The sequence below is a fragment of the Simochromis diagramma genome, unplaced genomic scaffold (genome assembly GCF_900408965.1).
Source record: "Simochromis diagramma unplaced genomic scaffold, fSimDia1.1 OVJJ01000271.1, whole genome shotgun sequence".
Taxonomy (NCBI): domain Eukaryota; kingdom Metazoa; phylum Chordata; class Actinopteri; order Cichliformes; family Cichlidae; genus Simochromis; species Simochromis diagramma.
Genome location: NW_024386909.1, coordinates 1478545 through 1548761, shown reverse-complemented (window position 1 = coordinate 1548761; position 70217 = coordinate 1478545). Strand labels below are relative to the sequence as shown.

The 70217-nt window shown below is 41.2% G+C and overlaps 5 protein-coding genes, 3 non-coding genes and 1 pseudogene across 8 annotated transcripts in view; 5 read left to right on the top strand and 4 right to left on the bottom strand.

Moving 5' to 3' along the window:
- The window catches only part of LOC120736190 (sialic acid-binding Ig-like lectin 7), a 5659-nt gene extending 416 nt beyond the window's left edge, over nucleotides 1–5243 (bottom strand). The window contains exons 1-8 of the mRNA XM_040036169.1: nucleotides 4684–5243; nucleotides 4462–4513; nucleotides 3895–4278; nucleotides 1890–2195; nucleotides 1521–1802; nucleotides 1276–1369; nucleotides 1088–1127; nucleotides 1–922 (exon numbers count right to left, since the gene is read on the bottom strand). The exon at nucleotides 1–922 is cut by the window's left edge and continues 416 nt beyond it. Of these exons, the coding sequence (XP_039892103.1) occupies nucleotides 680–922; nucleotides 1088–1127; nucleotides 1276–1369; nucleotides 1521–1802; nucleotides 1890–2195; nucleotides 3895–4278; nucleotides 4462–4510 (1398 nt within the window). The 5' untranslated portion in view covers nucleotides 4511–4513; nucleotides 4684–5243 and the 3' untranslated portion in view covers nucleotides 1–679. The remainder of the gene's footprint in view (nucleotides 923–1087; nucleotides 1128–1275; nucleotides 1370–1520; nucleotides 1803–1889; nucleotides 2196–3894; nucleotides 4279–4461; nucleotides 4514–4683) is intronic.
- Nucleotides 5244–16646: 11403 nt separating this feature from the next.
- On the top strand, nucleotides 16647–16728 carry trnas-aga. The gene has a single exon. It is a non-coding gene; the product is annotated as a tRNA-Ser (tRNA).
- Nucleotides 16729–18082: 1354 nt separating this feature from the next.
- Nucleotides 18083–18154, top strand: trnag-ucc. Its single transcript has one exon. It is a non-coding gene; the product is annotated as a tRNA-Gly (tRNA).
- Nucleotides 18155–18729: 575 nt separating this feature from the next.
- On the top strand, nucleotides 18730–18811 carry trnas-aga. The gene has a single exon. It is a non-coding gene; the product is annotated as a tRNA-Ser (tRNA).
- Nucleotides 18812–23935: 5124 nt separating this feature from the next.
- On the top strand, nucleotides 23936–27171 carry LOC120736225 (annotated as a pseudogene).
- A 694-nt stretch (nucleotides 27172–27865) lies between these two features.
- Nucleotides 27866–39465, bottom strand: pck2 (phosphoenolpyruvate carboxykinase 2 (mitochondrial)). The gene is made up of 11 exons (XM_040036213.1): nucleotides 39434–39465; nucleotides 33330–33542; nucleotides 33044–33228; nucleotides 32058–32128; nucleotides 31730–31865; nucleotides 31433–31620; nucleotides 31110–31272; nucleotides 30817–31032; nucleotides 29662–29799; nucleotides 28929–29024; nucleotides 27866–28806 (listed from the first exon to the last, which is right to left on the bottom strand). The coding sequence occupies exons 1-11, from the start codon at nucleotides 39463–39465 to the stop codon at nucleotides 28337–28339; spliced, it is 1908 nt and encodes a 635-aa protein (XP_039892147.1). The 3' UTR covers nucleotides 27866–28336.
- An 8212-nt stretch (nucleotides 39466–47677) lies between these two features.
- psme1 (proteasome activator subunit 1) lies at nucleotides 47678–51483 on the top strand. The gene is made up of 11 exons (XM_040036201.1): nucleotides 47678–47892; nucleotides 48123–48155; nucleotides 48241–48303; nucleotides 48382–48480; nucleotides 49181–49238; nucleotides 49549–49646; nucleotides 49771–49839; nucleotides 49923–49990; nucleotides 50429–50483; nucleotides 50683–50769; nucleotides 51244–51483. The coding sequence occupies exons 1-11, from the start codon at nucleotides 47854–47856 to the stop codon at nucleotides 51322–51324; spliced, it is 750 nt and encodes a 249-aa protein (XP_039892135.1). The 5' UTR covers nucleotides 47678–47853; the 3' UTR covers nucleotides 51325–51483.
- On the bottom strand, nucleotides 51321–54874 carry LOC120736216 (fat storage-inducing transmembrane protein 1). Its single transcript, XM_040036200.1, has 2 exons — nucleotides 53509–54874; nucleotides 51321–52343 (listed from the first exon to the last, which is right to left on the bottom strand). Exons 1-2 carry the CDS (start codon nucleotides 53793–53795, stop codon nucleotides 51674–51676), a joined length of 957 nt encoding a protein of 318 aa, XP_039892134.1. The 5' UTR covers nucleotides 53796–54874; the 3' UTR covers nucleotides 51321–51673.
- Nucleotides 54875–55000: 126 nt separating this feature from the next.
- dcaf11 (ddb1 and cul4 associated factor 11) lies at nucleotides 55001–69279 on the bottom strand. The gene is made up of 15 exons (XM_040036199.1): nucleotides 69066–69279; nucleotides 68578–68779; nucleotides 67373–67500; nucleotides 66673–66791; nucleotides 66491–66555; nucleotides 66196–66296; nucleotides 65461–65607; nucleotides 60622–60676; nucleotides 60152–60220; nucleotides 59891–59948; nucleotides 58522–58707; nucleotides 58193–58346; nucleotides 57441–57593; nucleotides 57205–57311; nucleotides 55001–56203 (listed from the first exon to the last, which is right to left on the bottom strand). The coding sequence occupies exons 2-15, from the start codon at nucleotides 68763–68765 to the stop codon at nucleotides 56093–56095; spliced, it is 1641 nt and encodes a 546-aa protein (XP_039892133.1). The 5' UTR covers nucleotides 68766–68779; nucleotides 69066–69279; the 3' UTR covers nucleotides 55001–56092.
- Nucleotides 69280–70217: the final 938 nt, after the last annotated feature.

Genomic DNA, 70217 nt, shown 5'->3' with positions numbered 1-70217 from the left:
TGATGCATAATGACATCAGCTGTCCTCTCTTTAACAAAAAGCGAGCCGGCTGGTGAAAAAATACAAAAGCAAATGGCAAAGGCGCACAAAGCTGAAAACTAAACTATTACCTATACTGGGTGAACTAGGACTAGACTTGAGAAACATGAACATGATGAGACTTGAGAATTCCAGTGACATGACACAAATAAAAACAGATAAACAAAGGGAGACAGAAGATTGAAATACACAGAGGGATAATGGGGGAAGTGGAAACAGCCAATACAAATAAACATGATGACACAAGGGAAGCAAAATGAAACACACTGGACATGGAACACAAGAATGTCAAAATAAAAGAGAGGCGTAGACTGGGAAACGTGAGCTTGACACAAGTGTTGAGTGCAGAGTGCAGAAAAAAACTCCAACAAAAAAGAAAAAAACTCAAATGAAGCTGCAGCATGTGTAGATTTTGATTTTCAGTTTTACAGAACAGAATCGGCTGACATGTGAAACCAGTTCCTTATTGAAGTGCTGAAACTTCTGCTTATTCAGATTTTTCATGAACACAAGAAAATGAAAACAGAACATGAAAAGTTGGAGGGTGTTGTTTCTTTGTCATCACTGAACTGTGAAAATGACCCACAGAAAGGCTCCATGTGTGTATGTCGACGTTGAAGTAATGTCATTTTACAACATTTTAAATTTTCTTCACCTCACTGTAGACTTCCTCCTGGACATGAGGACTCTGTGTTAAGTTGTTTTCTGGCTTGCTGACTTGCACCTGTGCGTACTCTGTGTCCTGCTCCTGTCTTCTGTCCTGCACTGAGTCAGAGGATGCTTGATGCTTGGAAATGTTAATCTCACTATAATGGATGTTTTCTTCAACTTCCTCTGTTTTACTTCCTGGTTCTTCAACAACCTGCTTTTCATTTAATTGAATCTATGGAATTAAAATAATAGAATATTCCTTAAGCTGAGTCTGTTATTTTTTTTGTTACATTAAATGATCAGACTGCTCTGACAAAGATGCTACTGTAAATAATCACTAGAACAGTCAGTTATCCTGCAGATAGATTTTTGTTTTGTTTTGTTTTAATTCCCTTACCTGAGTCTGTTGTTGTCTTTGATGCTTTGATTTTAACCAGCTGGAAGACACAAGAGGCTGTTAAATTAACTCTACTAAATATAATTGTGAATAAAGTTAATCTGTTGGAAAACAGATATTTTAATTTGCAGCTAAAATATCTTTGACACTAACAGTATGTGTTTTCTACTTTCATGTGTGATACTTACCAAACAAAGATTACCAAGCAGAGTAAGATTAAGAGTAAAATGATCCCAATAATTACGCCAATATGTTGCCACAGTTTGTCTGTTGAAGCACACTCTACAGAAATCATGAAGTAACAAAAACAAAAAAATATTTTATGTTGACATATTGATTCAGGCTGTGCTTCGTTACTGCTTGAAGTAGTTTTTTTTAAATGAAAGATATAATAGATACAAAAAAGTTTTTAAAAAATGATGGGAGCACATACTTTCCTCTTTAGGCAATGGGCCTTTAACAGTCATGTTAATCTCTGCTGATGTCTGATTACCCAGATCATTAGTGGCCACACAGTAATAAACTCCTCCATCTGTTACATTGAAGCCGTAAATCTCTCCTTCAGATACTTTCACAGCTCCATCTCTGCTCTTCTTGAACCAGGTGAAGTTGCTGACTGGAGGTTTGGCTCTGCTGGAGCAGGTCAGGTTCACCCAGCTGCCTGCTGACACCAAACCTGATGGACTGATGGATGCTGAGGTGTCTTTAGGAGCATCTGGAGAAATAAAAGAGAGAAAGTGATATCCCATATACCATGGTGTCCTGAAGGATTCAGTTCAACAACAAACTCTGATTGTCTCACATGAAACACTGAGAGTCTCTTCTGTCTCTGCTGTCTTGGTGTTGTTTCCTTGGTTCACAGGATATCTGGCAGAGCAGCTGATCTTCTTTCCATCATGTGTGTTTGACAGAGTGATGTTCTGCTGGATTTTAGTTGTAAAGCTTCCATCTGTGTTTTCCTCTATTTTGTTGTGAGAGTCTTGTTGGAGATTCCAGGTGAGTTGAGGAGGGGAGTGTGGACAGGGAGTGAGAGCTGAGCAGGTTATAGTGACAGACTCCTTCTCCTTCAGATCACCTGGGATTGTAATATTGGGCCTCCAAGGAGAATCTGTGGTTTCACATCAAAGATAGTTTGTAAACTAATAATACAGTCAAGAAACAGATGAAGATCAGCCACAACAATGGATTAAAAACCAAAGTGAAGTATTGTCCTCCTTCCTGAAATCCTGCATATTTGTCTCACTTAAAAGTTTTGGATTAAAACTCAGTTTAATATTAGACAAAGATAACCTGAGTAAAAGATGGTGGTGGTTGTGTTATGGTCTGTGACTCAAAAAAAATAAAAAGTAAAAAAAACCTGAATGAAGGTGACGTTTACCACGTGAAATCCAAAATTAAATGTAATGCTTTGATTTTAAACAAGTTGTTCATGCTTGGAAAATGTAGCTGAATTAAAATTATTAAGCGAAGAAGAGGGAACCAAAATTCTTCAATAGCACTGTGATTGACTCATTACCAGCTATCAAAAACACTTGCAGTTCTTGCTGCCAAGACATTTAAGTATTAACACAGGGGATTGGATAACATTTTTCCTTAAAAATAAAATCACCATTCAAAAACTGCAATTTTTATTCAGTCAGATTGTCTTTGTCTTATCATAAAATATTATTTCAGTTGAAACATGCAGAAGTGACAAATATGCAAATGCCGTTTTAGTTTTTAATCACTAACAGACAGGATTATTCCTTTTATGTCCCCTGTAAGTGCAGGAAAGGTTGGGGAAGAGATGTAGAGAGAGACTTGTGTCAAGACGTTAGTTTGTTCAACAGTAACTTGTTAAATTTCCATGGAAACCAGACTATTTATGTCACGGTACTAGGTCATGTGACCCAGTATGTATGTTGTTAATGTGTCATTTTGTATTAATTTGTGTTCTAGTTTCAGTTTAGCTCATCCAGTCAATTTCTAGTTTGCCATTAGTCCTTTGTTTCTTAATTTCTTTGTGTCATCTTTCCCTGTGTTAAAACTCCCCTTGTTGTTTATTGTGTGTTATTGGTCATGTTTCTTGCCTGTCTGGTTAATGTTGTCAAGTTTGTGTCATGCCTGCGTCTTGTCATGTTTTCCTGTTTATTGTGAAAGTCCAGTTTCCATGTCTTTGTGTTTTTGGTTTACATTTCCTGTGCATCATTATGTTCATCCTAGTCAGCTGTTTCCTCATGTGTCTCCACTCCCCCTAATCACATTATATGTATATTTAAGTCCTTTGTCTCTTAATGTTTTTTGTCAGGTCATCTGTTATCTTTGCCACAGGTTTTACAGTTTCATAGCATTCCTAGTTACTCTGTATTCATAGTATTTCATAATCTTTTCACAGAGTGTCATTGTCTTTTAGTTTATACAGTGTTCATAGTCCCCTTAGTTTTCCCAGTTTCAGTGTGTCTCTAGAGTTGTTCTCATGCCATCAGCCACAATAAAGGCTCGCTTTATTTTTGGAAACTTAGTTCTGTCTTCACCATGTCTGCTTTTGGATCTACCTCATCTACACACCGGCACACCCTGCCGTGACAATTTAAACATAACAAAAAATCATAAATATGCTTTTAAACAGTGACTTTTTCTTTGTATGCAGGATTTCTTCTCTTTTATTTTTTATTTTCTGTTTTTTCTGTCTTTACTACAGTTTTTTTTTTTTTTTTTTTACTGATTCCCAATTTTACTGCTCACAATAAAGACCCCAGTTAGTTGTTTTGAGTAAAAGCTGCAGCTGATTATACTTTGTTTATAGAAATTAGAGGAAACTTTCTTACCTTTAATTGTTATTTGAAGAGGATCACAAGCAGCTGTTGCTCTGAACGGCCAGTTCATAATTCTGAAGTAGTATGTGTTTGTGTAGTTTGTGATTAAATTGGAAAACAGAGTGGTGCAGTTTCTCTGTGTCAGGTTTCCTGTAATATTCATTGGATAGATGTTAACTGTCCCACTGCTGTTGAAGATCTCATTGTTTGGATTGCTGCCAAAGTTATGATTATTTTTAATCCACACTCCAAACACAGGTCTTGTGCTGTCAAACTTTTCTGGTCCAGCATCACTAAAGTTACATGGGATTTGTAAACAAGATCCACTCAGAGCTTCCATCTCTGTTGGTGCAGTGATGAACAGGTTTGAATCTTGAGGACAAGCAGCCAAAGTGCCTGAAAAAACAGAAATGTAGATAAAGAGAAAATTCATGATGAACAATCTGACTTTAAGAGTCGTGGGTTTGCTTTTTATCTCTTGTTCTGTCAACATCTTCAGTATAAAATGTGTGACTTTGTAAAGTGTCTCTTTCTGCTCTGATCTGTCAGACAGTAAATGACTGAAACTAGATGGCTCACTTGGAATAATGAGGAGACTCAGTAACGTGATGTCTGTCATAAAACCCATCACCTGGAAAAATATGAAGAAAGAAATAATTACACAAATAAGAAACAAAAACAGGAATTTGTCTCATTTTGTAAAGTACTTAAAAAAGAAAAAACAAGAAAAAAACACCATTAAGTAAAGCCTTTTTTCATTACAAGGCACAAAATTTGTAACCTGTATGAATGTTTTCTTACCAAATGATCAGACACAGAGGAGAGACGACAAAGTAAAAGTCACTGTGTGATTTCTGCAGAGACAGCGAGTGAAACACTTCTCTGTTTGGATGTTGTAATGTCAAAGCAAACAGACCTGTGATTGGATTTCTGTCTTTCTTTATTCAATCAGTCTGCTTTTTATGTTCCCATCATGCACTCTGCTGTCATTTTAAAAGCTGCAACTCCCACCTGCCTCTAGATTCATCTGTTCTGAACCCTCACATGCAAACATATTCCTCAATCTCTCAGTAGTTCCCTTGAACATGAAGCAGTTTATGTAATCTCCTTTGGCATTGTCTGTTCTGCTTTGTTCTTATCAGTTCTGATATGCGTTTTCTGAGACCAGTGGTTATTTTGAGCTTTCGGTCCATGTTTGTGTGTGTGTGTGTGTTTTTTTTAATATAGAAGTTAGGACTCTGCATTTTTATTTTTATTTTAAGGAATAGTTTTTTGTTTTGTTTTGTTTTGTTTTTCAGCAACAAAATAATTGCAATCGAGCCAATTACCCAAAAACATAGTATCAATTCAGTGTATGAACCCCCCCCCCCCCTCCCTTCCCCCAAAACAGAAAACAGAGGACAAAGTGGCACTTCAAAAAAAAAAAATCTGTAACAGAGGGGAAAAAATTCTCCCTTTACGATTTCACGATTTTTGATGGGACTAATAACTCTCTCCCCTTCTTATTGTTATGCAGGAGACTGGCGAGAGGTGTGTGTAGTGGAGAGTGCTTGTTGTAAAAAAATAAAGCTTAAAGCCACTGTGTGGGTCCAGTCATTTCAGTTTACAGGTAGAAATTGTATTGATGCACTTTACCAGGACCAACGCAAAGTATAACAACCAAATCATTTTAATTCTACTTAGCTAACTAACCTACTCTGAGCTAATAGTGATTTTATTCTGATCCTTTGGAGGCGAAAGGTTGGAGAGGACAAAGCAATCACCCAACAGGAAACAACATCCCCTGGGCACTCAGTGGAAGTATGATGCAAATCAAAATCTTTCAAAATTAATCATCTAACGTGGCAAGAATTGAGACGGAAAAGCCAAAAATATACAAAACAAATGAGCAAGTTCACAGTTCGAACAGTGGTTGATCTCTTTGGTTTCTCTGCTGGAATTTTTAGCTTTGAATGTCTGAAATCGAATCTTCAGAATTTCTCACTGAAGATCTCACAGAAGACAAAAAGGAAGAACCCCATATGCATTCTTCATGTTCATTTTATACTTATACACCCTTCCTTCCCCCTCTCTTACTGGAAGCCAGATGTCATTTACTGCGATGACAAATGGACTCATCCATGGTGACATCCAGTCACTTTGTTAACATCAAATCCCCTGATGTCCAATAGTAATCTGGCATACAGGGCACTTACTAAGTGGTCCGTCACACTTGTGGCCCAACTGGTCAATGTATTTTTTCTTTCTAGATTGGATTGAATTACCAAGGCTATGGGAATACTTAAAGGACCACTGTGCAACGGCCCAGGATCCAGCATTCCAGTTATTTATTTATTTATTTATTATTATTTAGTAAAATCTCTTAAAGCACCTGGCCCCTCCCTTATCTTCCCTGTGCACATGATCCTTGTAAAATGTTTAGTTTGGATGAAGTGTTTAATAAAGAAAGAAAAGTGAAAAAGTGGATCTGTAAAGCTAAGAGAGGAGAATAAACCCCAAATATATGCATCAAAATGTGCAAAATTAACCAAGATGTTAGCTGTTGGGTCTACTACAGCTGCACCATCAACAACTTAAGACTTCGCAGTCAAAGGAAGCTGCTGTTACTAACACTAGGCATGTAGAAGTGTGGGGAAGCAGTGGAAAGTGTAATTAACATGGCAAGGAAATAGTTGGAGGACATTAGAAAGTGAGCAATTCAAATAGGTCTATTTGTGTTGGCTTTCATCTTTTCTTGGTGCTGTCGGCTCCATCTTCATACCTAAATACTAAAAAGATGTTGTGTGAATAGAGATCTGTGTTGTTGTGTAGGACTGTACCCTATAAGTTTATATTGTTAAATAATAATAAATAATAAATGAGACAGTGCTTTTTAGTTCATTTCACAGAGAAATGCAAAAGTAATGTAAGGAGTAGTGTAACTAATTACTTTCTCCTGTGAGTAATTGAAGTTGAATGATGATTTATGATTTATTTTTGATAGAAATATACATTTAAATGCCTGCTTTGGTGCAAGTGGCTCAACTGATAATTGACTCATTAAATTAAAGCAGAAACATTTAAGCACATTGAGGAAGCTGGTCAACAGGAAGCTGCAGGTAAAGTTCCTGCAACCTGTGTTAATACAGGCACACAGTCATGTGGTTTGCCATTCTGTGTATTAGTACCTCTTGGAAACACCAAATATTCTGTAATTTCTTCTTCTGTTTTCTGGTTTAATTTGTTGAATACATTTCATTTGGAGACGGCTAATTTGTTAGGAGTTGCTCTGATGTCCCTTTTTTGGATTTTTAGCGCCACCTTCAGGCTCCAACATGCTTTGCTTCTGTTTTTTCTTCAGTCTTTAAACTGACCACAAAACCACAAAACTGAAACAGAGCACATGTGTATGATTTCCCCATTCCACCTATCTTTCTTTCAGGCAACTTCCCAGCTACTCTTTCCAGATGCTCTCCCTAACATAGTAGGCTAGAACCAGGTCATTCTCTCCAAACTTTGAAATATGAATTTCAATAGTCTCTATCTTTGGTTCAACAGACTCCAGACTCCACTGTCTTGGACTTCAGCTGGTGGCAATAGTTCTTGACCTGCTTTTAAGGTCCACAACAAGCTTTAGCGTCACTATAAGCAGAGGGTATAGAAGGTGAGAGACAAACTCGTCAAACTCACAGAGCAGAACAACAACTAATGTCACAAACCCTTTTAATGAAAGGTTTCTAAGATGGCTGTCTTCCATTTGCAGTGTTGTCCCATCCTGTTTCAGAGTGACACTGAAAAATGTATTTGTAAAAGTATTTGGCTTTTCTAAGCTTTACTACTGTAATTCTTTATAATCTGTACTAGCAGATATTACCATACTACATGTCAAACTAAAATAGAAAATATGAAATCTATAAGCACACACTTACTACTGTTCTGAATGTGATGCAATGCTACGATTAATATTTGTACATAAGCTCCAGTAATGGGCAAGAGTTTTGTATATGCTAGTGGTTGTTAAGTTAAAAAAAATAGTTTATGCAAAAATACATATTTAATTTTGGGATTTTTTTTCTTGCAACAGGTTGGATGTCATGTTCTATTTTTGCCAGTAGGTGGTGGTAATAGGTGTTCAGTGACTGCTTTGTTTTAACTAATGGAGGGAGTTTGAAGCTTCAGTTTGTTCCACGACTGCATTTCACTCACTGCCTCTGTCTGTATCTCTGTCACTGCAAGACAAACACGGACCGAGAAATCAGCTCTCTCAGGAGGCCGACAAACACAGAAGATTGAACATTTAAAAAGACACCAACTCGTCCACAGTGAACTGAGACCATTCAGCTGTGACTTGTGTGGAAAGTCTTTTACTGAGTCTGGAACCTTAAAAAGACCCAAACTCCTCCAGGGCACAGTTCAACAGCTGTGATCAGTGTGGCAGAGCTTTGGCTTGCATCTGCAACTTGCGGAGTCATCAAGTTATACACTATGGAGTTAAACCATACAGCTGTGACTTCCCTGGACAAACTTTCCGCTGGCTACTGAGATGAAAGCTACATGTTCACACCGGGTATGATGTGTACTGCTGTGATCAGTGTGACAAACAGTTTGCAACAGACTCCCACTTAAAACCCCACGTTTACCCACACTGAGGAGAGGCCTTATAAATTGGACCTGTGTGAGAAGACTTTTAAAGATCCAGTTTCACTTAAAGAACACCAGCAGATCCACACCACAAAGAGACTCTACAACTGGAGTTACTGTGAGGTATCTATTTTTATTTTTTAATGTTTGACACAAGAAGTCGGCCCTTAACAGCCCGTTCTAATTTTTGCTTCTGATCCCACTTTTTTTCATATGTATCACTCATTTACATGAATGTTTCAACTGCAGCATTGGGAAATGGAATCTGAATTATACATTTTTTAAACTTGGAGGCACAAAATCTTCTGCCACCAGGTAAAAACACCTGTTAGCCTTGAGCAGCATAGAGGAAATACTGTTACAGTGATTTTAAAACATCTAAATTATCTTTCATTTTAAAAGCCATGGGGACATAAAAACTTAATGTACAGAATACTCAAGTCAAACTGGATAAAAATCACCTAAAAGTTTGCTAAATCTGCTAATGTAAATTTGATATAAAATAAACCACAACACTGTAATCCCCTTAAAAGATGCACTTGACACAAACTGAACTACTGCAAAGAATGTGGGAGTGGCTCTAGATTTGAACTGGGAGCGTGAAACTAATACAAGCATCTGACTGGAGGAGCGCAGAGTTCGAGTGGGTAGGTGCAAGCTAAGGAGATCTGAAATGTAACCTGGAGCCAAACCATAGAGAGCGTTAAAAACAAATAATAAAACCTTAAAATCAATTCTATATTTAACTGGCTGCCAATGTAAAGATGCGAGTATTGGAGTAATACTCTCTCTTTCTGGTACCCTGTCAGGAGCCTTGCGGCTGCATTTTGAACAAGTTGCAGGTGGGACAGGCCTGAGTGACAGATGCCTGAATAAAGAGAGTTACAGTAGTCAAGACGTGATGATACGAAGGCATGGAGCCTAATAGGAGCATGTATAGGGAGAATAAGATGGGGCACAGAATAGAGCCCTGAGGTATTCCACAACTGAGTATAGATGGGAAAGAGTATTTGTTACCCAGCATCACAGAGTATGATCTGCTCTCCAAATAAGAGGCAAACCATTTTAAAGCAGAGCCTTGAATGCCGACACGTCTTTAGACAGTTTAATAAGATTGTGTTGTTGACAGTGTCAAATACTGCACTCAGGTCTCGAAGAATTAAAACTGTACTTTTTCCAGAGTCAGCAGCTAAAAGCACATCATTGAACACCTTCAGTAGAGCGGACTCTGTGCTGTGGAAGGCTCTGAAACAGACTGATATTTATCCAGAATATTATGTGTGTCTAAGAATGAATATAATTGGTGGAGGACAACTTTCTCGAAAACCTTAGACAAAAATGGCAGCTTAGAGATTCGTCTAGAATTGCCAAATACTGACGGGTCCAAACCAGGATTTTTTAGAAGTGGCTGGACAACAGCTTGTTTAAATGAATGAGGGACAGTTCCATTTGAAACACTGCCATTTACAATAGCGAGGATGTTGGGGCCGACTGTCTTCAGCACATCTCTGAGAAATGGCGTAGGTAACACACCCAAGGGGCACATAGTTGGTTTCATGTGCATTATTATATCAGTAAGATGGGATAATGAGACTGCTTTAAATTCGGAGAAAAAGAATGAACATGTAGGTGGTTCAAAAGGACCGTGGAGCTTATCTTTCTTCGTTCTGCTTTCCTGCATTCCTGTCCTGTCTAAATAAGGCCACGAGTGGCCTTATTTAGCCAAGGCTGAGTTTTAAATTTTTGCCATCTACATTTTAGAGGAGCAATTGAGTCCATAATGTTGGTACAAGCATTGTTTTTTTTTGTTTTAATGCGATCAACATAAAAAATAAAGCTAGAGCCTCAGGACAGTATGTTCAAAATAGTACAAGCATAACATAGCTATTATTCATAAAACACCAGAAGTTATTTGAAAACTCTGAGGACAAAGAACACACAAACACACAGTGCCTCAGTGATTTGCAAAACTGTTTCACAGATCACAGAACTATATCAGGGTGTCATTTCTCAGGCAGAAATGTAGATAAAAATAATGAAATCCCCAAACAAGTGCGAAAAACACAGAGTCAAGAATAGGTTAAATATATAAATATAATCAATTAGAAACAGTAGCACATCAACATAAAACATATAAACATAAAGTTGGAGCCCGAGGACAGTGTGTCCAAAAGCACAACATAGCTATTAATTCAAGTTATTTTAAAATTTTGAGGACAATGAACACACACCCACACAGTACCACACTGCTCTTTATTGAGGTTACATGAATATGCGTAGGTTCATTAACATATGATGTCTTATACTTAAACAAATACAGAGTAGGTGTCCTCCTATACCATAAATCAGTAAGAGAAGGTACGACCTCTCTCATGACCTTAGGATGTGTGTGCATGCCAGAGTGCTCTGGGAGGCACACAGAGTCTTTGCTAACTGCTAAGGATCAGACATCCTGTAGAGGCTAAGCCTACGCTTGAAGCCACTGAGGTGGTCGTTAACCGGGGTGACGCGATGTCACTGGTATGTATGAATTAAGTAAAAAGTCCAATAACTCCAGCAGTACTTATCTTGTCCTTTTTGGTCTTTATTCCCATATCAACTTAACATAACAGGGCAACGGTCACAAACTGTTTGCCTTCTTACAATTAATGACACACCTGACGCCGAGTACGTGCGTCTACCTTAAATACCTTTACATGATCAAAACAGAAAAAGGTGACCTCTAGCGACCACATAAGGTATTAACCCAAGAATGGCTCCTACACATCCTATCAATATGCAATCGATTATACACCGTAAAAAAAAAAATCCTAAAAAAACGGTAACATTCCGGCAGCTGGGGAGCCAAAATAATACCATAAAATAACAGTAAATAACTTTCACATGAAATTACGGTTATTTTCAGTAATGACAATACAGTTTGTTGCCCTAATTTTACATGGGATTTTGCCTTTTTCAAATGCTTTTAAACATTAAATTAGGAACATTTTAACGTGATTAAACAATGAAATTACCTATAAACAAGGTCCATGAATGCGGCAATATGAATAATAATACTGAAATGTACAGAAATATACAGTTAACAGTTGGTTTAAATAATAATGGATTGCATTCATATAGTGCTTTTTGAGACCCTCAAAGTGCTTTACAATTCCACTTTATAATTCCCCTCTGGCCATCACCAGTAGGTGGTAGGTGAAGTGTCTTGCCTAACGTTGTCAGTTCGACAACGGGGCTCGAACCTTCTGATTACAAGGCGAACTGCCAACTCTTGAGCCCTAAATGGCAATAATAATAATAATTATTTGATGTAAAAAAAATTTTATAAGAATCATTTTATATATTTTTCCATAGCATTACATTTGAATTAAACAGTTCAATCTTTCAAATAACGGACAAACATTTGTGAAATGATACATTTGTGAATGTATTTTAACAATCTAAATATGCATATGTACAGACAAATACATTTTAAAAAAACAAGAAAATTATGTTTTATTACAATACAGTGATTTTACGTTAATTTACATTTGAAATGTAAAATCACAGTCTATTGATGTAAATTTAATGATATTTTAGAAGAACAGTACAAAACTGTAAAATACACAGTAAAATACTTTTATATTACAAATTTTTTTACAGTGTATACCTCTAAGCATATATGAGTATATATTTCTAAGCATAAATGACAATCCAACAATATAAAAGTAACACTATTATTTCAAGTTGGATCCTGATGGCCAGATCAGAGGGATTCACGGTGAACGCGAGCAAAAAACTTGAAGTCTTTCTCCAGTTCACCAAAAATCTGAAATCATTGCTCAAACTCCAGTAACAGTCCCGTTATTTTATCTTTGAACTGCTTCATGTCTACCACACTTTGGGTCATGCACACATTTTTCAAACAGGAGAAGTGAGCGGCATCACCACCAGGGCTGGACTGGGACAAAAAACGGCCCGGGCATTTTGACTAGCGACCAGCCCACCAGGTATTATAGGAATAGGAATATTCCTATGGTTTTTTTATAGGAAAAACCATAAAGCCTTTGAATGAAAACAAATGCTGTTGTGACAGTGATGTGCACTGTCTTGTTGGTATATATGTATCAATCTAATAAACTTTAAACCTACAGCATCCTCTCTATTCTGGTATTCTAAACAGTACTTAGCCGAAACCCAAAGACTGCTCGGTCGAGTTAACCTCCTGAACTATCTACAACATATGGTGGAAACCTGAAATCAAGACAGAGAAGACTAAAGGTGAGACATGATCATTACTGAATATTAAAAATAATAAATGACAGATTTAGATATATTTTCATAAATTATTCATTTACCACATCAATAAACAGCATGGCAGGACAAAATATTTTTTTAACATGACAACCTTTAAAAAGTGAAAGGAGACAGAAAGACAGGAGAGAAAGAATAAAACTTAATTATACAGTATAATTAATACAGTATAATGGGACCCTGAAAAAATATTACTATGTACAATAATGGATTTCTATACATTTTACATCAGATGAAAACGCTTGTTGTAAGATTCAAATAATTTTTGTTAAAAGCTAGACATTTTAATTGAGAATAATAAAAGAAAAGTAGTCCTTGTGCCTCACTTTCCCTGTTAATGCCCTACCTGGCCCCCTGGCAAAATTTTGCTAGACCCGCCCCTGCACAGTTACAAGCTGTCAGCTACATAGAAAAAGGATCCTGGTGTTATTTGTCTCTCAGAAACAGTTCATAACTTCCCTTCAACTCATTCATGTCAACTAAAAGGTAAACCTGTTTCTCCATCACCTGTTCAGCTCTGATAATTCAGTAAGGACATCTCCTGGTTTCATCTTCATGTTTCCCTCTCACCACATATCCAAACCGATATCATGACCAGCAGCTTTTACAGCTGTGGCTCCAGAAAACATCAGCTGATACTAGAAATTAATATTACATAAATTCTAACAACAGCTGATCAAGCTTAAACGTGCTGCTGTTGTTTAGCGCGACCTCCTCTGGGTTCCTCGTTCTGGTGCAAAGTGGACAATAAACAAGCAAGAGAGACAGGACTTGCATCAGAAAAGCCGATCATCTGATCATTGATCAGTTTCATGATTGTGGTAGCAAAAGGAGAGGGAGGGGGAGAGGATGAGAGAAGAAGAGACAGCTGACAGCGTAAAGACGCAGAAAAACTCCAGCTTTGTGTCTTTTTCCATTCTAGCTGAAGTCCGGGACAAACTGTGCTCCTTAGGTCAATACGAAAAGCGGAATATTTTCTCTGAATACGAGACGATTCGGTTTTTTACGGGACGGTTGGAAACTCTAATAACTTACCTTATAAATAAAATAAAGTTAAACATCAGTAACATCATAGCACCTGCCCAGCAGTATATAAACTCCGTCATGCTAGCTAGTACGCAGAGTTATTGTAACTGACTGTAAAAAGTCAGCATAACGAAAATAAACTCCACCTAAACTTGGTTTATATCTGACCCAGACAGACTGCAGGTCATAAGTTCTCACTTGAAGTTCAGTTCACCTGACACTCGGACCGACGGCCACCTCAGGTCTCTGCTCTTCCTGCCTCACCTTTCCATCATCCACCTGCTGGCCTCCACCACTTGCTAACATTACTGAATCTGTGGAAGCTCCGCAATAGCCACCACCAAACAACAATTGAGTTATTTTTACACATCTCCCAGCATCTGGCCAATCCACCACCGTTTATACCGTTTATACCGTTACGAGAAAAAAAAAAGAAAAAAAAACCCATCGGCCCACCGGGCAAATGCCCAGTATGCCCGATGGCCAGTCCAGCTATGATCACCACCAGTGAGCTGCGTCTCCCACAATGACAGCTTCAACTTGAAAGAATGTATGCTGTCATAATACTGCGCGACAACTTTATTGCATCCTTGAAGCTGTTTGTTCAAGTTATTCAGGTGCTCTGTAACATCCACCATAAATGCAAGTTCTGCATCCATTCTGCGGAATGAAATTCTAACACTGGTTTGCCCTTTTCTTCCATGAACTGTTCAATTTTTTCTTGTAAATCAAAGAAATGCCTCAGCATAGCACCTCAGCTCATCCATTTTACCTCAGTGTGGTATTGCAGGCCATAGATGTGGTCTTTCTCTCTGAGAAGGCTGACAAACTGACGGTGATTGAGGCTTCTGGAACAGATGAAATTAACAATTTGGATGACCACCTTCAAGACATTATCCATTTTTAATGACTTGCAACACAAAGCTTCCTCGTGCAAAATACAGTGAAAAGCCCAAAAATCACGTACTCCATTTGCAGATTGCACTTTATCTCTGAACTTGGTTACGGCGCCTGCTTTTTTCCCGATCATTGAGGACGCACCAGCTGTAGCCAGACTGACACCGTGGGACTACTCCACTCCAACCCTGTCCAGTGCGCCGACGAGTGCGGTGAAAATAGCAGCTGCGTCGTTGTATCTGTCATTGGCACCAACTCCACGAACTCCTCTGTAACGGTCAATGTGTCATCAACTCCGCGGATGAAAATTGCCAGTTGCGGAACATCTGTAATGTCCATGCCTTCATCAATTGCAACTGAAAACGTAATAAATAACTTTACTTTTTGCTTCAACTGGCTGTCCAAATCCTCTGAAAGATAAGAAATCCTGTTGGCAACTGTTTCTTGTCAGGCTGATATTTACAAAGGCCTGGCGCTTTTCAGGGTACACTATCTCCGATGCCTTCATTATACGTTTTTAGAAATTCACCCTCAATAAATGGTTTTGATGCTAGTGCAATTTCATTAGCGATGAGGTAGCTAGCTTTCACTGCAGCGTCACTGATGTCTTGGCTGTGAGTAAATACAGACGGCTGTTTCTTCAGACCCACCAACAGTTCATTCACCTTCTCTCTCCTTCACTGTCCTTGAAAGTTGTCATATGTTGGCATGAAGACTCACATAGTGGTGACGGAGGTTATATTCTTTCAGCACTGCAACATGCTGGGAACACATACATACAAACATACAGCTTTCCCATTCAATTCCGTAAATAAATAGGAGGATTGATTGTGATATATGTGATAAGACTTTTAAAGATCCAGATTACCTGAAGGAACACCGGCAGACCAACATTAGAAAAGGACAGCACGAGTGAAGCTACTGTAAAAAGTGTTTTTGTTATTTTTATTTTCTAAATTCAACTTCTTTTTAGAACCTCACAAGTGTGTAATCAAAATGCCCACCTTGTTAATTGTCCTGAAAAGCTGTGACCATTGCAACTCTCAAGGTGCTAAAAATCACGCAAGAGTTTAAATGCGTGAGAGGCCACACTTGAGTAGCAAAGAAGCTTTGCTGATGAGATTAAATGTGCAGTTGCATGAAAGCACTAGTCTTTTTAGTGATCCACCTTTTGACCAGTTTAGAACCTGACAAGCGAGTAATCACAATGCCCACCTTGTTAATTGTCCTGAAAATCTGTATAAGCCGGACAATGAATCAGTGATGTTGCAGTCTTTGACAGCGATGGTGGTATAGTGGCCAGCATAGCTGCCTTCCAAGCAGTTGACCTGGGTTTTATTCCCGGCCATCGCAGTTGCCACTTGGAGTGCTGTTCAAGCGCTCGTGCTGCGTACTGTTTTACACTAAAAGCGTTCTCCGCTCTTTCTGCAAATGCTTACAATGTCAGGCCAGGTGCATTCTTCATCGGCCTCGCTGCTACCGTTTGCTGTGGAAAGACACTGTTCACACAGGCTTTGAGTTCTCATCACTTCATACCTATACCTTCTTACATGAAACTGGCATTGGACACGCTACTTCTTCATAAAGACACCCAGTCCCACTTTAAATATTGTGCTGAATGTTTGGAATGAAGATAACATTTTACTAACCATGTACTGATCAGCTCTTTGCGGTGGCAAAATCATCAGCTGTGTGTGTTACTGTTCATGCAAACAAGCAAGCTAATGTCAGCCAGCTAGCTTCAACCGCAGCTGTGCTGCACCAATCTCACGGAACTGCAAAACCACAAGCTTTCGCACCAAAGTCATGCAGCTACCGCATTTACAATCCAGCGTGGCCGTTGTTGTGCACATCCTACTTGAAAGATGTGTGGCGTAGGACTTGGAAGACGTATGTCTTTCAAGTATGTAGTTCCACAGCAGAATGTGGTTGTTGTGGCCGAGCGGTCAAGGCGATGGACTAGAAATCCATTGGGGTCTCCCCGCACAGGTTCGAATCCTGTCGACAACGGTCAGCTGTTTTGCGGCAGTCCAGTTGTTGATTTGAGAAGAAGGCATGGAGATCACCTGAGAAGGTGCCAGGAGAAAGAGCCAGGCCTTTGCTTGTGAAAATAGAGCACGCAGAAGCAATGGACCCAGCTATGTCCTGACAAAATTAGGCACATATTCAGTAAACATGGCATCCTTCAATTGGTCTCTTAGCCACCCCAGACGTTCCCCCGTGTAGTCGTCCAGGATCCAGTCTGAGTACCGCCAATGACTCATGCGTCTGACAAATGCTGATTGCTTTGCAAGAGGATCGGGATTGGAGGCACAGCGGATTTCACCGGGAATGGGACAACAGCAGAAATAGCTTCAAACATTACTGCATGAAAAGCACAAGGAGTGGACACATTTCATTGTTTGGAACACTGCTTTTCACTACAGCTCTTTGCATGTAAAAACTTTGCTCTTCTCCACAGCTGGCTGACGGACACGCAAAAGCGCAAGCAAGAGTGGCCACAGACCCACTATGCCGGCCTTTGTACACTCTCTCCATCTAATGATAGAGAGGAAGGATACATTCACTACTTCTAGCCTCCACTATTCAAATTCAGTATTTTCACAGTGTCCTAAAAGCTTCCTGAAAAGCCTTTACACTGTTTTCCAAAACGCTGCATCCAGAGCACAGTCAGGGACTGGAAGGACAGAGTAGATTTCCCCCATATGGACTTCTCTCTTCATTGGCTCCCAATTAAATCCCAAATAAAAATCCAAATACTTGCCCTCACACACAAGGTCTTGAATAATCACCACCAATTTTGTCTACAAGATCTCACAGTGCCATATCATCCCAACAGAGTGCTTTGCTCTCAGACTGCTGGCTTCCGAGGGGATTTTAAAGTGCAATGGAAGGCAGAGCCATCACTTTTCAGGCCCCTCTCTGTGGAACCAGCTCCCACTTTGTATTCGGGACACAGACACTTGCTCTCATTTTTGTATTAAGCGTAAAACCTTTTTGCCAAAGTCCAATAACTTGAAAGAGGAGCCAAAGACGTCCTCGTCCCAGATTCGTCCCAAGACAGATTCACACCTATTCTCACCTTGTCTGCTGTGACCTGAAGAACTCGCGTGACCATTGCGACTCTCAAGGTGCTAAAAATCACGCAAGAGTTTAAATGCGTGAGAGGCCACACTTGAGTAGCAAAGAAGCTTTGCTGATGAGATTAAATGTGCAGTTGCATGAAAGCACTAGTCTTTTTAGTGATCTACCTTTTGACCAGTTTAGAACCTGACAAGCGAGTAATCACAATGCCCACCTTGTTAATTGTCCTGAAAATCTGTATAAGCCGGACAATGAATCAGTGATGTTGCAGTCTTTCACAGCGATGGTGGTATAGTGGCGAGCATAGCTTCCTTCCAAGCAGTTGACCCGGGTTCGATTCCCGGCCATCGCAGTTGCCACTCGCAGTGCTGTTCAAGCATGTGTGCAGCGTACTGTTTTACACTAAAAACGTTCTCCGCTCTTTCTGCAAATGCTTACAATGTCAGGCCAGGTGCATTCTTCATCGGCCTCGCTGCTACCGTTTGCTGTGGAAAGACACTGTTCACACAGGCTTTGAGTTCTCATCACTTCATACCTATACCTTCTTACATGAAACTGGCATTGGACACGCTACTTCTTCATAAAGACACCCAGTCCCACTTTAAATATTGTGCTGAATGTTTGGAATGAAGATAACATTTTACTAACCATGTACTGATCAGCTCTTTGCGGTGGCAAAATCATCAGCTGTGTGTGTTACTGTTCATGCAAACAAGCAAGCTAATGTCAGCCAGCTAGCTTCAACCGCAGCTGTGCTGCACCAATCTCACGGAACTGCAAAACCACAAGCTTTCGCACCAAAGTCATGCAGCTACCGCATTTACAATCCAGCGTGGCCGTTGTTGTGCACATCCTACTTGAAAGATGTGTGGCGTAGGACTTGGAAGACGTATGTCTTTCAAGTATGTAGTTCCACAGCAGAATGTGGTTGTTGTGGCCGAGCGGTCAAGGCGATGGACTAGAAATCCATTGGGGTCTCCCCGCACAGGTTCGAATCCTGTCGACAACGGTCAGCTGTTTTGCGGCAGTCCAGTTGTTGATTTGAGAAGAAGGCATGGAGATCACCTGAGAAGGTGCCAGGAGAAAGAGCCAGGCCTTTGCTTGTGAAAATAGAGCACGCAGAAGCAATGGACCCAGCTATGTCCTGACAAAATTAGGCACATATTCAGTAAACATGGCATCCTTCAATTGGTCTCTTAGCCACCCCAGACGTTCCCCCGTGTAGTCGTCCAGGATCCAGTCTGAGTACCGCCAATGACTCATGCGTCTGACAAATGCTGATTGCTTTGCAAGAGGATCGGGATTGGAGGCACAGCGGATTTCACCGGGAATGGGACAACAGCAGAAATAGCTTCAAACATTACTGCATGAAAAGCACAAGGAGTGGACACATTTCATTGTTTGGAACACTGCTTTTCACTACAGCTCTTTGCATGTAAAAACTTTGCTCTTCTCCACAGCTGGCTGACGGACACGCAAAAGCGCAAGCAAGAGTGGCCACAGACCCACTATGCCGGCCTTTGTACACTCTCTCCATCTAATGATAGAGAGGAAGGATACATTCACTACTTCTAGCCTCCACTATTCAAATTCAGTATTTTCACAGTGTCCTAAAAGCTTCCTGAAAAGCCTTTACACTGTTTTCCAAAACGCTGCATCCAGAGCACAGTCAGGGACTGGAAGGACAGAGTAGATTTCCCCCATATGGACTTCTCTCTTCATTGGCTCCCAATTAAATCCCAAATAAAAATCCAAATACTTGCCCTCACACACAAGGTCTTGAATAATCACCACCAATTTTGTCTACAAGATCTCACAGTGCCATATCATCCCAACAGAGTGCTTTGCTCTCAGACTGCTGGCTTCCGAGGGGATTTTAAAGTGCAATGGAAGGCAGAGCCATCACTTTTCAGGCCCCTCTCTGTGGAACCAGCTCCCACTTTGTATTCGGGACACAGACACTTGCTCTCATTTTTGAATTAAGTGTAAAACCTTTTTGCCAAAGTCCAATAACTTGAAAGAGGAGCCAAAGACATCCTCGTCCCAGATACGTCCCAAGACAGATTCACACCTATTCTCACCTTGTCTGCTGTGACCTGAAGAACTCGCGTGACCATTGCGACTCTCAAGGTGCTAAAAATCACGCAAGAGTTTAAATGCGTGAGAGGCCACACTTGAGTAGCAAAGAAGCTTTGCTGATGAGATTAAATGTGCAGTTGCATGAAAGCACTAGTCTTTTTAGTGATCTACCTTTTGACCAGTTTAGAACCTGACAAGCGAGTAATCACAATGCCCACCTTGTTAATTGTCCTGAAAATCTGTATAAGCCGGACAATGAATCAGTGATGTTGCAGCCTTTCACAGCGATGGTGGTATAGTGGCGAGCATAGCTGCCTTTATCACCTCATACATATACCTTCTTACATAAAATGTAATCTGCATTCTTCACTTCTCGAGCTTCCAGTGATTCAAAACGAGCTGGGTATTGTATTGCAGGTTGTAGGAAGCAAAGTGTAGAAAACGAAAAAGGAACGGATTGACCTCCTTAACAGAAACAGACTCATAAAATTAAGACTTTTCTGCTTTGGATGATCAACTTCCCCCTTTCATTGTTTTTTAGACCAGTGGTTCCCAAACTTTTTTTGCTAGGCCCCTTCAGGCGCACCTCCCACCGTCCCCGTACAATCACATCCTAATAAACTGCTATCTCTTTTATGCTACGTCCGCACCTACACGGGTACTTTTGAAAAAGCAGCTGTTTCGTCCACACGTAAACAGCATTTCGAATTCCCGAAAACTAAGATTTTTTAAAACTCCTTTTTTGCGTTTACATGTGGACAAGGAATACAGAGTTCGTCATGCAACGTCAAAGCTATGTGCCTTTTTTCACGTCACGCTGTGCGCACGTTATTGTTTACATGAGATGAATTGTTAATCTGACTATCTGCAATTTTAACACACTTACATATACACACGCAGTTACTGTCCCTCCATTTAGAAAGGCAGATGCGTCACGGTGTAATTATTTTACGTGTAGTTGTTTTTTCCTGTGTAATAATATTTGACATTGCTATCAAAACATTTTTCAAAAAATGCCTCTTTGTGCAAAATGGGTTCAAAAACATAAACAGCTGTGGGATCCTGTTTTGTACTGTTTGGAACAAATCGTGGCAGAACGCCCTGATGTTATTTGTATCCCGCTGTAACTTTACTATATAAAGAAGTAACATCTCCAAAATGTCAGGAGTAGTTAGTCATTACGACAAGTGTTTGTGAAATAAAAATCAAGAATGTGGGATACTGTTTGCCCCTGATTTGGAGAGCCCAGCGCTGCTCCTGACGCAGGGAAAACCAATTCTGCAGGGGAGACCTACCTTGGCACTTGTGCAGGTGAAGCCAAAGGGAAGATATGCTTCACCATATTTTCTAGTCTTTGGCTTAGAATGAAGTTGGTTTCGAAACATATTCAGCGATGCTTCATCTCCTGCTTTGCGTTTGTGTGGGAGTCCTGTCAAAAACCTGTCCATTATGCTAGCAGTGTCCAAGCATTCTTTCTTCCCCCCCCCCCCCTTTTCATACCGCGGGCCCCACGCTTTGGGAAGCTCTTTTTTAGACAATGAAAGGGAGCCTGCATGTGAGGTCCCTCTGCCTCCAAGTCCTCAGCCTTCTGATGCCTGGTTTCAATCACAGGACACTCATAAGATCATGCACCCAGATTTGAAAAATGAATTTTGCTCCCTGGACACGCAACTCTGTGAAAGTGACTGAAAATGCTAGTGTGGACGTGTAGCGTTTTCAGACGACAACTCTGTTTTCAAATCTTCAAGATTAACAATGAGGTGGAGTTGTTGCTGCGAATAACAGAAAAGTACAAAGTTGCAAAAGCGAGTGAGATTTAAAGAATTTGAAGAAAAGCTATCTGGAGCATGTACAAACTGATATTAATCTTTAATAGGGCTGTCAAAATTGCGAGCAAACAAAGCAACTGCTGTTTAATGCCCTCTGCTATCTTAGTTTAATTGGCCACATGACTGCATCATATGACTAACATGCGTCATTGTTTTAGAAAGTCTCCGTTTTCGCCGTCCACACTGCGATGCGAAAGCACCGTTTGGAAATGTATGCGTATTTCAGAGCATTTTCAAAACGCTGCATTTTCCATCAGCGAAAATGCCATCTCAGTGTGGACGGGAGGCCAAAAACACAAAAACACATTGGTGTGAACGTAGCCTCTGTGAGATGTTTCAGTCATCTCCAGGGTAGGCTCAGGGCATGACAGAGTGATTATTTCTTTTACCTGGCCTGGGAACACTTTGGTGTTGTATGGTTGTATGATTTTCAAATATTGATGATAAAATAAGAAATAGCCATGAAACATGCATAATATTTACTTTTTAAGTTGACTAACATTGGAATCTGTGATGTGACTTAAAGTTTCCTGATAGCAGATAACATAGCACAGTTAGGTTGTTCCTGCCCAACAACCTAACTGTGCTTATTGTGGTGTTACTCTGAAGTTTCTCGTGATACATGATTACTTTTGATACTTTTTTTCAGAGGCAAAACTCCAGATATGATGAAAGAGAATATTATATATTTAGATGTCTGCTTTTGGCCAAGTGGCTCAACTGATAAATGAGTCATTAAATAAAACAAGAAATGTTTAAACAAATTGAGGAAGCTGGTCAACAGGAAGCTGCAGACACAGTTTCCACAACCTGTGTGAGTACAGACAGCTTTCTGTAATAAAATTACTCAGTCACGTGGTCTGGCATTCTTTTTGTTAGTACCTCTTATAATATTTGCATCAGTCATATTTGCTGTTGTGTCTGTTTGGTTTGAAATGATAACTAAATGTCACATTGATGTCACTCCTTACCTAACCATATTGATGTTACAGGAGTAACATCAATATGGATGTCAGGGGCCGACAGAACATCACACTGTAACAAGATGATCAGTGTTATTTACTTCACTGTAGCTGTGACTTCAGTGTTACTGTTGTGTGCTGAACAGAAAACCTTTCTGTATGATGTAAGGCTACATCTTGCTTTAGCTTTGTGTTTATACATTTAAAAAAAAAAATGAATTGTACTATATATTTGTAAAGTTAAAATACTGATAAATATAACAGGCAAATAGGATAAAACCTGAAGGCCTGGATGAAAATGTGAAATTGAAAATGTAATCATTAGTTTAATTAATTTATTTGCACCCTGATGAGACTGAGCTGACTTTCTTATTCACAGGAAGGTTTGTCTGTTCCAAAAGGTTGCTTCTATTTATCTGGACAGAACAGAATTAACCTTTTTGGATTTATTTATCTAGATGACTGAGCATGCATCCAGACAACTTTGTGTATTTTTACAGTATTGAGAGTGCAAGTCTGAAAACCAAGAGCGAAAACCAGGAGTTATATAAAAATGCAAAGAAGACATTTTTGTGAGTAAAGTACAAAAGTCCAGATCAAAACAGGCAGGAGAAAAAAACTGTGGAAAGCTGAGACACAGTCTCTGGGGGAAACGAGCTGCTCTATGTGCAAAAATGTTAATGAGAGAATGAAGAACAGGTTAGTGTGTGAGTGGAGGCTCAGGTCAGGTGAATCTAGAGGCAGGCGGGTGGGACTGGCAGCATCTGAAGTGAGAGCAGAGTGCACGAGGGGAACATAAAAAGCAGACTGACTTACTGAATACAGAAAGGCAGAAAACCAAAAGCACCGCAGGTCTGTTTGCTTTGACATTAAAACATCTAAACACAGAAGTGTTTCACTCACTGTGTTTCTGTTGAAATCACACATTGTCTCTCTCTGTAGCTGTGTGATCATTTGGTAAGAAAACATTTTTTATATCTTACTAAATTTTTATATCACACACTTTTAATCTGATTTCAAATACATGTAAATTTTGTATTGCTCTATAAAACAATGCAAGTTCCTGATTTGATCAAACCTTTAAGTGATGTTATATTTTTTTTCCAGGTGATGAGTTTTGTGACAGTCCAGTCTGTGAACATCATGACAGGCATCATGTTACTGAGTCTCCTCTTTATTCCAAGTGAGCCGTCTCATTTCAGGCATTTACAGTCTGACAGATCAGTGCAGATAGAGAAACTTTACAAAGTCACACAGTTTATACTAAAGCTGTTGAGAAAAAAGAGACACATCTGCTAAACTTAGTTTATCATAATTATGTTTTTGCTCATGTGTATTTGGGTATTTATCTTTTTTTCCAGGTGCTTTGGCTGCTTGTCCTCCAAAGATTCAAACCTGTTCATCACTGCACCAACAGAGATGGAAGCTCTGAGTGGATCTTGTTTACAAATCCCATGTAACTTTAGTGAAACTGGACCAGTAAAGTTTGACAGCAGAAGAGCCTGTCTTTGGAGTGTGGATTAAAAGTCATTTTAAATTTTATCCAGAAAACGTGATTTTCAACATCAGTAGGACAGTTAACATCTATCCAATGAATATTACAGGAAACCTGAAGGAGAAAAACTGCACCACTCTGTTTTCCAACTTAACCACAACTTATACAAACATATACTACTTCAGAATTATGAACTGGCCGTTCAGAGCAACAGCTGCTTGTGATCCTCTTAAAATAACAGTTAAAGGTGAGAAAGTTTTCTTTTCATTGTCCAGGTTTTCTGAAAACTAAAATGAGTAATCAGATGCAGCTTTGGGTTAATCAACAGAAAGAACTAAAAGTTCAATTATTACAGAATTCAATCTGATTATTCTGTATTTATTATTATCCCAGAATGTCTGTACTACCCTAATGATATCACAGAGAGAATCAAATACTACATCTTGTTTGATGTTTGACCGTTTAAAAAACATCAAACAACATTAATGATCCATTTTTTCTTTTCTAACAGAGTAAAAAATTATGATTTTTTTTTCTACTGTATTTCCTGTATTATCAGTGTGCAAAATGTGTTTGTGATGTGAAACCACAGATTCTCCTTGGAGGCCCAATATTACAATCCCAGGTGATCTGAAGGAGAAGGAGTCTGTCACTATAACCTGCTCAGCTCTCACTCCCTGTCCACACTCCCCTCCTCAACTCACCTGGAATCTCCAACAAGACTCTCACAACAAAATAGAGGAAAACACAGATGGAAGCTTTACAACTAAAATCCAGCAGAACATCACTCTGTCAGACACACATGATGGAAAGAAGATCAGCTGCTCTGCCAGATATCCTGTGAACCAAGGAAACGACACCAAGACAGCAGAGACAGAAGAGACTCTCAGTGTTTCATGTAAGACAATCAGAGTTTGTTGTTGAACTGAATCCCATCGGACAACATATTTATGTTTTTCTCTCCAGATTCTCCTAAAGACACCTCAGCATCCATCAGTCCATCAGGTTTGGTGTCAGCAGGCAGCTGGGTGAAGCTGACCTGCTCCAGCAGAGCCAAACCTCCAGTCAGCAGCTTCACCTGGTTCAAGAAGAGCAGAGATGGAGCTGTGAAAGTATCTGAAGGAGAGATTTACAGCTTCAATGTAACAGATGGAGGAGTTTATTACTGTGTGGCCACTAATGATCTGGGTATTCAGACATCAGCAGAGATTCGTGCTGGTAAAGACAAACCACATCACCAACGTTTTACACACACAACACACATTAAATCATATCTTTGATTACTGTTTAATATCATTCTTTTTTTTTTTCTATCAGGACAACAGAATAATGGTTCTTTACCACTGGGTCCACTTCTTGGAGGCATCCTTGGGTTCATCTTACTGATCTGTTTGGTTATCTTGGCTTGGTAAATATCACACATCAAAGCAAGAAACATGATCTGCTTTCCCATCAAGCTCAACTTTACTCACATATACATATATATATTTAACCTAAAGTTATCTAATATTTAAATGTCACTCATGTCTTCCAGGTGCTTAAAGTCAAAACATCAAACTCAACAACAGACTCAGGTAAGAAAATAAAAATTTTAAAAAAACTAATTGTAGATTACCTGACTGTTCAGGTGATTATTTACAGTAGTACCTGCATCCGTGCAGTCTGCTTACCAGATTTATATGTCACAGAACTTTTTATTTGATTCGTTTTACAGACTGAAGAGCTGGTTGTCGAAGAGTCCACAGGTAAAACAGAAGAAGAGGAAGAAAACATCCATTATGGAGAGATCAACTTCTCCACACTGGGATATGAAGTGCCCTCTGGCTCAATGCAGGACAGAGGACAGCAGCAGGATACGGTGTACGCACAGGTGAAAGTCAACAAGCCAGAAAACAGCTTAACACAGAGAGCTCATGGCCAAGAGGAACTTTATGCTAAAGTGAAGAAAAAATGAGAAGTATCAGTTAACAACCTCTGAACAAAGAAAGAAACGTGGAGCCACGAGTTCACTGAAATAGAACCAATTACTTTGTGCAGTCTGTTTTATGTCCATGCTTCTGTACCATGTTCAGGCAGCCGTTTGCAGAGGATTTCCTGTGTTCACATTAAATCCATGAGCAGAAGCTGCACCAGTCAAGGAACTAGTTGACTGGGCCACACAAGTATTTCTGAAAAGGAGAAACTCAAAACCTCCTGATATTGTATGTGTTTGTTGTAGGACTTCATAATACAGCCCGTACCTTATTACCTAACCTGTTTTATTGCCTCCCGACATTTACTGAATTTCATGTGTAATGTTTTACCAACTAAAAGTACTTCCCGGTAGATACAGTAGAGCAAGGGAAGTAACAGGAGCTTATAAGGGAAGAAAAATATTATTTAGTAAAAAGAACCTTTAGGGTATCTTACAGGAATGGACAATGTTTCTCTTATTACATTGTAATGACACAGTATTATCAGAGGTGTAGTCTGCATCAGATGTGTTTACAGATGGAGACGGCTTCTAAAGCGAGGAGCTTTGAAGTGCTAAAAGCACGTACCTCAGACCTGACAAGGCTGGAGCCTAAAGGGCCCAACTCTAAATAAAATATATGAAAAACAGCAAATATAAAGACTTGTTACTAGTAACATGGTGTTTTCATAGCTGAATCCTAGTTCTGATACTACTTTCTACGTTTGAATATTTTGCCTGTTATTTTTAGCTCTTCAGTGTGTAACTGAACTGTCAGTTGTAAAGAGTTCTTTGCTATTTAGCATTCAGTTCAGTCCTGTTGAAAAGATGATGTTACCTTTTGTGGTAAGTACTTTTATCACGTCTGAAGTGTATGCATCCAGCGTTATTCATGCTGTTCACAGTTCAGTGACCAAACTTTCTACTTCTCATGTGGTTTTGTCACTTACGTTATCACACTAATGTATCTGTGTTGACATTGTGAGTGTGAAATACTCTGCATGTAATATTTGTCAACATTTTTTTAAGTGTTAGACTTATGTACTGTGGGGGGAAAAAAATACACCAGCCATTGTGTCTGCCTTGAAAGAGGTTTATTCATTGCACTGTAATAAAATCCTCGGCGTACAACTTCTACAAATACCTTATAATCTCAGTGACTTGAATTGGTCCAACGTTTCACGTACTGCAAGTAAACGTCGCTTGAAATCAAATCATGCGATTGACGAGATGAATAATGCATAGTGATCTTTGGCCTCAGTGAAAACCCGCTAAACTTTTCACTTTTGAACAGCTAATGCATTTTTAAGGTTTTTTTTTTTTTTTCATTTTAACATTACAATGACATTTCATGAGAGCTGGATAATGTATGTGCCTTTAGTGTATTTAACACCATCCCCGCCAATGATTAAATAACCCAGCAGTCAGTGTTTCAAATCATGTATAAAACAAAATCCTTTCTTCTGATGTGTACACGTGTGTGTATGTGTGTGTGTGTGTGTGTGTGTGTGTGTGTGTGTGTATATATATATATATATATATATATATATATATATATATATATATATATATATATATATATAGACGTGTTTTTATAACAAAACTATTATGGGATGTCTTCAATGATTAATGATTCATGAGTCAGTCCTGGAAGGGATGTTAAGTGTTAAAAAGTAGTGATAAAAATAATCCTTTAAAATGTTATTTTAATGGATTAAAAACGTTCTGACTGCATCTTCTTTCTTAAAAAAAAAAAAAAAAAAAAATCTTTGGGCTTCAGCCTGTAAACATTAGCAGCCTGAACTCATTATTGTTAAAACTCTTAAAAGGCACCATTGGTTGCACTCCAGTACAATGTTCCACCTACCAACCCAGCAGCAGCCTCAAGTGTTATAGCAACAGTGTAAAATGATGTCCAAAAACAGAAGGTGTTGTACTGATAATCTCACATCTCAATTCTCTTTGCAAAGGGACAGGCAGGAGTCACTGACTGCGTTTTCATACACAGGGAAAGTTTGATATTCACATTATTGCTGGTTTTATGACTGAATCCTCAACATAAGAATCATTCTACCCATTTTTTGTTTATTTATTCATTTATAAATTTTTGTGTATGTAAACTCGGGTCACTAGTTCTGATTACACCTTCATGATGTGAATTCTGCTTCCTGAGTACCTCCCTCCCTGCTTCTTTGTTTACTTCCTGTCAGGAGGCTTTTTAATTGTGTACTCTATCCTCCAGTGCCTTGAGCTCAGCCTCCACCTGCGCTGGCAGGTCAGCGCCAACCTGCTGAGTAAAGTAGGCTTTCAATTCCTGGGTCTCCTTCTGCCAGAAAGGCTTGGGCACGTCAAACAGTGCACCCATATCCACCTTGCTGCCCAGACCTTTAGTGTCGATGGCGCCATCTTGTGGCACCCAGCCGATGATGCTCTTTTTGGCTGCCTCGTCCTCTCTCTCTCTGCCGCAGCGTTTGAAGATCCACTCTAGCACGCGGGCGTTCTCACCGAAGCCAGGCCACAGGAAGGCGCCGGTTGCCGGGTCCTTTCTGAACCAGTTGACGTGGAAGATCTTGGGCAGCTGAGTGGGGGCCTTACGGCTCTGCATGCTCAACCAGTGAGCGAGGTAGTCTCCAAAGTTGTAGCCGAAGAACGGCCGCATGGCGAAGGGGTCGTGCATGATCACCTTGCCTGGAGGGAAAATGGAAAAGCAACTTCCTCATTATTTCATTATGTGAAAAACAGCAAAGGTAAAGAGACAGCTCCGGAGAGTTTCACAGAACTGCATCTCAGAAACATGTGAGGATCCGTACCTTTATGCTCAGCAGCTGCTGTGGCCTCAGACCTCATTGCAGCTCCAATAAATACTCCGTGCTGCCAGTTCAAAGACTCGTAGACCAGTGGGACTCCTGACAACATCAACATCATGTGATCAGATTCAGTGCAAGACTACTTTCTGCTACAAGTTATACTGCGCTCCAATTGGTTTTAAAAAAAACAACAACTTTATGCTGTTGTAATACACTCAAAAGAGAAAATACATCGTACTTCATGAACCATAAACTGCAATCAATGCTTGACTATTTCAAGCACTGTGAGTCCTATCTTGTGTCTCTATTAAAACAGTGACTCCCAACCTTTTAAGTCAATGTACCCACACAGGCCAGACCCATGTACCCGCTTTAATTTACCAATAAGTGTAAACCAGTAAAATACAGAGCCACCATATTCTCTTAATTTACATATGGCATCTTGAGTCAGTATGTACACCGACTGATCCAACAAAACAGGCAGGAGTGTAATATATAATACATCTATAATTTCTCAAAAAAAACCATTTCATTTCACTAAAGCTGAAAATGTTATTGATGAATGGTAAATAGCCTGTATTTGTATATGTTGTATATTTGTTCATGTTGCCCATGAACATCAAGACTGCACCGTTTCATTTTAAATGTGTTGTGGGTGTTTTTGTGTGGATGAACAGCCAAAATGTGATAATATGAATCCACCGGGGTACAAAGTGTGTTTAAACTTGGCACCAACCTTCTGGCCTCCTCCCACCAAAGATGATGGCATCAATGGGGACACCCTCCTCACTCTCCCACTGGGCGTCAATGATGGGACACTGAGCCGCTGGTGCACAGAAACGGGAGTTGGGGTGGGCGCAGGGTGTTGAGCTTCCTGTGTACAAAGAAGAAAAACTGCTTGTTTGTTTGTTTGCTAACAGCTCGTGTTTTTAATGTCATGGTTAATGGTTAACTGCGTCTACTCTTGACTCTCGCAGTACTCTTGACCTACCAAAGTCAAGAGTACTGCAACCCCTGGAAAAAAAACTGAAAATCTCATGGGGACACCCAATTATAAATCTTCACTCTCAAACAAAGAGAGCCATGCACTTCCTTGAAAACTGCATTAAAAACCTAAACAGAACACGTGTTGTTGCACAGTCATATGCAAAGTAGTATAACACCAATATGCGATCCGCCTGCAACTGAGTAATATCACAAACTAGCCGCCTCCTATTACCAGTTTGAATTCACATTTTTTTTATAAATGTGTCACTCTACAGATTTGTGAGTAATTTCAAACTGAATTTCTGAGAGGCTGATGTTGTCCAAGATAAGGACAATGCTGGATAAAACCTCCCACCCACTCCATGGCTTGCTGGCTAATCACAGAAGCACATTCAGTGACAGACCGAGATTACTCAAATGCACCACTGAATGACACAGGAAATCTCCCCGTACAACTCCAATACTTACACCCTTTTGCACGTGCTCTACGGTAAAATAACAAATTACGACGTTTCACAGATTAGAGTTAAATATCAATCATATAAATTTAACCTCTGTAATATTCTTGATATTTATAATTGAGCAGTTTGTATACATATATACATTGTGCTATTTCTTAAATTTGTAAACATTGTAGTAAATTGTATTATTTAATTAGTTTAGTCTGTTGCTGTTACTTTCTTGGAGTAACTGTAACCCACATAATTATCTTATTAAAGTATTTTGAATCTGAATGTCACTTAATACTGCGGCCCACCTGCAGTACCTTTGCAGACCACCAGGGGGCCCGGGAATCACTACTTCAACCCAGTTCTAAATTTGTGACTTTGCTTTGGTTTACCAGCAGATGGTGCTGTATACACTTTGACTGTTAAGTACACTGATACACAACAACTGATGTCACCTTGTTTCCAGGTTTTGCCATGCCAATCTGTGAGCGCCATGTCAGCAGGAGGGGGGTCGAGTCCTTCCCACCACACCCCCCCATCGCTGGTTTCACCAACATTGGTGAACACAGTATTTTTAACAATAGTAGCCATGGCGTAGGGGTTGGTCTTGTTGGAGGTGCCCGGGGCCACGCCAAAGAACCCGTTCTCTGGGTTGATGGCCCTCAGTTTACCTACAGAAAGATTAGAGGGCTTTTTGTAACTACAGATTATTTTTGGATTAATAAAATTAAGTGAGTGCTTCACTCACCTTGGCTGTCAAACTTCATCCAGGCAATGTCGTCGCCTACACACTCAACCTTCCAGCCTGGAAGAGCTGGTTTCATCATGGCCAGGTTGGTTTTACCACAAGCGCTGGGGAAGGCAGCTGCGATGTATCGCTTCACACCCTGAGGACTGGTGATTCCTAGGATCTGAAGAGAGAAGAAAGAGGGAAATACTAATATTAGCAAGAATATAACTCCACGTTTTTAATAAATGTGGAAGGTGTAGGCTTGTAGTGTTAATGTTTTTAATTAAAATAAACCCTCTTTAATTCAGACTCAGGTCATAATCATTACATAGCATTCTAACCAGCATGTGCTCAGCCAGCCAGCCTTCATCTTTGGCGATGCGGGAGGCGATGCGCAGGGCAAAGCACTTTTTCCCAAGGAGAGAGTTCCCTCCATAGCCACTGCCGAAGGAGAGGATCTGCCTGGTGTCGGGCAGGTGGGATATCAGCACCTTTTCTGGGTTGCAGGGCCACGAGTTCACCAGAGGAGCTGGTAGTAAAAAGGAGGGAACAAATAAAAGGCAGGAAAATGTATAAAATGTTGCAAAAACGGATAGAGATTACAAATAAAACTCGATTCAGGCTCTTGGAATCTGCACCTTTGAGAGGTAAAGGTCGCCCCACGGAGTGCTGACAGCGGACAAACTCCACTCCCTCAGCCAGTTTATTGAGAACAGGAGTGCCCATACGCGTCATGATACCCATACTGGCCACAACATACGGGGAGTCCGTCACCTGGAAGAAAAAATAAACTGATTATTACGCTGACCTATAACTTAGGAAGCCCAGTGATTAAAAAAAATAAAAATAAAAAGTACACACAAAATAAATTACAGCAATTCACTGGAAGAAAGCAGCACAGCAGGCTCACGTGTTTACTGCAGGTTTTTGCTGAGTATGAACTAGTGAGAGAACAATAGCTTTTACCTGGACACCATATTTGGTCAGAGCTGAGCCTACAGGACCCATGCTGAAGGGGATCACATACATAGTCCGACCTACAGTGAGGACACAGATTAAAAACAACACATTGATGCAGTTATTTTTAGCTGATGTAGCAAACAAGGTTCAAATCTAAAAGCTGAAGGTCAAGTAGATCAAGCAATAGCACCGATATAGTTAAAGGTTGTAAACACATTTTCCTTGAGATCTTTGTGATAATAATTGTGAGCTATGCAGACTGCATGTCTAATATGATCAATAAGGTACACTTTTCTATACCACAAAGAAAAGTTGTTACACTGGCCAAGAATCCAAGCACACACTAGCTGAAAGAGTACAACATGTTTTTAGTGACCTGCAGGTGTTTAAAGTAGCCCCTCCCCTTATAAATACTTATGGGTCAGCTGCAGGTTAGCACACAGAGTGAGCAAGCAATCACACACCACTATAAAGACTAAAAAGCCCTAAAAAATAAATAAATATATATGGATCACAGATGTTCGCCTATTACCTCACAGAATAATGACTGTTTCTCGAAGCTCACCTAAACCTTGAGGTTAAGGTGTGTACCTAAAAGCAGGATTTATAACACTGCAACAAACGTGGAAGCTAATCCTGTTCTAACAGGCAACAAACTCAACAGTGACAAGAAAAAAAAATCTGAAGCAGGCCTCACAGTATTTTTTTTTCTTCTTTTTTTTTTTTTTAAAAACACCTCAGCTTATTTAAAGTTCCTGATGTTAAGTTGCTTTTAAAATCCTTCCTGTTTTTTAAAACCATTTTTCAAACTATTCTTAAAACATTTTATTAAAACATTTTATTTTATTTATTTATTAAAATGAAAATATCCCTTTTTAAATAGAATCCTTTAACGAGGTGAACGTGACAGTCAATTAAAACAGAGGAAAGGTGAAAATGCTCGGTCTCCTGGCAACAATGAACAAACATTTGACTTCCGTCCAATTACGTACCGGCCATGCTGCCAGGGAAACGCTCCTCTCTGGCTTTCTGCCAGTCAGACTCACTCATCCAGCTACCCAGCTGGCTTTTCACCCCTGCAGCAGGGATGGGGATCGTGTCTCTCTGCTTCTTGGTCACTATCACAGTCTTGCTCTCCACTCGGGCCACATCTTTTGGGTCTGTACGTGCCAACCAACTGCCAAATAAAACGTTTATTATTGAAAGCTCTCACAGCATGTTTCCAAATAACTACTTTAGGTGATTGCTTTGTTTTGTATGCTGTTCCATTATCTTTACCAGTTCTCATATTTGGGAAGCTTCTTGACCATGCCATCCCTCTCCAGACCTGCCAGGATGTTGGCCGTCTCTTCCGGCGTCCCAGTCACCACGTGTACATTGGTAGGCTTACACTCCTCCACAGCCCCCTTCACAAAGTCGGCCACTGCGGGTGGCAGCGACGGGATTGAGGCCAGAGATCGAACCCTGACGCTCGCCCCGAAACCACCCTTCCTGAAAGAGAAGGACAATTTAAAATCACTCTACTGGCGACTAGAAGAAAAATCCAACAAAACAGACTAAACACAACTCCAACCTGAAGAGATCAGAACTTCTTTAACAATAGTATTTGTTGGACTGAAATCCAATGTTTTTTCTTTTGCCATACAACGCATAAAATAAATAACTGACCAAGCTTAGAGCAGTGAATTTGCCAGGGGACAGCTGAGAGACATATCTATAAAGCAATCAAACGTCTTCCTTCTTTCATTCTTTAGAGTAAATTCCTGCAAAAACCTGCCACAAGAGACTAATACAAGGTGAGTCTCCTCATGTAATCTAGCTATTCATCCATTTTCTTCCGCTTATCCAATTCATGATCCAGGGGATGGGGGCGAACTACAGTGGTCCCTCGCTATATCGCGGTTAACCTTTCACAGCCTCCCTGTTTTGCGGGGTTTTTTGTGTGTGCAATTTTGCATGCTTTTTTTTTGTAACAGTGCATTGTGTTCTGCGTCCTGATTGGCTGTAGACCATTGTCAATTAATCTCCATGTCCGTGTCTCCTGTACAGTACAGAATACGTTCAGCTTGTCAAATTTACATAAATCTTCTATGGCTAGTAGTGTGACTCTGAAGTGCTGTACTGTATGTTTGTATGTTTTCTCCCAAACAAACACAACAATGTCAACAAAACATTTTGCACCGTCAAAGGCGCCTGCAGTAGCACCCAAAAGGCAGAGGAAGACGCTAACCATCCCACAAAAAGTTGGACTTCTGGACATGCTAAAGGAAGGTAGAAGTTAGCGTACCGGATTATGAGGCGCATTAAGCGAAACAAAACAGTCAGACATTTCAAACTTTACTCAACTCATTCTTCTTCCTTCCTCTACTTAATTTCCCTTAAGGATCAATAAAGTATTCTGATTCTGATTCCGTACTATTGTTTCATTAATGCTGAATTCTCTCACAGCTGCTCTATTCCCATGTTCTGGACCAGAAAACAATGTTTGATCTTTGGTTTCATTCTATAATACTGGATAGGGCTGGGCCATATTATACCGTTTACGGTAATACCGGTACAATGTCAGGCAGCGATAAGAAAATGAAATATCACAATAGAATATGGGTAAAACGCGCATGCGCAGTGCCTTTGTTTTCATACGCACATGGCCGAAAAAGCATGGCGGCAACGGAGAATGAGAAGGGAGAAAGTGGATCGTTGAGTGAAATGGATGAACCAGAATTAGTTTGTAAAAATGGTGCCACTGCAGTGATGTGGAACTAGTTTGGTGTTTGTCCGTCAGTTTCCGCGCAGAAACAATGGGTAGGATGGTTTGTCAGGTAGGATGGATTCCCAGAACACCGTATTTGTTGGACTAAGGTGCTTGTAAATCTGGGAGTAATCTGGGTCCTAAACTCTGTCCGTTTCATGTCCCAAAGTCAAACGAACACTGCAGCATCACTGAGAGAAAAACTGTCTAGATTCTTTCATCTTTAATAAAATGTTCCGCATTGCTGCTTTACCAGATGTAACTATGAAGTTTAACATCCAGGCATCCATGAAAACAGAATTTATTACACTTAACGGAGTTAGAAGCAAGCAGGAAGTTAGCTCGCTAGTTTCGCTAGTTACCTAAGCATGACATAGCATGTTCTAACTAAGATTTCTGAAAAAATTCAAACATAAAGCTCTGCTATCACTTCCAACATAAATGAAGACATGAAACTAAACAGCAGTGACGTTTGTAGGGTTACTGAAGTTGGGCTAGGTGGTATATAATGATGTGCTACGTGATCGCTAGCGACACAGCTATGTTAGCATAACATAAACAGTAAAGCTGGAGGAATCAACGCTAACACTTTTCCACTTGATAAAAGTTAACGTGAGGGTTCCTGATGGTTAGAGACAAATGCAATCGCATGGCAGGATGCTGTAAACGGACCAAACTTCAGTCAGGAGAACAACTGAGATAATCCATCCACAATACGAGGTTAGTCATTAATATACTGCAACAACATGGGAATAGAGCAGCTGTTATAGAATACAGCATTAATGAATCAATGGTACAGAAGTGGAGGAAGCAAGAAGAATGAGTTGAATAAAGTTTGATTTATCTGACTGCTTTGTTTCGCTTAACGTGCCTTATAATCCCGTGCACCTTATGGTCCGAAAAATACATATTTGACTTTTTTATTTGACACACCGCAGTATAATGTTGCAAAGCACCTTTTTAACTTCCGTGGATATTATACATGGTTATACTCAGGATATGTCAGCCCATTTCAACTGGAAATTCCTTTTGGTTAAACTTTCAGGAAGGAATTTGCATTTGCACTGTTAAATTTTTATATAGCTTTAATGCACATAAAAACAGCTGCTTGCTTAAGTGAAAATAAATGGATGGGGGTTTTTTGGCACTAGTAAAGTTGTGGAGTTGTATTTTGTTTCGCGTCAATTATATAGTCAGTTATATCGTTATCGCAAATTTTCAAATATATATCGTGATAAAGATTTCTGGCCATATCGCCCTGCTCTAATACTGGACTTTTTTTTCTACAAAGGTTTGAACTTTGAGAGTGTTTAAACAAGAGAGAAACGTGTGAAAATGTTCATGATTGTCTGAGAAAAGTGTATGAAGTGTGTAGTGAGGGGTTTTACAGCCTTAAAACATCTATAATAATTGTAAAAAATAAAGTTGGCTACTTCGCGGATTTCACCTATCGCGGGTTATTTTTGGAAAGTAACTCCCGCCATAAATGAGGGACCGCTGTATTCCAGATGTTACAGGGAGTAAGATAGATGACGTGTCCAGGGTGTACACCATTTATCACAGGGCTAACACAAAGAGACAAACAACCGTTCACGTTCACATTCACACCAATGGCCAATGTAGAATGAACAGTTAACCCAAACTTGTGTCTTTGGACTGAGATGTGGGGAGAACATGCAAAAGCCTGGATTTTTTGCCAGGGCCTTCTTGCTATGACGCAATTGTGCCACAATACCACAGTGCCCTCCCAATCTAAATGTACCAAATGCTGCAGTGCATTGTAAATGTACAGACAGGTGTCCTTGTTGTTTGATGTTTGACAGTAATACTGAAGTGTGTGGTGCTCTTTGTCTGTTGGCAGCATTTTTAAATATTTGTTGTTGTTTCTGGTCTTCAGTCACTCCGTACGGCCCCCTCATAAACAACTTGTTTTTTTGTTTTTGTATAACCTTTAGTATCTTCATGTATGACATTTTTCCAAGATGTAACCTTTAAAGGACACAGGATGATTTCAAATGTGACACTTGAAAAAAAGCAAGTTAAAAAGTGTCAAAGTTTAATCCACTTTATTGTACTTAGAGTGCCACAGACAAGCTAAAACACCTTTTAAAGCCTCAAAGTATCACTTTGCGGCAGCAGTGATAATGAGGTGTCTTTGTTGTTGTTATTAGAGAAACCTAAAAGCCTCAAGCTGACCTTTCCACATATGCCGAGAGGTCTGTGGGTGGGTGCAGGGCCCTCTGTTTGTTAGCAGCTTGATATTCACAAACATAAGCCACTGAGAGTCATCATGTATGCAGTTACAACACAAGCCTGTGGGTGTCTGCATGCGTGTCCCTTGCCTGTCTCTAACAATAGAACATACAATCCATGTGCTTTGTGTCTGTGGACACTATGGCTGAACCCCATGACCTCTTTAGAAAAAAGTGAAATTCATGTTCTTTATGGTCACATGAGAGGCCCGTTTTTTTTTTAAAAGGAGCAGCTAATAACTGCCAAGACAAATCACACACATTCACTTTGTTTCAAAGATCAATACATGAAGTCAGCTGCAGGCACGTGGCTCCAATTGGCAGCAGTCGGTGGTTCATTATACATACATCATGTACACACACACACGCACGCACACATGTGCTCGCTTTCACTGATGCATGCACACATACACTTTAGTCTGGTCTGAATGTACAAAGGGTGTGAGCAGCAGGCACAACAAGAAGTTCATGATGAGCAAGGCATCACATGACCCAGCAGTGTGAAGGCACAGAGCTGAGGAGTAAGAACTACTGTCACACTCAAGGCCAACTTTAAAGCAGCTTTCAGACACAGTGCGTTAGGTTTGTAGCTGACTTTTCAACTGAATTTACATTTTCTTACCAGTAAACTGTACCCACAGTTTGGAGCAGCTGCAGCTCATTTGGTGTATTTGACAAAGACACTAAACCTGTTTCTTGACGAGATAATCATCTACAAACAACACTGTGTCTGCAGCTTTTGACTGATTGGCTGTCGTTCTATTGGGCAACAAGGCTGTGGCTCTACAGCAACGGTAACAGACAACTATTATTTGACCTTTGACCCAAAAATAACGACACTTTGTTTAGGCTTATCTATGACTTCCGATAAACCGGTCCCTTTGGTCAGCTCTGCAGACTTTTAGACCCTTTACCCCCTCCACAGTAATTCAATTACCTATGCTCCCAAACATAATCATTGTCACACTGCTGATGATAATTAACAAGGGTGGTGCTGAATATTATCTCCAGTGTGACTGAGATTAGGATGAGCTGGATTGAATGTGAAGTGAATTAAACACGAGCAAATGTTTTAACTGTTCATTTTCTTGCTAAGGAACTCATGGGAGCTGGGAGAAGAGATTAGCAGCTTTGCTTTTCTTTGTCTGCAACAGAGAAACTGTGATATTTTTACATTTTTTTAGAAATCCTGTAAAGACTTTGATGACTCATCCAACTTTCCCTGCAGTCAACCATCTGATTATGCCACGTCTTTGCCTCCTGCTTGGTATATTGTTGCATAGATGTATCCAGACATAAGCCATCAAGGGAACAACTATTCAGCGGGACCTGGTCTAATGTTTAAGGATTAATATTTTTCCGACCAAACACTTTCAAAGAACTCATCACTAAGCTCTGTTATTGATTATCCTAGATAAACAACTTGTTCCCCTAACACACCTCCAAGTGAGTAAGCCAATCCTCACACACCACAGGCCGACACGCCTACAGTCTACCTTCAAAGCCCTGACAGATCCTGGTCAAAGGCCTCTTTAAGGAGGAGTCTAATCGTCAAGCAAAGACAAGCCAGCACATCACTTCAAGGAGCATGCACACATGCTGCATGCATTGGTACTCCTCCTACTGTAGTGAATACACAGTAAAATACTCTGGGACATTCAGTGATGCCTCCGGGCATGAGCAATCTCTCAAGTGGAAATACAAACAAAATCCACAGGTCACTGAGTCACTAATTCACCCACTCTCTAACATGCATCCATGATAGCAAAATAAATGCGCAAACACACACACACGATGTCACTGAGTGCTCACTTTGAGTCTTGTGTGATGTTGGCTTATCACAAATCCTGGAGGGGTAAAAGCAGCAAAGGTTAGATGGCAAATTATCCTGATGTGTTCCTTCAGTCATAAAGACATGAAATTCTATTTGTGTCATGAGTGCCAGCAAATAACTTCATTATCCAGTATCAACTATCAGGTCAAACGAGATTTTTCAGCAGGTAACAGAACAGCTGTCAAACAGGAAGAGTCACAGTAAGGTGAAACTGTTTCCAGGAACTCCTTAAAATAGTTTGGGAATATGTAAATCTGTAAATATGTTACAATAAATGAAGACTGCTACAGTGTCTCAACTCTTACTTCAAAATGGTCTATCTTTTTTAGTTTTCATACAAAAAATGGTCTTAACGAATTCAGTTTTCATGCTTAGTGTCATTTTCTTTTCAAAATAAAAGCATCGAAAATACAGTGAAGGGGTGACTGTTGCCCGCGCGTTTATCGTAACTTAAACAGCAAGCAAATCACTTTTAAAACAAAAGAAGTTAGAATAAAGCAGACACACATTTAAATCGCAGAAACACTAGAAAGCCACGATAACTCACCTTCGTATGACTCCCAGTAAAAGGCACGACATCTTTGGTTTAAAAGTTAAACTAGCTTATATAAAAAAAAAATCACAGTGTAAAAAGGCACATAAAAGCTAGCTGTGAGGGAGACACGAGGAGCAGCAGTCGCTAGAGTCGGTCAGAGCTCATATCTGTACGTGCACTGAGGGGACCTTGCACTTTGCTCAACGTGTACATTTACACGGAGACACCTCCACACCGGCAAACTGGATGTCCCCGCGAGTCCTCCGCCCGTCTGCCGCTTTGTACACTCAACTGTGACCGGCCGACTCACATCTGGGGGAGGCGCTTCCTCTGGAACAATTAAATATCCTATAGGTTATTTCTGTCGTGCCCATTTATGTTCGGCTGCTGTTTTGTCCCCCCTCCTGGATGATGCAAGTTTTCACAGTGCTTGAGTACAAACAGGCACGGAGTACCAGCGTGGAGGGGAGTAACCGGAAGTTCGAGCGAGGGCGCGGAAATACATTCTCACCGATTCTCACTTCGTTTAGATGGGAGCGCAAGACTTATGGAAAGGATGTAAACCTCGGGTGGCAAACATACGGACCGCGAGCCAGAATCGGCCCGGTCAAGACTCCAATCCAGCCAATTGGAGGAGTTTGGAAAATTTGATGTAGAACATACATTTTTGAATTTTAACTGTATTTTCACAAGTTTAACAGTTTTCCCCACTAATAAATACCTCCACCATGTCCATTCATACTACAAAAGTAATTACAAATAGATTTATTACATATTTATTTCACAAAGAGTGATGCTGGCATATTTCATTCATTTAATAAAGCAGTATTTGTTTATCACGTAGATAAACTGAGATGTACTATTGAAATTGTGCTTCTTCTTGTTATATTAACGTAATTGATTTGGTTTGTATCCAAATTTCTGTACACTGACAGAACATAAGATCAGCATGAGCTGTATGTGGCCCACCATGTAAAATGAGTTTCACATTCCTGGTGTAAACCTGTGGAAGTAGCCTACACAAAACTGAGAATGAAAACTGAAAACAACATAAAGAAAAACAACTGCAGAACGCCCTAAAGGTAAACTGCTGATGCTGGAAATAGGTTTCAAGTGACAGCTCATTTCTCACGAGGCCAGGCACCTTTAGTTTTCCTACATATATAAGGCTTTCCACGGGTCCACTCGATCGATTATAAATGGAGAATGGGTGGAATCTTCTCCACTTCTTGGGTGTCTGGGCACCCATATCTCCGCTGATCTCACTTGGACCCACAACACCAACGGCCACTCACCTGACTAATCAGAGCCATGGTTAGAGAAACCCCATAACTCAGGCCACTCACACTCGTTGTACATGTACAATGACAATAAAGGGCTATTCTATTTCATTCTAATCACATTTTTAGAAACATGAGTTCAGCTTCATGAGCCACACCCAGGCCTAATTACTGCCAGGCCAGTTTAATCAAAATAGAATAAGACTAGGAAGGTGAAGTAGACTAAAAGATCTCAAAAAGCAACACATCACACCTGGATCTAAAGAAACAGCCAATAAATAAAGTCACTGGCATCTGCCAGTCTGGAAAGGGTTACAAAGCCATTTCTAAGGCTCTGGGACTCCAGTGAACCACACTGAGCTGGACTGAAAGACAACACAAAGGCACTAACCATACCAGCACAGGAACAAGGTATAAGCACAAGATTGATAGACATTAAAGATTCTTCTGAGACAATCCAGCAAATAACAGCAGGGTGCAAGATGCTAGCAGGCAGGGCCATAACCAAGTCATAGTATGCAGGAACATCTGTACTGAGTGTGGCCTGGAAGTCCCGAGGTCAAAATGGGAGACCTTTTGACTTTTGGTGGTTTTGAATAACTGAGCTAAGATCATGTGGGACTTCCAGATACAGATGGACAAAATGATGATGGCTAACCAACCGGACATATTAGTGGTGGACAAGCAGAGGAAGACGGCTGTAGTGATAGGGTTAGCAAAAGACAGCAACATCAGGAAGAAGAAACATAAGAAGCTTGAGAAACACCAAGGGCTCAGAGGAGAGCTCAAGAAGATGTGGAGGGTGAAGGCAACAGTGGTTCCAGTGGTATGGTGGTGTAATGACCCCCCAGAACTGGCCAAGTGGCTCCAACAGATCCCTGGAACATCCAAGATTTCCATCCAGAAGAGCACAGTCCTAGGAAACAGCTAAGATACTGGGCAGCACCCTCAAGCTCCCAGGCCTCTGGTAGAAGACTTTTTTTGAAGGATAAAGACCTCCCACAATGGTCCACGTTGAAGTAAAGAACCATTGTAGGAAATAAAGAAAAACCAAAACCTTTCAGGCTGAAAACCTGACACTCGGTAATTAACTTTCTGTCAGCATTGGTGAATACAAAGAGCAGTTAGCAGGTTTGAGATTCAACACCCTGAAACAGGGCACAAAATTGGATTTCATTCAAACCAAGAAGTGAAAATCATCACATCATTTGTCTCTGAAAGAAATGTAAATGAAGGATTTGCAGATATGACATTATAATAAATGTTATTTGAGTGGTGCGACAAATTCAAAGCCACTGAGTTTTTAGGTTTTATTTATAATGTTTAATGGAATATGGCTGTAATTATCACTTTTCACTACACCGATCATATTTATAAGACACGGCACAGCTGTAGACGTTATCCTGTTACATTTCCCTCTCTCTGGGAACTTACACACACACAAATGAAACTGTGAGAGAGGGGCAAGTAAAAGGGTGGGGTTGGACACTGGGAGATAAAGAGAGACACAGCAATCCAATATATCTGGTTAAACTTCACCCCTCATGTCTCATGTTGTCTGATAGGGCTTGCAGAGTCAGCAGACAACTGATATAACACACACACACCTTTCCTGTGGATTACAGGTATGCTCTCCCCATGCAAACACAAAACCATTTCAAGTTGTGACATCTTTAACATGCTAGAAGCACGGCATCTCTGAGCTGCAGCATCAATTATATGTGTACACGAGTGTGTTGTAACTTCTGTCAGGCACATTTTGTCCTGCTAAGGTGTTTTCATCATGTTGTTGTGGCCCAAAAGCCTCACCAGTAAACTCAAAGTCCAAAAAAACAAGGACAGGCTGGGATGATGGCGTGGTTTCTTTTTTAGGGTTGTGAGGGGGTGGCAAAGTAAATTAAGAAAATTACAATGATTTATTTGAAATCTCTGAAAACATAATCCTTTACTCTTCTCAGTCTGCATAAATAATGGTTTGCAAGAACTTGAAAGGCTCAGCGCTGCATGCTTTCTTTCTGACACACATACACCATTAGTGTTAATATGACAGGTCTGTAAATAAAGTCGTTTACATCACGCCAGCCACTCATGAAGCCACCTCTCTCTTTCTACACTCCTGTTCAGTCGCATGAACTTTGTCTGGATCATTTCTCAACGTCCTCCCCAAACTGAATAACACAGTGCAGACCTTTAATCGCTCACCCAGTCAAAATCAAAGCTGCAATAGCTAATGGAGTTCAGTCGAGTGCAGCCGCCCTTTGCTCTGAACTGTCACCTCGTGTCTGCTGAGTGATTGTTTTTCTAGTGTTACATTTTATGGTGCCATATACTACAGGTGAAAAGAAAACAACTACATAGTTATGTACGCTCCAACACTCCAACAGTGGGCAGGAAATAAGAGAAGGATTTAACAAAGTAGTTAAAGCTGTGTGGTGTTTTTACTGTCTTTTTGTCATTAGACGTGATAGGTTTACCTGATAATGTCCCAACTCAGAGTGTGCTGGCACAGGATGACCTGTAGTTGGATGGTATCCTGTTTACAGTGGGAGGCTCTGACGTGTCGTCTCTTCACTCAGGTATCTTTATTTGCTTTACTCTTTACAGCAGCCCATGCCTCTGTCCACACAGCTCCTGATGAAAGAGCTATTGTAACAGCTGAATATTGGTGTAGCAGCAGAGACGCTCACCTATCAATAATGAGTAGTGCTCTTTTTCTTTCTTTCTTTTCAAAAGTTTGTCACTTTTCCTTTTATTCCTGTAGTTTAATCCAGCAAAGATTTAAAACATAAAATCAAATCTTAGAAGCATCTTTCAGGTTCATTTGAGCTTTATTTAATGATTTGATGTAGATTTTTCATGGCTCTAGGAACTTTTAGAAGGCCAGAATCCTGAGATCAGAGAGCACAGGAGTGGAACATAAAGGTGCAAAAGGTCAGAGAGTTATGAAGGTGCCAATCCATTTAAGACCTTGTAGGTGAGCAGCAGGACCTTAAAATCTGTTGAACCTGACAAGGTAGCATATGAAGAGATCTCAGTACAGGGGTAATGTGCTCAAATTTCCCCAGTTTTCATTAAAATGCGAGCAGCTGCATTTTGCACCATCTGTAAACCTCTAAAACTTTTCTTTGGTAGCCCAGAAAGAAGAGCGTTAAAATAATCGATACATGAAGACACAAATGCATGGACAAGAACCTCTGCAGTGTCGCTTGACAAAACGTCTTTAAATGATAAAAGGCGGTCTTTGTTGTCTCTTTTACATGAGACTCGAGGAAAGCACCCTGTCAAACTACACGCCCAAGTTTTCAACCTTGTCCCTGCAATTTCAAGTTGAAATTTTGGGATAAGTACTGAAATTTTTGTGGTCCAATGACCATCAACTCTGTCTTATCAGTATTAAGGAGCAGGAAATTATCCAATAACCAGTCCCTAATTGCATATAGACAAGACTGTAGTTTAGACACTTCAGCACAATTTCCAATGGTTAGAGGAACATGAAGCTGTCGTTTGTCTTCATAATCCTTTTTCTTTACTCCACACTGAACAACAGCACCCACCAGTGGAAGCACTCATAACTCACAGACTGATACAGAATTTGTTCACACATCTAACATCTAACACACATAACTGAGAGGACAGGAATATGTCTTATGGTCAATCTGAGCATTAAACTTGATTTAAGATTGATTTTTTTTCTAAAGTATTTTTCAGATATTGCTCTGATTTTTAGGTTGGGTTAATGGGTGCAAAGATTTTTGCTTTTACAAAAACATAAAGAAGAGGAAAAAAGAAGACAAAATAAAATAAAATAAACCGAGTATTAAATATTACAATATATATAATAGTTATGGACAAAAAAATTGATATATAGTACTATGCAAAAGTCTTGAGCCATTTCTTCATATGTTTCTTCATAAATACAGAATATATCAGAATATGAGACAATATGAGACAAAAACAGAGTTTGTGCAATCTAACGAGCTTTAGTCAGCATTTGTAAGATCCACACAGCCTGAATTGGGGTGGGGTGGGCTGCTTTTAACCATGTAAAGCACTTTGTGCTACTTTTTTTTTTTTGTATGAAAAGTGCTTTATAAATAAAGTTTGATTGATTGATTGATTGATTGATTGAATTCTATTTGACAGCTTTCTTCTGTAGTCTTTAGGAATAGTTGTCCAGGTGCTTTGAAGGACATCACTGTGATTTAATTTTTGTGTAATCTCAGCTTTTCCTCGTTCTTCCCCCTTCTTTAAGAAAGGCTTACTAATGTTGCTGTTCTGGGCCCCGGTCCGGATGGGCCTGGGCCCCCTTTCCCTGGCAGGTTGCGGAGTATGGGGGTTCCTACTGGGGTCAGCGGGGGAGCTGGCCCCAGGGAGGGGTCACTTCCCTTCCCTTCCTACCCTCCCCATCTCCAGCTGCCTCCCTCTTCCCGCTCCACCACAATCACCCACACATGCAGGGCCTTGGGGTAAAGGTGTGTCACCAGGGTGCAGGGGAGGCATCCCCCCCTCTGTCCCCTTCTGGCTTCTTGTGCCTCAATTTTATCTCACAGCTTAGACATTCACATTACTCACACTCTCATAACACATACATATAGCATCTTGGGGGTGGGCACGCTACACAGACTCCAAAAGACCATCAGGGTGTACACCCCACCCCTGGCGTCGTTGCCCACCTCTCAATTTTAAATACACGTAGACATTGAGGGCTAGCAGGAGGGACCATGCGCTTACCTGCTGCTCTCTGGCAGGTAGCTCCCAGCCCTCCTGGGTTTTAAATGCACCTTAGAACACACATGCATCAACACTACATATGAGCAGGTGGAGGGAGGTTTGGAGTCTTCTCACACCCCCGTTCTCTGCGTCCTGCTGGAGCGGGGGGGCTAGGAGGAGGAGTTGGCCGTCCAACTGGGGTCTGGAGTGTGGGGCCTCCCTGCTGCTGCGGAGTCGGGGCGGTCTGCTTCTCCCCACTGCAGGGAAAAGGGTAACACCACCTGGGTCTGGGTGCAGTTCCCCCCTCCAGGGGCAAGGGTACCTAGACCCGGTTCGTAGAGTACGCTTGGGGAGTGTGATCGTGTGTACAGCGTCTCTTTATGTCTGTCTCCACATTGGTTGAGTGTTGAGTAAGTGCATATGAGAGCATGAGGGTGGGAATGGATGTTTGTATCTGTGTGTGCCTGTATGTCTGTGTCTATATGTCAGGTTGGGTATCAGACGCCACCTCTCTGGGGACATCCCAGGCACTCCAAGGTATGGAGGCCTATCTCCCCCCACCACTCCCGCTGCCGGTGGCAGACGCCCTCAGACATCAGTGCGTTGGTGGTTCTTTGTGTCCGGGGATGGGCGTCCAGGTACACACCGGCTCACTCCTTGGTGGCTGCTTATCGGGGCCTGGAGCCTGGGGCTCGCTCGGGCCACTTTGGGGGTGGGGTGTCCTCGGCCTCTCGGCCTGGGGCTCGGTCACTCTGGCACAGCTGGCTGCCGGCGGAGCTCACGGGCACGTCACTGCAACCCCCCTGGCTTCTGCTCCGTGGCTGTTGAGTGACCCCTCATCTGAGACTCTCCTCAGCTCTTTCTGGGATAGTGGCGCGGCTGCCCCTCTGTTGGTCTTCCTTGGTCTCTTGAGTTCTGGGGGCCTCTGGATGTCTGGAGTCTTGATCTCCCTCCATACCTGCTTCATGCCCTGGAGGACGGGGCTGTGGCCCCCCCACACCCTCTAGCAGATCATTACATGAAGGAACCTTTTAAAAACAAGCGCGCTCATGCTCACAGGTGTACACACGGGTGATCACCCACACAAACTACACCCTTTTTGGCTCCTACCTCAAAGCACACTGTGCGCTGTCGACATTACGTGCTGCACAATAATGTTTAATATTTAGTATTTACTGTTATATTCCCATAGATCATCGTGATGTTGTTTATTGTATTGCTCTCATATTCTTCTGCTTGTTTTCTTTTTTCTTTTTCAACAGGTGATCCAGGTGATTGATATATGTATTTTTTTTTTGTCTGCTTATTTAGTTGGTTTTTGTTTTTTTGCCCTTTATCCCCGTCCCTCTTCTCCGCTGTTTTTCCCCCCTCTTCCTTTCTCCCCTTTCTTTTCCTCATTCAAGTCTGTCCCATATCTTGCAAGTGAAAATAAAAAAAATAAAATAAACAATAAAAGGTGAATCAAATAGACCATTACGGCAAGGCTGGGATGGTCCATTAGGTAAAGTAAATCCGTTGGGCATCTTTCCTCGCCTTTAGACAATAATTCTGATGGCAAAAGAACCAAACGGGACAGGCAATAGATGAATAAAAGGTCAGATGCGTCTCTCAGGTCCTGTGTCAGGTTTTTGATGTATTGTTTTTCCTGCTTCTAAGGACATGACTTTCAGATACTGTTCTTCTGCTGCAGACAGTTTTTAGGTCTATCTATTTTTAGGTTTATCATCCTGTTTTTGAGGATAGGTTCCTCAATTCTTTAAGGACATACTGCAAAATTCTCAGATATATGTCAGGTTTTCAACTAATAGCTTTTTAGGAATCAACTTGTTAGTCCAAAAATATAATTTTATGCCTGTCAAATTGAGTTATATTTGGTATTTCTGCAGATTTAACGATGAGGGGGCGAAATATGTTTTTGTGACAGGCTGCTCGTACTAAAGTGCCTTAAGAATTGGTTCTTGGGGCTAAATTGTGAATGTTTAGACTCAACATTGGTTCATCCCTTGAGTTAGGTGACTTTTTTTTTATTCTTGGATGAGGGTTAGCCCTTCGAAGACAAAGAAATAACTACTGCCACACAGAAACGCATTTCTCTGAGTGTTTTTTGCTTGTAGACTTCCCCACTCTGTTCCCATCACAGCCCCATTTTCTGGGAAATGAGAAGTCGACTGCTCCTTGTAAAATAAAATAAAGTCAAATAAAACTACACGGCCCACAATGCAACACGTCCATTCGCTATTATTGCAGGAAAGTACGGAACTGTCTAAAACACTCTTTACTTTCATTTTCGCTTTTTATGCTGAGTAACTGTGAGTATTTGTCCGTGTCGTGCACGGAATTGAATTACACAGAAAGAGAGCATATTCTTATTTCTAACCGCCTCCTGTGAAGTCAAAGCCTTTACTAAACTCTAATAAACAACTTCTGCTCTCCAAAGACGACATGGCTGCTGTGGATATTCGCCTCAAGTCGAAGAAACAGGTGAGTCCGCTAGCACAAAGTGTTATGTAGCAGCAAGCTAACTCTCCTTTCCCTTCACTTACATGGTTAGTGTGTCAGTGATGCTAGCAGGCGAGCTAGTGTCCACATAAGTGTTTGTTTTCATGGGGTTTGTGTCTACGGACAGCAGGGGTCACGGGAGGTGAGCAGCAGCAGGGTCTAAATAAAATGGTCATTTATAAGCAAGCCTAAAATCTGTGACTTTTTTCTAGGTGGACGACTTCTGCCAAAAGCTCACCAAGGAGGTAACTCAAACGAAAATGAGAATTTCCCAGCTCTGCTTCACAAGTTTGAATTGTTAATGTGGATTTTGTTACTTGGTTTTAACAGGCGGAGGTGCTGGTGTCAACATATTTCCCTCAGAAGCTCGAAGAGCTGCAGGAGCTGCTGAAGGTATCCACCTGTGTGACTGTGGGCACATACCACTGGGCTCTTGATGCTCACATTGGGTGACTTGTGTTTGTGCGTCAGTCTTTCAGATGCAACGATCTGCCTTCTTTGAAGGCTCCACTCGACATCCCGATACCCGATCCGGCGAAAGAGGAGGCCAAGCGCAAGAAAAAAGAGCAGGTGGGGACTCCATCCCAGAAGACTGTTCTTTAAAACTGTGATATAAATCCAATAAAGGAGCATTCGGGGTGATTTATGAAGGACGGCTGTTTTTCCATTACCCAGATGTAATGGCTTTCATATCGAGGAGCCTCACATCTGTGTTTTATTTGTCTAACCTTTGAATTTCTTCATAGAGCCTCCTCTCAACTGGGGTCCTCGGCTCAGGGTTTATATTTAGTGTTTCATTATATAAAGACACAATGCTGAGTCCCCAGTTACCATGACAACCAATCACTGTGCAATTTCCAAGGGCTGTTTTACAAACTGGCAGCGAGCGGGTCTTTTATGTTACTTCAGTCGGCTGTGAATTTCAGATTTTTATAAACCGTACAAAGGCTGTGTGTCTTGAACTAATACTCATGCAGGGATTTAGAGGAGGGCAGAGAGCTGTGTAGCTAATGCCACTGGGTTTTTTTAACGAGGGTTAGGAGAATATTTGGGGTGGTTGCACAACTTTCGGGAGCTGCTGGAGTCTCCTTAGAATATCAAGGGGCACAGATTGCTGCAACTGGGTTACATGTCTTAAGCAAAGAAAAAGAATCCAACAGAGATCCCAAGGTTGAAAAGCCAGAAAAGAAAAAGGCGTGCAGCCTAGCTGTCTTGGAGATTAATCATCAGCAAAAACTGTGACCCGATGCCTTCTATTCTTATTTTACAGAAGGAGGCTAAGGAGGGGAAGAAAGACAAGGACAGTGATAAAGAGGATGAAGACGCAGGTAAATGGGGAAAAATAGAAAGAAAGATGCATTCGTTTAGCAGTAACCGTATTCCTGTAAATAAGGACAATAAATACTGCAGGAAGAAAGGCTCCAAACCCATGTATGAAACACATCACTGCTTTTCTGGCTCTTTTGTAACAAACTGATGAGTCTACTGTGGCTCATGAGCTGACGACACAAAGTTTAAACACCGTTTACACACGGATTAGCTAACTGGAAGAAAGCAAGGGCATAAGGAACTTTTTCTATATTAGAAAAGCAAATCTGCAGCTCACTAAGTGAAGGAGTGCTATCCTCTGTCCTCCAGGCCCTCCATGTGGTCCCATCTGCACCAATGAGAAGGTGGAGAGCCTCCTGCCGAAGGTCAAAACTGAGATCCAGACACTGAAGGAGAAGCTCAACACGGTCAGTCTCAGAACTTTATGTGGAGAAAAATGCGTCGGGTTTTATGTGCAGAAAATATTAATGTGATAAAAAGTCTTGTATATTATACTAGTGGGAGTTTTTTTTCTTTTTATTTTCCTGGAAGGTGTCAATGTGGGTGCAACTCCAGATTCCTAAAATTGAGGATGGGAACAATTTCGGAGTGGCTGTCCAGGTTAGTAAACAATCGCATGTGGAGTCTGTCTTTAGGGTGAAATTTATCCAGCTGCATTTTAAATCTTCCTTCGTGTCCACCAGGAGAAAGTGTTTGAGCTGCTGACCAACACACGCACCAAGATCGAAGGATTCCAGACTCAGATTTCAAAGTAAGAGCCTGCACTGACGTAGCCAGTGTACAGCACAGGAAAACAGACCTGACATTACTCCATCAAAAGTATTTGGCAGAGAAAACCACAAAACCTGCTGCGCTCAGTATCATAAGAATATCCACAATTACTGAGAAATCTATACAGATAAACAGCAATTCAGGCTTTCAGAGGGTCTCATCCATCTTTATTTAGTGAAGTCAAACAGAAAAAAAGTCATATAGATATAAGCAGAATCAGAGAGGCTTCAATTCCACATTTAAAAGTGAGAAAATCTTAACAGAGATAATGAGAGGCAGTCTTCTGCTTTGTCTTTTTATTAAAAACCAGACTGATGTGTTGAATATGGCATTGGATGTGACATTTAGCGAAACGCTGGGGGCTATTTTAAAACAGGTGGGTGGTACTGTAACTCCTCTCTTCTCCTTGTTTTGGCAGGTATTACAACGAGAGGGGTGACGCTGTGGCCAAAGCCTCCAAGTCGCCCCACGTGGTCAGTGTCTCCCGCTGTGCATCCTAATCAGCATATTAATGTGTGAATGACAAAAATGTGTGCCGGTGCGCTGAAAAAAAAAAACTTATGAGGACATTCTCTCCCGCATAAATTAGTTGCTGTTGTGTCATGTGCTTATCATACTACACATTGTTTTGCTTATACGCTCGCTGTTTGTGGTGTGGGTTTTCTGCTGCAGGGAGACTACAGACAGCTGGTCCACGAGCTGGACCAATATCAATACTGCGAGCTCCGCCTTGTGGTCTTGGACATCCGCAATACATACGTAAGACACCCACTGCTTCTTGCTTACAGTTGGCCCTCTCTGACTGCGTGTATCCTGAATCTCATGATCCACACTCCGTGTACCATCTGCTGTTTTCATGCTCTGTATTTTAAATTGAGCGGCTTGGGTGTAAAATATGCCTGTCGTGTCCACCGGCGGGAGCGGCAGCTTAAATGGAATCCATTCCTTCTTAATAGGAGGGTAATTAAACTAATTGCAGTGCTTGTGTTAAATTGATTGGCGCTCCGTCTCCCGTCCATTAATCAGCTCGTCTCTTTCCTTCGGCCATTGTCCTCCCGTGTTTGATGCCGCTAATGAACAAGGCGTTGCGGGCGATGATGAAAGGAGCTGTTTGACGTGATTACAGCTCCATATCTGGACGTCCCTCTCTTTTATGACTCCCTGTAAACTGTCTGTCTTCCCTATATCATCCTGCTTCTGCATCACACTCTGTGTCTTTATTTCTCTCTCCAGGCTGTGTTGTTTGACATCATTAACAAGAACTTTGACAAGATTAAGAGACCCAGAGGAGATGGGAAAGCGCTCATCTACTGAGGCAGGCTCCAGGCTCGTTTTTTTTTTTTTTTTAATAAGCAACAACCAGTGTAGAATGACACTCTTCATCAAGTAATGATACACCTGCTCTCAGAAATCTTTTTCTAACTGTGCCTGCATTTTGGTTCAGATTACACAATAAAGCAGCAGTTTTTCTCACTTACTTTGTCTGAATGAGATTTCTAAGCTTCTTTTTGGACTAATTTTGACCTCTAAAGAAAGCAAACTATTAACGTGATGTCACATTTACAGCATGCAGTCTTAAAAGAGGGTTTGGAAGTTTGTTCCTGAGCTTTGAAGGACATTTCAGTGCCAAAATCTAACCATTTTCATTAAGCGTGTCACACTACTAAGGCTGTTTGTTGGTGTGCACCGTGGTAGAAAGTCCCTCTCTGGGCAAACCAGGACAACCCCATCTCGATCCGAGTCTATACAATCCCTGATAGAGTCCTCTCCACCCCAGGTAGCCCAGAGCTCCACCCAGCTGCTGGGAGGGAAACTTTGGGAAGTATGCAAGCAAACACAGCAGCAGAAACATCCAAACAAGGAGGAGAAGAACACACAGGAGGAAGACGACTCTCAGCGGGGTCCCGGGTGACCTCTGCAGAGGCTTCTGTCGCTCCAAGTGATGACCAAAGACACACATTTCCTCGACAAGCAGCAGACAGCAGAAGCAGAGGATGAGGACGTCCTGGGAGACTTCGTAGCCTCGCCACAGCATGTGGGCTTTCAGGCAGGAGGCCTTGTTCTGGTCTTCATGCAGGAGCAGCAGAGGCTGTACTGGGGAGGCCGGGCTCTGGCCGTCCTGGCCTGGGGTCATGGGCTCGTAACAGGTCCCCGCTGCATCCTCCAGCAGGGTCAGGAGGCGCTGACAGCTCCACCAGAGCAAACCCGTGAGGCCTACTCGAGAGAGGTGGCGGAGGGAAAGAGAGGTGGAGTGACGGACTGAGAGGGAGAGAAGGATGATGAAAGCGCCCGTAAAGATGCAGGTCCAACCCCAAGTGGACCTCAGGAACTTCCTGTGAGAGCGTGATGAATAAGGATATCAGTACACACCATATATATGAGCAAAACACACGCAGTAATGAAATATGTGTAGAATTACAGCTTTTCCCTCACAGTCACAGCAACAGGAGGATCCTGGGGAGGTTGAAAGTCAGTCGTTCATGCTCATATTCACAATTTGGGGCAGTTTAGATTCGCCAGTTACCCTGACATTTATGTCTTTGAATTGGCGGAGAAAGCCAGAGAAAGAACATCCAGACTCCACACAGAACACACAAAGACTTCAGGCAGCCAGCAGGTCAGATCCAGGAGCTTCTTGCTAACCACAGTGCTCAGAAAGTAAATCTATTTTTGATATGCATAAAAATTCAAGCTTTACAGCAAAGCTGAGTCTTTTTAACTTTTTCAGTTCACTCAAACTTGCTTTGAGGTATCAAAGTTGATGAGCCGGTGGTTTCACTTAATTAGTTCCATGTAAGTGCACTGAACAGTCTGAGGAAGACTTTAATTCTGCTACTGCCTCATAGTTACCATCATACCTCAGAATGACATTATCATACAATATTTATGTGCTGCTTTTGTTTTTCAAAAGTGGTATATTAATATTGTATTGGTTTTTGGGTGGGGGTTTACTCAGTGTATGTGACAAATGAGTGGCAGCAAAGCATCCACAAAAATAAATGAGGAATAATTTAATATCATAACTGCATTTTAAAAATATGTGATGGATTATATGAACCTAAAACAGTGGGACAAATGACATTATGATGATTGTAAATGCTGAACTGTATTGTTCCACAAGCTGACTCAGAATAAAGACTCAGTGAAAGTTTGCCATCAAAACAGATTAAGTAGGGCTGAAGCAGTAAAAGCCCAGCGAGCACTACAGTGAGCAAGGGTGCACTGGGTTTTATTACCGAGTCAAGAGTTTATTAAAGGAGCAGTGCCTTTATCAAAGATATACAGTTTCCTTTAGCAATGACAGCAGTTACTACAGCTATTTCAGTCAATTACTTCCATCCAATTAAATCATGATAAATCATTGCTAAACTCTCCACAAACAGGTCCTCCACCTATCTCCACCTAATAGCCAATTCTGGCCCCCGTGCTTTATGTTTGACACCCCTGGTGTACGCAAAGCACTATAAGCAGTAATTCATTGTCTCCCGGAGTCCTCACCTGTACAGGTAGTGGTTGCTGTTTGCAAAGATGCTATACTTTGATACCCAGAAGCTGAGCACAGGCCCAAAGAGGACCAACCCAGACAGCAGCAGGTGGAAGTGTCTTCTGATCAGGCTGCTTCCTAAAACTCGGGCCAGAAAGTTTGTAACAAACTCCAGAACAGTGTTCAGGAGCCTCAAGATGGATCGTCCAGGCAGTATCAGCTCTGCAGCCATCCGGTGTAGTTTATCCAAACTGATCTCTGGTGTGAAGCCATTTGAGGAGTTTCCTGTCTTTAGATTCATGTTGTTCGACCCGCGTTCGTCCTCCCTCTTTGTGGAGTCTGCCTCGCTTGCTTTTGTCTGGGAAAAGGACACCCGTCCCACTCCAGGACCTTTCTATTCTATCACTGTCAGGCACGCGAGAGAACACATGGTTTACAAAAATACAACCCCCCCCCCGCCCCATGTCCCCTTTACCCTCAAAACCCCTCCCCCGTAGGCAGAAAGAGGAGATGCAGTAATGCTTGCTGCTGTAACTGACCCCATTATTTTCACAGCAATGCTCAAACACAATTAAAAAGTAAACAAAATGAATCTTTAGTTCATGACAAAGCTCCCAGTTCTTTTAAAATAGCTCTCGTGATGCTGCTCACTTATATTTGCATTTCCTGCATTGGGAAAAGTAATAATAATAGTAGTCTCATTCTGACCTTGGATCATTTAGCTCCTTTTCCGGTTCTCTCCTTCAGGACTCTCCAGTCTAAGAATGAGCTGTTGGAGCCAAAACTAATTTAAGTTATAAGCGGTTGCCAGCTTGCATTTGGCGCCATGGACAGCTGCATTTCTCACAGCACGTTCAGTCTGCTTTATTTCCAGGCTCAGTACTCAGGCTGGAGCTTCTTAAAGCCCCCCTTCAACCGTCTGAGCCAAATGGACTGCATTTAGTCTTTCCATGGTACTCATGCTCACATAAAGCACACTGATGCCGTTTTCACAAGCCAGTGCAGACTAATGGCAGACGGGCTGCTAACTTCCATGAGGTGGTGGATTTTTGGTTTCTCTCGTTAGTCTTCAAAGTTATTCAGAGAAAGCTTTCCAGTGTAGTAAATAATAAATGATGAGTGCAAACTTTTGAAATTCACTGTGATGATGCACTTTTCCAGCAGAGCTTTGGAGTCTTTTGTAAGAAGTCAGAACAGTAGGTGTAAATGAAACCAGGGACGCCAAAGTATGTTAGGTCTAATTTTAGGCCGGTAAGTGCACTGCTGACATTACAATGACCTTCAGACAACTTTGCTATGGCTCCTGTAGCAGCTAATTGTCAACTGCGTGCATATCTGGCAGCTGCAGTTAGCTCTATAAAACACACAGAGAAGCTCAATGACAAATGTTTAAAAATCCCATCCCGTGAGTCGTGTGTTGTTTGAAGTCTCGTTCTAGTTTCTCCTGCAGCTCCCACACTTTTAAAGCCTGAAACATCTGATCAATGACCAACAGCCCCTTCGTGATACGTTTGAAGAAAGGTTTTTATTATAACTGCAAAGTCTGAGAGTGAAATATGAGCTTTGATATAAACACCTGAAAATTGCATATACAGATCATTTTGAAACCATGTGCGTGTTCCCCTTCCCCAAAGTGCTGACTTGAACACATTAATCACACACAATCAAATCTTTGAATCAAATCACAGGCTTACATTTAGCCAAAAATTACACTGAGTGCTGACCCTGGAACGAGAATATTGCTGTGTCTGAGGGACAGGGAGTTAACATTAGCCTTGAGGAAGCCTACAGAGGATTCAGAATAACAGCGAAAACTTTCAAACTCTTTCTGATGAGGCAGACCAGGTCGAATAATGACTGTGAAACTTCCTTGAGCCTGTCGAGTTTTGAATAAACTCAGGAAAGCTAACGCAATTATCAGCTTCATGAGTTTGCCAACTGGAAAAAAAAGTGTTTATGACTATATGTTGAGTCTGTAAAGGTAGATGTTCCCTAAAATAGGACACAGCCTGTGTTGTGTTATTCATAACAGCAGTCCAAACAAACTCAGGACACTGACAACAATCTAAATACACTCCCTGAACACACACGCGCGCACACACACACACACAAACAAATTAAAATTCTATACATTTTTACAAAATTATCATCATTACGTTCCCCTGCAACATCCAAAGTTGTTGTTTTTATATATATATATATATATATATATATATATATATATATATATATATATATATATATATAATCACTAACTTATTGTTTCATTCCAACAGTTCGTTAAGTGCAGCTTCAGCGCATTTTGAGTAAAATGTCCCAGGCTGGATTGAAAAAGCTCTGGCCTCCTTATTCTGTGCAAGACATGAGGCAATAAACAAAAAAACAGAGGGGAAAAAAAAACAGAAAAACAGCTGCAGGTGGCAACAGCCGTCCCGCCGTGTTCTGATCGGCACTGGACAGCACGAGGCTCAGGCGCCTTCCCAGTGAACTTTTCTCAGCCACGCTTTCATTTGAATCACTAATATCCCGCACTAACGTTAGCAGATACTCAAGTCTCTCCCAGGCCTTCTGAGCTCACTGCCTTCCTCTGTGGTAACATCACTTCCTCCAACAGCTCCCTTCCTCTCCTCCTCCTCCCCTTGCCGTGTCTCGCTCCTCGTCTAGGGGATGGGTTTGTCTGTGCTCCCACATTCGAACCGCTCCGTCCCACTGTAGAGAAAGGATGGAGATCAGAGGTTGAAAAATAATAACTGTGCCATCTAAGCCCCGTAGTTTAATGTCCTTGAGCTGGATGGACTCTTGTTATCACTTTTAAAACAGCTGCTGAGCCTGTCTGCTCTGTTAAATAACGGTGACATGATTCATGCTTTATGCCAACAAAACAAGCGGCAGCTTTTAACCACAAATGGAAAAGAAGCAGCATTTTTATTAGCCAAGCAAAGAGCTAATTTATGGTCTTGATATGCTACTACATCAATAGCGCATATGTGCTACACAGAGTTCTGCAGACCTACTTAGTGGCCGAGTCAAAATATGTGGAAAACCTCCAATTTCTGCGCTTCTTATTTTGCTTTTTGGGATTTTTAATTCACTTTTTCCTCTGACGCGTTGCTCGGGGGCAAAGCTGTGTTTACTTTCTGCAGGACTGCACCCTTGCTGTAGCCTCTCTGCTGGTTGAACTCCCACAATCCTCCTCTCTGCACACCCAAAGAGCTACGCAAGGAAGCAGCACTGCACGACCATAAATCCAGCTTTGCTTGTGTGTGATTAGGTCCAGGCCTCAGCGGTGTAAAGTATAAACATAAAGTACTCTGCATCTCATGTCTGCTTCCTTCTTCTAGTCGAAACAGCTCAGTTCATTTGCACTGCTTTAATGTTGTTTTCCATTTTATCAAGTAGTGGTAGTAGTGAAATTGCTAAAAAGTCTAATTTAATGGAATATGTGAGGGGGGAAAAAAACAGTCGTTTATTTCTGCAAATGGTCATTTTTTCCCCGTAATTACCAGAAAACGTATCAAATTGTCTCAGACTTTTCTAAATTATGCCTTATTCCATTAGTAGAGGAAACAGTGTCTGGGATTAACGCCACTCTATTAAATCGTTTTACAACTTCTGGAAAGGGCTTTCTTTTGGGTTTAATGTGATATTTATGATGACGAGCTTTCACATGCTGATTCCAGCAGGACACTTTCTGCATTAACCGCACTCACAGAGCTGCTGATGATGTTGTCCTCGTACGGGTGCCAACTGACATCTCTCACGCACGCGTCGTGGCCCACCAGTCTGGTTACCACCGTGCCGGTCAGCACATCATAGACTGGACACACACACACACACACACACACAGGGTTCAACTGATTTTCGATTCTTCAAATATTACTTTGTGCATCAGCTCACGCAGACTTTGTCGCCGTTTACACACTGACAGACACACACAGTCACTTACTGACGATTTTGCCCGTGGAACAGCCGGAGTAGATGAATCTCTGCCCAGTGCTGAACTCTGGTGAGAAACGGCAGCGTATCAGGGTGTGGAGGACGCCATGACCTCGGTAGGTCATTACTGAGGTGTCGCCTGTCAGCTTGTGTCTCTTCAGGGCTGCGAGGAGCAAGTAAACAAACACAAAACTGCTAAATAACAAAAAGATGCACAAGGATTTCTCCATTTTATAAATTTTTTTTTTTTTTTTTTTTTTTTTACTGTTTATGCTCTTTCCTCACACTTGTCCTCAACTTTAATCCAAAAGACCATGTAGATTTATATCAAGCTTAGAAGAAACTGCACCCTGAACTAGATCGTTTCATTTTGTTTAGTTTTTTTACCGCCTCGTCTCCTCCTCTCTTCCTGCTCTATCTCATTATCCAAACTCCTATCCTTCACCTCTCCTCCACTCCTTCCCTCCTCTTTGGCTTGTAATGGTAATCACTCTCCCTACGTGTGGCTTTACAGTCTTTTTATCCTCACGACACACACACACACACACACACACACACACACACACACACACACACACACACACACACACACACACACACCTTCCCTGTTACTGCCTCCTCTCTCTCTTTTTTTAATATCATCATTTCATCTTTATCTCCTCCTCTGTGTGACCTCTCCTCCTCTCGTCCTCCAACTTCCCCTCTGACTCATTTACCACGAGTACCTCCCTTTCGCCCTTCTTCGGCCCCTCCCCTCCTCACCTCTCTGGGGAACCTGCTGCCAGCGGTAGTCCCAGTTTTGCTGGGTGACAGCCAGACGGGAAGCTGCCAGCCCCTCTTTGGGCGAGAACTTCCTGACATCCCACAGCTTGATGGACTGGTCCTTCGAGTTGCTGATCAGGTAGCGAGCGTCACCCTGGCACCGTGACAAAATGGAAAAAAAGAGACCGAGATCTGAGAGTTAGAACAATACATGTGATTGAATAAACGTCCTGTACGATTAATGTTCTCATTTAAACCATTTCCAAGTAACTGGAAAACTTTTTACTGAGAGACCCCCCCCTCACAGACACACACACACTCGCACCCACCTTGCTGTGGATGAAGGTGATGCCGTCTCGGTGGCCGGCCAGCTGTCCAACAGGCTGCGGTCTGTCCTCCCGCAGCGTCCGTCTGTCCCACACCTTGCACAGTGCGTCATCGCTGCCAGAGAACAGCAGCTGGGACGAGCTGTCGGCGAACGCCACCGCGTTCACGTCGTCCTCGTGGGCATCAATCTGATGAGGACGGCAGCAAAAGAAAGAGTCAGTGTTTACTGTATGGAGCGTGTGCACATGTGTGCAAGAATGTGCTATTTACAAGTGGGCTATTTACATGTTGTTGTGAAAAGTGTGTGTGTGTGCGCACTTATGCATGTCTGTGCCTACGCAGAAGTAATGAAAGGAGCATTTTTCTTCAAGGCTGCTGCACACTGAAACTCAGACTTTTCAGTACATAAGCCTCCAAGGCTGTGCTACAAACAGGCTTTATACACACGGCATGGTTGTGAGTCTCCAAATGCAAAGATGTAGCTGTTAGTAATTACAGCAGTACAACTGTTTGTTAGTTTTGTTCTTTATATGTGCAAGAAGACGAAATAAATCGCTAGGTAAAAGGATGTGTCACAAATGAAAGGATAACTCAACATGAAGCATGGTGATGAGCGGTTCTAGCAGAACAACTGAACTGCTTTCTTTCATAAGACATTTCATTATTTACCGTTTTAATGATGTGGAGGCCATCTCTAACAGGTTACTGTGAAGGCCACAGCGTGTGATTCACATCATTTTATAATCACTAAACCCATTCAGTGGACGAGATAACCGTCATCCTGAGAGAGAATATGAACGTCTCATTGTGAGACACAGATCAGCCTCAACAGCTTTCTATTGATTTGCAGAAATCCTTCCCTCCAATGGGGAAAAACACTAACCGGAACCACAGCAGCAAAATGCCCCGACTTCAGTTTCCCATCACTGCACTGAATCGTGGAAAGTCTAGTGCTGCACATGAGGAAGTGACAGTGAAAGTACAAACAACTAATAAAAAGTTGAGAGATAAAAGCACAGAAACACACCACAACACTGAGGTAATTAGGAGGGACAGACAGAGAAACGGCGGACGACAGAGACGAAGCAGATGGTCGAGGTCGAATGCTGACTTCTGCGCACGGGGCGGTTATGGGAGGAGGGAGGGCGGTAGGTTTAACCCCCACCGTCCCACTGTGTGGCGGAGCTGGACTCTTCGCTGCTATATTAGACTACAGGATGGTGTAAAACTTTATGTAGTTTCTGCTCCGCTGCATCTGGCTAACCTTGACCGAAGGATGAAGCGCAAATCAGACAGACGTGACGCTGAAACGGGCACGGCCAAGGCGACGCGCGAGCAAAAAGACATAAATGCACACAAAGACACACTAACCTTCAACATTCGTTTATTCTGCTCAAGATCAAAAACGTAAAGGCAGCCGTCGTTTGCTCTGAAATGAGAGAGAAGAGAGGCTGAGAAAAGAATAAAACAACTCCCCTAAATTGAGGCTCTAATAAACATATTTCGAATATACCGCCAACAAATGGAAGAAAAGCAGAGTTGTGCTTGAATTCAAATTTCATAAAGAGCCTTCAGTACTCATTTCAACCCTGTCAGTCACTGCCTTGAAACATAAAAGCAAATTGTACTCACCCTCCCAGGATCTCTTTGCCATCTGTGGACGCAGCCAGCGAGAACACACAGAACCTCCTCTCATCTGGACTACAAAGCACAACAGCGCGCACACACACACACACACACACACACACACACAGGTTGGACACTGCAGTAAGAGCACAATTGCTGATTTACAACCACACTCTATCTACTTTATTTATTTTTTTGGTGTGGGATAACATAAAGGCTTTATGAAGGCAAGCATCACCTTTTAAACAATGTTTTTGTTAGGAGAGCTGTGAGTTTAATGGCAGTGCTTTGTTGAATTAATGATCTATTTTTAACAAAAGGAGTGCACACAGAGCGAGAGGATGGATGTTGGGGTGACAAGTTCTGACAGCATCATTCATCCAGGTGGTAATGAAGGGAGAGGAGGGCCTGCTGGTAAGGAATGATAGATTACCTGCTCCGTAATGTTATAAGTTACTATGAGGGGAAACACTAACTTGAGGTCCAGGGCGGTGTGGTTTTCACTGTCTCCATCTATACTGCACATATGAACTGTGGGGGAGGAACAGAGAGAGACACGTATGACTAAAACATCGCAGCTAAAAACGTGTTTGATATGCTGCTTAAAAACAAAACAAAAACCAGAAAACTCCTGGAAGCTGTGGCTAATGTAAAAGCACTTTCAATATGAAAGAAATCACTTCCTCATTCATTTATTCACTTCTTCGTATTTCTCACAAGTGATGCTGTTAAAGGCTCTACTTTCATTGTTCTATTGTAGAAATGTTTAGACACTACATTGTAGTTAGGGCTGGGTATCGTCACTGATTTCTAGAATCGAGTCGATCCACGATTCGATTCAATTCGATTTGAATCTGGGAAATTTTGCCTCAGACGGTCAGAAATATTATAATTCAGATCAGGACATTTACATATTTTTGTATCTATAAAAAGGAAGCTGACACTTTCCAGACTTTATCAAAGGTGTGAGCATGACAGCAGATGCCTTTGTGTCAAAGGAGCTGAAGATAAAACAGAAAAACATGAAGGTGATTTTTCCTGGCCTGGGATTTTATAAAAATATTCTGCAGTACATCAAAAACAAAAGAAAACCATTAATCAACATATGAACATTACCTCTGAAGTTACAGAGGTTTTATTAGAGACACGGCTAAGCGTTTTGCATTTTGTATAATTTTAAAAAGTTTAAAAATTTGTTCAGAAGCCTATTGAACGGCAGAAATTAGGTTTTCTTTTTGGAAGTAAGTAAAAGGAAAAAAAAAAAAAAAAAAACATCGGCCGACAGCGCTGTAAATAACGGTAGACTTGTGTGTAACAAGCAAGCAAATAATGCAGAAAACAGATTTCGGGGATAGACGGGAAACTGTTCTTGAACACTGAGAAAGAGAGAGAGAGAGAGAGAGAGAGCTGTGCATGAAGTGTGATTTTATTGTGGTAGAAGCAAAACAGTGAAAGTAAGAGGGAGTCCATGACAATGTTTATGTGAAGCTTAGTTTGGATCTTCTTTTGCTGCTGGTTCGGTCAATATTGTTTGGAGAGAGATGAAACTAACAGCTTTAGAATCAGCGCAAAATGGGCGTAAACACAAAGCGTGGACCCGCCGAAACATCAGAATCAGCGTGCTGTCGGCTTTCAGCCCCGACCGTGTCCCTGCCGTCGGGTGAGGAAGGTGACATCTCACTGATTCTGATCCGCAGGTCTGCGCTTTGTGTTTACGTCTTTGTGCAGAAGCCGTGTTCCTGCTCTCATTTACTATTTTAAATGTTTGGTGGTTGTCAAAATTTTGTGATGTTTCACCTGAGATTCTGGAATTTTGGGCAAAATACATTTATATTAAAAAATCGATTCAGGATTTTAATGAATCGATATCACGTTGTCCAAGCCAGAATCGATTTTAATCAATGAATCGATTATTAAAACCTACCCCTAATTGTAGTTGCATTAGGGCTGCCACGATTAGTCGACTAGTCACGATTACGTCGACTATCGTCGACGATTTTGATATCGACTATCAAAATCGTCGACGACTGATTTAATAGTCAACGTTTGAAGCTTTGTAAGATCACAAAAGACGCAGGAATAAGTAGAATTTAAGAGTGTAATAACAGACGGAAACAGAAGATGGCAGCACTGCATGTACAAGGATGCCAGCTGCCGTTAAACCCCGAAGAAGAAGAAGAAGAAGAAGAAGAAGAAGAAGAAGCAGCTGTGTCCCAGAATTCATAGCACAGCCCAGCTCAGTTTCCAACAATGGCGGCAGCTAGTTAGTTTTAATATTACTCTTGTTATTCTTTCTGGGTCACAAAATAAACGTTTAACATATTTTCAGGCGAGAATGTAGCTGTGTAAACCTCAAATATCTGCTCAGTTTATCAAGACACCACATTTTCAAAAACGTCTGTTACCCACTAGCTCGATAGCTAGCCGGGGGCAAGGCTCACTAGAGCCCGTGAGAACACCAAATCGTTTTCAAACCCACCGCAGTCTTTCGCTACTCAGGTTAAACCTATATAAGTCACTTAGATAACTTAAAAATGTTATTGTTTGGCTTTTTTTAGTATTTTATTTGTTCCTAAGTAAATCGGTTTGGCTGAGATTAAAGTTATAGTTTTTACACAGCTGAATAAACGTCAAGCAGACAACTGATTATCAGAAGTGTGAGATGCTGGAGAATAAACTCCGGTGTCCCGTTATATTTTAGATAGCAAGGAGTTTATTAAACTTCACCGAAACAATCTGCAAATTTCATTAAAATTTAATAAACTATCATCTTGTCTTTATTTTTAGTTTGCACACTTAAAGCTGTAAGCTAATGATAGTTATATAAGAGCAGATGCATGCTGGTGCAATAAGCTGTACATCCAATGGATGCATGATATGATTAGTCGACTAATCGCAAAAATAATCGGTGACTAGTCGACTATCAAAATAATCATTTGTGGCAGCCCTATTAGATATACCTTACTAGAACTGGGTTGGATCCCATCTTTCCTTCAAAAATGACTCAATTCTTTGTGGCATACACTCAACAAGACACTGGAAACATTCCTCAGAAGTTTTGGTCTATCTCGATATGACAGCATCACACAGTTGCTGCGGATTTGTCACAAATCCCAAAGGTGCTTCATCATATTGAGATCTGGTAACTGTAGAGGCCATTTTGAACACAATGAACTCATTGTGATGTTAAAGAAACCAGTTTGACATTATTGAATCTTCGTGACGTGGCATGTTATCCTGCTGGAAGAAGACCAAAGTGTAGCAAGACAATATTCCACACACCATTACAGCAGCACCAGCAGCTTGAACCAATGATACTAACCCTGCCGTACAAATGTGATGGCAGAAAGTGAAACTCCTCATTAAGACATTTTCCAATCTTGTACTGTCCAAATTTGGTAAGTCTGTGTTTCCTGTTCTTAGCTGACAGCAGTGACGCAGTAGGGTCTTCTGCTGCTGCTGCCCATCTGCTTCAAGGTTTAACATGTTGTGCATTCAGCGATGATCTTCTGCACACCTTGTTTGTAATGAGTGGTTATTTGAGTCACGGTCTGGTCACTCTTCTCTGACATCAACAAGGTATCTTCACCCAGAGAACCGCTGCTCACTGGATATTTTCAGTTTCTCAGAACATGTTCTGTAAACCCTGTGTGGGAAAATCCCAGCTGATCAGCCGTTTCTGAAACACTCAGACAAGCCTGCGTGACACCAACAACTATGCCATGTTCACTCACTGAAATCATCTTTCTTCCCCATTCTGATGCTCAGTTTGAACTTCAACAGGTCACCCTGACCATGTCTACATGCCTGAATGAACCAAGTTGCTGCCATGTCATTGGCTGGTTAGACATTTGCGTTAATGAGCAGCTGAACAGGCATAGCTTATGAAGTGGTGGGTGAATGTATTTTGACACACCAATACAATAAGCAGCTGTGTATACAGCAAAGCTAAGTGTTATTTACTCTTATTTAGTACCTTAAAATACTTTCTTTTCTGAACATTTTTAAAAATAAATGTAATATAATTTCTTCTTTAAAGCCATAAAAACAACCTGTGGTCTAACAAATCAGATTCTGAAAGTCTTTCTGGATATCAACAACACAAAGGAGAGGGATCATCTGCCTTGGCAGTTCAAAAAGCAACATCTTTGATGGTAATACTGGATAACTTACACATCTGTGAAGGCACCATTAATGCTTAACAGTAAGGGTTTGGAAAAATATATGCTGCTATGTAGCCATGGGCTTTTCAGCAAAGACCTTGCTGATTTCAGCAAATCAATATTAAACCACATTCTGCACACATCTATAATATAATATAAACATCTGCCGCATTAGGAAGGGAAAAATATGACAGTTCTGTACTGAACAAGAATATAAAACAATACTTTTTCAAAATGATTAGCTTTATAGTTCTAAAAAATTCCCTCTGTTGTTTAAAAAAAAAAAAAGAAAGAAAGAAACAAAAACCTGCACCTGTCCCAGCCTAATATTCAGATTTTTTGTGTCTGTTCTGTTTAATGGTACAAATATCCTTTTATGTGTTTGATTTACAGTTCCCGAACAGTCCCAGATTCTTTTTTTTTTTTTTTTTTTAGGAAAAGTGGATTTATACGGAGCCCCGCAGGGGACATGGGAGAAAAAAAAATTAGGGAGAAAAAAAAAAAAATTAGGGAGAAAAAAAAAAATTAAGACGGACTTTTGCGAGATCTCGCAAAAGTATTGCGAGATCTCGCAAAAGTTTTAGCCGCATTCTTCGGAGGCCGCCAGCTCGAAGCCGACCGGGAGGTCGAGGCACGATGTGCCGGGAAAGCGGTGTTCCTCCCGGCTGTAGTAGGTCTCGACCTCCCGTTAGCTTCGAGCTAGTGGGTGTCAGATCTCCAAAAACGTCGGAGCACTATGTGATGTCTTGTAAACCGAGCAGGTATCTGACGTTTACACAACTACATTCACGCCTCAAAATATCTTAAAAGTGTATTTTGTGACCCAGAAAGAGTAATATTACAACTAAGTAGCTGCCGCCATTGTTGGAGTTTTGCGAGATCTCGCAATACTTTTGCGAGATCTCGCAAAAGTCCGTCTTAATTTTTTTTTTTCTCCCTAATTTTTTTTTTTTCTCCCTAATTTTTTTTTCTCCCATGTCCCCTGCGGGGCTCCGTAGATTTATAATCCCAACTAAAAAAAAAAAAAAAAAAAAAGAGCCAATCTTGAAGATTTATAGGTTTGCTGAATCTTTATAGAATTAGTTTTTCTAATGATGGCAAACTGTTTTCCTCATTTCATCATGTAATATTTTACTGGTCCCATAGCCTTACTGTAGTCAGACCAACTGGAGTAGAGCACGTGGTGTGCATCGGGGGTGAAGCAGACATCCAGCACGCTCCAGCCCACGTCACGGGCCTTCACCGTTCGCCACAGGTGAAAACGCCCCCTACTGGTGTCGTACAAGCGGATGTTCTGGTCTGCAGCAAGAAAAAAAATAAAACTAAACAAAACACAAAGACTCGCATTTGTTTTTGTTTGGGTTTTTTTACAGGTCCCTCAGAGTTTTTTTTTTTTTTTTTAATTTATTCCTTGGGTACAAACAGAGTGATTTATTTCACTTTCTCCATTTTGTCTGTAAGACTAATCAGTTTGAACTAACATAAGGACTCATTTACACGTGTATGTCACCAGCCTCTGGTTTGTTGTTCAGGGATTGCTGCTGATCACTAACACAGACATAATACAAGAAGAATAGTCGTGACAGTTAGGCAAGCGTAGGTGAGACGTGGTGAGACATGTTGTCCTCCGCTTGTTTAGTTTTCTTACAAAACAGTAACTTCATCCATTAATCATTAAATCAGGAAATAGGAACTGATGATGTGCTTGATATTTGTTTTTTAGAACATGAGAAAAGTCCAATAATACTCCCCTCCGCCTGAACACAGTCTGTACACAACACAGCATGATTTGGTGATCCACGCAGCAGCTTTAAACAAACACTCAGAATAAAAATCAGACCTGATTCAGCCCCTCTCGATCCTCAAGTTGGACATCGTGCTATTTACCTTGGCAGGCGGAGAGGAACATGTTGCCATCCTCGCTGTACACTCCACAGAAGGCTTTCTGCTGGTATGTATCCTTGTGGGACACATAGTTTGGCAGGAAACTGCAGAAGAACACTGGGGTCACAATTTTAATATTTCGTCTTCTTCATGTCCAATGCATTGTATATTTTCACAGCAATTGTGCAGCTATCCCTCTGCTCCAACAGAGCACAATGGTCCAATCAAGGCTTTAGTCACGCTAAACTAATTGCTATTTAATTCTAATTTAGATTTTAAATACTCCAAAGTTACTTACTGCGTACGGATACGACTGCACTCTCCGTGGGAAAAACTGGAGCCTCTACATCTGCCTTTTTCTCTCTGCACACAAAAACATTTATTTGCAGTTTCATAACTTCATTGAACTCTATAAACAAAACTAATACGACTGCACTGCCGCAATTATTTTCCATTTAGATTTTATTTCTGGGGTCTGACCTCTGCTAGCATGCGGGTGAAACTGCGATAGCCTTTCAAGGAAGAGGAGGCGGTGGCCAGCAGGATCTGAGTGCGGATCTCACTCCGGTCCACTTCGTGTGTGTCAGGTTGGGTGTCCACTAAAGACAGAATACAAAGAACAAGCCTCAGTAGGAGCTCACATTCAACAACAAGCTCTCAGAACTTCAGGCATGCTCTGATTAGCTGTCCTACATATTTGAGAGAACAATCCATGGAAATTTTTGACAACTGAAACATTGTTTTATGTTTGATCCATCACTGATTGACAGACGATGAACAGACATGCAACGAGAGAAAAAGAAGAAACACACAAAAGGAAGAAGAAACAGTATTTAGGCCTCACTAGTTCTAGAAAACAAAAAAACTGAATTGAGGTTTCCATAAATAACATTTTTGGGATGGCAGTGAAAACAAGACAATAACATTACTGTAACACGATTATGTCTCTAAATGAAACCTTACTGACATTCATTCACTGCTTCACTACTTGGAAAGAGAAGACATCGTCCTAACGTAATACCATGTATTTCTGCACTGCAGTGGCTGCACTCTAAATAGATCTGTTAGCTTTCCATATTATGTGATCATTGGAACGATGTATTTAAGGGTATAAATGAAGAGTAAACCAACAAAGTAAAAAAACTGCTTATTTTCCTGCCCTGTGTCAGTGGGAGGTTACCTGGTGGATTATAGCGGTCACCCAGCCGTCCATCCCAGGCTCCATCGCTGTCTTCATCAGAGTCAGAATATGACTGGACCAGCTGCAGCCCCGTGGCTCCACTGCCATGGACCAGTCTTACCTGACCCCTGCACATGCAAGCAACCAGTCAGTTATGATTAATCTATTATCTATTGCCCTAGTGCAAAGATGTACCTAGAAAATAAAAAAGACTTGACAGGTGGAAACCAAAGCTAAATGGTCCAGCTGTACAACATGTAGCAATGACAACATTTAAACGCTAAAGAAGTGAGAAATGTCAAATGTTTTTTCTTGCAGATCTCGGTTCCCTCTGGTCACGAGAGCAGGCCCTGCCAATGTCACGGTTCACTAAAGAAACTATTACAGAGGGATATACAAAAAAATTCCAAGCTTATCCAAGTGCAATTAAATCAAACTGAAATGGGAAAACCTTAACCCCCACTTAGCTTTGCAGCGCTGGAATGTGATGTGACGTTTCAATTATTTGCTCTTTGGCAAAGAATACTGCATGCATTACTTCCATTTGCCTCTAAATGTCATTTAATAAGTGCCCGATACGCTCACCACACACAAGTCATTTTCTCTGCAGCAACTACACACATATGTGACAAAGACTTCTGTCCTAGTTCTGAGTTCAAGAAATTAGAAAGTAATGAACTAATGCTACAAGTCCCCGGGGCAGTCCAAAAACATGTAGTCCTCACCACGAAATGCCTCTGGGCAGTAATTTTGAAGAATTATTCAATTTAATTTCAGTTGTCAGCAGGACGTATGAACTGCACACACAGAATCACCAGCCACGTGTTAATAAAAAGCTTTCTTCCCTCGCCCCCAACAAGTTTTACTTCTATCAACATTTTGGCTGTTGCAGAACTCTCCCACAGATTTAATTGTGGAATGCTTTGAGTGCCATCGTCTTTAATAACGATTACGTCTCTCGGCTAGAAAGAGGAGCGCTTGCTTAAGACTGCTGCCTCCATGACTCAGACAAGTGGTGGATCGATGGTATGACTTGCTACTAGAAGGACTTTGACTTTATTGCACTTGTGTTTTTATGTATTAATTGCTCATTTTTACTTCTGCTAGTTATGGCCCACTTTCACCAAAACAACTCCAGAGTACCTCTGCTACAAACCTAGGCCCTCCGTGGTATCAGTTTGAGCGTTTTTAACTGTGAAATTCACCTTCTCAGTAAGTAAGCCAGCACTTCTGCTAAGTCAACGTCCTCCTCTGATGAAGACTGCCTGTCCGTCCTGCGGCCTCGGCTGCTGCTGCCGCCCTGGTTTGATTCTGTCGCTTCAGACTGCTCTCCTGGGTTGCCACTGGAAGAGCCCCTTCCACCAGACATCCCAGAACTGGACTGTGAGCCCATAGACTGAAGATGGCCTACCAGAGAGAATAACGAGACGTGTAACAACAATTTCAGGGTTACCTGACAACGTCACGTGATCCCAGACACCTTGGAGAGGGACGAGAAGCACAGCAGCTAGGAAATAATGTTTCCTGGATACGGCGTAAGCCCTATAACAGCTAAAGTTACTGGCGCAAACCTCTCCACTCCTTCAATACAAACTAACCATCCGTGTATTGCACATTAGCTCGTCGTGTTTAAAATGCTTGGGGAAGATTTAGTTCGAGCTAGCTGATAATGCTAACGATAACATTTGGCTACCGTTGGACTGTCAAACGATCTTCTTGACAGCTCGTCGGTCCACCTCTTTGTCGTTTCTCCGCGTACTGGACCGTGTGCTCGATGTGCAACTTCCGCACCGTCTAACAGAAACCCCTCACAAAGCTAGAGAGCCGGAGGTCTGAGAACACAGTGTTTGATCAGTCTGCTAGCAGAGCAGGTCCGTGAATCGCCATGTTGTTTACAAAAGTGTGAAAAAACCCTGCGCGTGCCCCCCCCCGCTTGCCCTTTCAACGTCACGTGACCAGCTGCCAGCAACAGTTTACCGTGAAGCTATTAAAAAAATAAAAATATTCATTGACAGGTTTAAATAAAGTTTAGATTAGAAGATAAACCAGATGGGGTTTTTTTGTGGGGGGGGGTTGGCCATCTACAGGAATTTTTACTCAAATATATTATTTTATAATTTTATTATTTTATTTTGTGAAAGAAATATAATAAATATAATCTATATGGATTATATAATATAATTAGAATATATATAATATATAATTAGAATATTTCGTAATGTATGTCGTATATTTATATGTCCAGAGCATGTACAGCCCATATAGGCTTCACATAACTTTAACATAACGATAAACATTAGACTGTAGTCGTACACTGAAGGCGCTCGTAATGAATGGACTTGGACTCTTCTGGCTAGTAAATTTAGTTTTTCATATTATTATGTATTTATTTTTTGGGTGTGTGTGTCTGGTGGTGGTGGGGGGGGGGGTGGGGGCGACCTTCTTCTCTTCAAACTAAAATGAAAACAGCACACAGAGTAAAGTGGAAGGAAACTAAAAATGATAACATGTCAAGCTAAGCAACTTAAAGTGCCACTAAGCAATCTATTTTATTTATTGTGAACGACTGTACTGCTCATTCCCGTGTCACCTCAACGTAATGAATCAAGTCTGAGGTTGCTCATGGTAAAGAAGGTGTTTGTCATCTATTCCCGAGGGGCGGGGGTCCTATAATTTAATAACCCGTCTATTTTTTGACACCTGCGTTATTTAGGTCCTACAAAACAGTCTACCAGTCCCCCAGGATTTGGCTGCCAGGGCCACTGTGTGGACGTGGGGCTCAACTAACCGAACTAACTTAGCCTCTAAAATCTACATTTTGGAATGTGTTCCAGAGGGTGTCACA

Coding starts and splice junctions, on each gene's coding strand:
- pck2 (XM_040036213.1), bottom strand. CDS start 39,465: ATGTCGTGCCTTTTACTGGGAGTCATACGAAG. Junction 33,229..33,329: donor CTTCCCAAATATGAGAACTG/GTAAAGATAATG, acceptor TTTATTTGGCAG/TTGGTTGGCACGTACAGACC. Junction 31,621..31,729: donor GCGACCTTTACCTCTCAAAG/GTGCAGATTCCA, acceptor TTTTACTACCAG/CTCCTCTGGTGAACTCGTGG.
- psme1 (XM_040036201.1), top strand. CDS start 47,854: ATGGCTGCTGTGGATATTCGCCTCAAGTCGAAGAAACAG. Junction 48,156..48,240: donor GCCAAAAGCTCACCAAGGAG/GTAACTCAAACG, acceptor TGGTTTTAACAG/GCGGAGGTGCTGGTGTCAAC. Junction 49,991..50,428: donor TTCCAGACTCAGATTTCAAA/GTAAGAGCCTGC, acceptor TTGTTTTGGCAG/GTATTACAACGAGAGGGGTG.
- LOC120736216 (XM_040036200.1), bottom strand. CDS start 53,795: ATGAATCTAAAGACAGGAAACTCCTCAAATGGCTTCACACCAGAGATC. Junction 52,344..53,508: donor AGCAACCACTACCTGTACAG/GTGAGGACTCCG, acceptor ACGCTCTCACAG/GAAGTTCCTGAGGTCCACTT.
- dcaf11 (XM_040036199.1), bottom strand. CDS start 68,765: ATGGGCTCACAGTCCAGTTCTGGGATGTCTGGTGGAAGGGGCTCTTCC. Junction 60,677..65,460: donor CTCCAGTTGGTCTGACTACA/GTAAGGCTATGG, acceptor CCTCCCCCACAG/TTCATATGTGCAGTATAGAT. Junction 58,347..58,521: donor TCACCTTCATCCACAGCAAG/GTGGGTGCGAGT, acceptor TCACGGTGCCAG/GGTGACGCTCGCTACCTGAT.